At 36.5% G+C, this 71,762-nt stretch overlaps 6 protein-coding genes across 11 annotated transcripts in view; 3 read left to right on the forward strand and 3 right to left on the reverse strand.

Annotated features, from left to right (window-relative positions):
* Positions 1 to 11,303: 11,303 nt before the first annotated feature.
* Positions 11,304 to 14,683, forward strand: zgc:172145 (Ferritin light chain, oocyte isoform-like). The gene is made up of 3 exons (XM_056739179.1): positions 11,304 to 11,661; positions 12,219 to 12,365; positions 13,595 to 14,683. The coding sequence occupies exons 1-3, from the start codon at positions 11,494 to 11,496 to the stop codon at positions 13,889 to 13,891; spliced, it is 612 nt and encodes a 203-aa protein (XP_056595157.1). The 5' UTR covers positions 11,304 to 11,493; the 3' UTR covers positions 13,892 to 14,683.
* A 1,038-nt stretch (positions 14,684 to 15,721) lies between these two features.
* On the forward strand, positions 15,722 to 17,577 carry myod1 (myogenic differentiation 1). Its single transcript, XM_056739973.1, has 3 exons — positions 15,722 to 16,404; positions 16,581 to 16,659; positions 16,774 to 17,577. Exons 1-3 carry the CDS (start codon positions 15,895 to 15,897, stop codon positions 17,010 to 17,012), a joined length of 828 nt encoding a protein of 275 aa, XP_056595951.1. The 5' UTR covers positions 15,722 to 15,894; the 3' UTR covers positions 17,013 to 17,577.
* An 888-nt stretch (positions 17,578 to 18,465) lies between these two features.
* tnnt3a (troponin T type 3a (skeletal, fast)) lies at positions 18,466 to 27,748 on the reverse strand. 3 transcript variants are annotated; one of them, XM_056739191.1, is made up of 13 exons: positions 27,697 to 27,748; positions 25,416 to 25,455; positions 25,085 to 25,098; positions 23,259 to 23,276; positions 22,481 to 22,499; positions 22,349 to 22,394; positions 22,131 to 22,247; positions 21,921 to 21,998; positions 21,721 to 21,834; positions 21,141 to 21,253; positions 20,882 to 20,972; positions 20,280 to 20,320; positions 18,466 to 18,724 (listed from the first exon to the last, which is right to left on the reverse strand). In XM_056739191.1, the coding sequence occupies exons 2-13, from the start codon at positions 25,433 to 25,435 to the stop codon at positions 18,688 to 18,690; spliced, it is 708 nt and encodes a 235-aa protein (XP_056595169.1). In that variant the 5' UTR covers positions 25,436 to 25,455; positions 27,697 to 27,748; the 3' UTR covers positions 18,466 to 18,687. The 3 variants fall into 3 exon arrangements, with proteins under 3 accessions (XP_056595169.1, XP_056595170.1, XP_056595171.1); XM_056739192.1 differs by lacking the exon at positions 23,259 to 23,276; XM_056739193.1 differs by lacking the exons at positions 23,259 to 23,276; positions 27,697 to 27,748 and having other exon boundaries at positions 25,416 to 25,460.
* A 2,192-nt stretch (positions 27,749 to 29,940) lies between these two features.
* prr33 (proline rich 33) lies at positions 29,941 to 36,316 on the forward strand. Its single transcript, XM_056739189.1, has 3 exons — positions 29,941 to 30,192; positions 30,491 to 30,534; positions 32,848 to 36,316. The coding sequence occupies exon 3, from the start codon at positions 32,863 to 32,865 to the stop codon at positions 35,839 to 35,841; it is 2,979 nt and encodes a 992-aa protein (XP_056595167.1). The 5' UTR covers positions 29,941 to 30,192; positions 30,491 to 30,534; positions 32,848 to 32,862; the 3' UTR covers positions 35,842 to 36,316.
* Positions 31,464 to 56,781, reverse strand: lsp1a (lymphocyte specific protein 1 a). The gene is made up of 13 exons (XM_056739190.1): positions 56,581 to 56,781; positions 50,067 to 50,213; positions 46,320 to 46,674; positions 46,102 to 46,241; positions 44,701 to 44,959; positions 43,819 to 43,959; positions 41,942 to 41,985; positions 41,492 to 41,573; positions 40,928 to 41,068; positions 39,407 to 39,505; positions 38,297 to 38,380; positions 38,085 to 38,193; positions 31,464 to 32,395 (listed from the first exon to the last, which is right to left on the reverse strand). The coding sequence occupies exons 1-13, from the start codon at positions 56,637 to 56,639 to the stop codon at positions 32,370 to 32,372; spliced, it is 1,686 nt and encodes a 561-aa protein (XP_056595168.1). The 5' UTR covers positions 56,640 to 56,781; the 3' UTR covers positions 31,464 to 32,369.
* Positions 56,782 to 69,474: 12,693 nt separating this feature from the next.
* Positions 69,475 to 71,762, reverse strand: part of LOC130413778 (troponin I, fast skeletal muscle-like) — a 4,167-nt gene continuing 1,879 nt past the window's right edge. For 3 of the 4 annotated variants that reach the window (XM_056739195.1, XM_056739196.1, XM_056739194.1), the window contains 4 exons: positions 71,250 to 71,378; positions 70,585 to 70,674; positions 69,796 to 69,972; positions 69,475 to 69,663 (listed from right to left, as the gene is read on the reverse strand). In XM_056739195.1, coding sequence (XP_056595173.1) covers positions 69,574 to 69,663; positions 69,796 to 69,972; positions 70,585 to 70,674; positions 71,250 to 71,378 — 486 coding nt within the window. In that variant the 3' untranslated portion in view covers positions 69,475 to 69,573. Of the gene's footprint in view, positions 69,664 to 69,795; positions 69,973 to 70,584; positions 70,675 to 71,249; positions 71,379 to 71,545; positions 71,717 to 71,762 lie in introns of those variants that run through there. The other variant, XM_056739197.1, reaches the window with a different exon arrangement.

Raw genomic sequence — 71,762 nt, forward strand, 5'->3', positions numbered from 1 at the left:
CAGCGCCTCTGATAGACGATTGGGATTTATTTTACACCCACAGATTGCAGAGTTTTAAACTCTGAATATTGTCCTATCCTGACAAACCATACATCAATGGAAAGCTTATTTATTCAGCTTTCATCTGATGTTTAAATCTGAATTTCCAAAAAAAAAAATGAAGTTATAATACAATAAATAAATATTGTCACATGTCAATTTTGAATTAGATTAGATTATTTCTAATGACCAAATAGTTAGAAACACCCCCTGTAGATTTTTTTAGTATTTAGACCCAAAAACCCTCACTCGCTATTGTGAGGCTCACCCTGCATGCTTGTGTAACCTAAGCTAGCCGTATCACAAGGGTCCCAACACCTCAAGTCAGGAGGGCAACTGCATATATATCTGTCTATAAACACCAAGGTGGATGCTTAACTGTCCCACCGAACACATTCCAGCGCTTTTGTCACAGCCACGCTTCAGATTAGCATTAAATTATTTGGGCAGTAACTGAGTCACGTGGACCCATAAAGGGCGATAGCAGGAACTCGGGGAAATAAGACGTTAAAAGTATATGATTTATGTGATCGTAAATGGAAAGACAATTAGTCTTGCTATCTGCATGCTTTAGTGTGATGCTGCTATAAATATGTTTCAGAGTAGCATCACTGATTTTATGTTTAAAAAAACGAGAAAATGAAATTGTGAACGGGCATGGTGCTGCCTTTAAAATAAAAAGTATTTCTATCTGTTTGACAAAATACGTCACAAGACGATGAAATCACACAAAATGTGAACATATGTAGTTGAGACCAGTACTAGTTGTCACATGACTTACTCCAGTGAAAACTAAACTAATTGGTGAATATTTCGTCAAAAAATTTTTATATCCAAATTCCTTGACTCTAATCCCTAATGATGAACATATTAAATAATATAGTAAGTAGTGTCAATTTAGTATTCTAAAAATAAAATGGACTAACTACTACTAATTTAAATTCTTCATTTAAAGGTGCTGTGTGTAATTTTTCAGAGGATCTATGTGTTCTATGTGTATAAAGACCTTACACAATGAAATGTATGTTTTTATTACCTTAGAATGAGCTATTTCTATTCATACAAAACTGGCTCCTTACATGGAATTCGCCATGTTGTTTCTACAGTAAGCCTAAACAGACAATCTGCTCTACAGAACCATTTTTGTAAATATGTTATCTCCTTCTGCAAAGAAGCAAAATCATGATGACGTCTTAGCCTTGTGTCAGCCGCCATAGTTCTTCAAAAGGGAGGGGATGGAGTGTAATTTGCAATATCACTGCTAGGTTGCAGTTGCACTAAATTTCTCTGGACCTTTAGTTTTTTTAGTTAATTTAGTTAATTTATTTAATTTTTAATTCAACACACTTTTTTACTATTTTATTTAAATCAACTGACTTTGTTGATTTGAGTTGGGACTACACTAATTATTTGTGTTGAGTTACATTACATTACATTTAGGCATTTGGCAGACGCTTTTATCCAAAGCGACTTACAGTGCACTTATTACAGGGAAAATCCCCCTGGAGCAACGTGGAGTAAACTGTCTTGCTCAAGGACACACTGGTGGTGGCTGCTAGGATCGAACCAGCAACCTTTTGATTTACCAGTTCAGTGGTTTAACCCACTAGACCACCATCTCCAGTTAAAGTAGCATTCCTTAAACTGGAAAGAGGATTTCTAGTTCCTAGCATGCTTTGCATGTTAAAATAAAGTGATATTTTATGTATTTTCAGTAATAGGAAATACTTGTAAAATGAAATAGACATCTAATCACAGAAGAATCCTGAAAAGCACTTTTTTATATTATAAAATATAATTTTCTGTAACAATTTTATAGCAGACGAATAAATGTACTATAAATGAGTCTACATATGTTTCATGATAAGTATGCAGTGTTAATCTGTATAGGCTATAAAGATTTAAAACCGAGAAAATAACACTACTGTCACATGGCTGTCAACAGGTAGCAAATGCTATCAAAGACCTTCACCTCAGCTTTATCAAAGTACAGATAACAGGATCAAGCTCTCTTCCACCCATGCGATAAATGACAGCCAGTAAACAAGCCGAGGAGTGGAGCGATATTCCCACCTCACTAATGACTGTAAATTAGTGTCATTAGCAAGAAGTGCCTTCTGTTTCACACTATTCCTTCTGCATGTGGTGTCCATTTAGCATCGGTGTGTTAAAGCTGGAATTAGCCTTTAAAGACTAAAGATAATGGCCATATCTAAAGACTACACTGTTTGTTCAAATAGTATAAACAGGGCAAACGAATTGTAGGGAAAAATTCAGGTAAAAATGTATCTATCTCAAGATAAAGTAAATTACTGTTTCGACACCATTCATCACATTCCAATAGAAAACAGTTTAGACACTCAAAGGTGTGAAAATGCCACTGGTAACAGCGCACATTCCAACCAGCACCAAAGACTACATATGGGCCACCCTGCATCTCAAACCCCTCCACCATTTGCATGTGACAAAAAATGTTGCAAAATGGACCACCAAGACAAAAGCAACAAAGCAGAGGTGACGGCAGCTAACTGCAACAGAGACGCCACCCCGACCCATCTCTACCTCACTGTTGGCCTCCAGTAGCTAAATTTGGCAGAAGTCACTATGTCTTAAGGCTGGTTTTCACACCTGCCATCTTGTCACCATCCAGGTCCCAAATTCTGAGCTCACGTTTTAATGTCCTGTTGTGGCAGGGCAGCTCTCTGTGTGTGTTCCCCAGGACGCTCTCCACGGGACGCAAGCTAACACAGAGAGATCAAAGACGGGACGCTAGGAAAATATTGAGGTGCTGTGATCTTGGTCGGGCTGTTGAAGGGTGGACGCCAGCCCAAGCGAAGGGCCACAGGGATATCAAAACCTAAAGGGAGCTCTGTAATGTTGGCTCAAATTTATGGAACCTTTAAAATGCATAGCAGAAAAAAAAACTGTTGTCATTACTACAAGCCCAACATACCAAAGCTAAATTTCTTTAATTCCTCCACTGAACACATGGGGAGGTTTTGAAAAAAGTTACAGTGACCCCAGCATGGCAAGCTCCAAGTAATCTTAAACTAGTCAATATGACTTGTGCCCTAGATTCCAAGTATTCTCAAGTCATATAATAGTGTGTGTATAAGAACAACAAAAACTTTCTCTCTGTAGTAATTCTCATTTGCACTTCACCTTATTCAATTGTTGTGGTCACATGATGTGCAAAATCAGTGGCATTGGCTACTGCAAAAGCTCGGTGTTTACGTTTAGATCTGGGAATTGATAAAGTACCTACAAAACAGGATCTGAGAAATCTTCCTGTTTTGTGAGGGTGGAAGATTATGTAATGCCTCATAATGAATTGTAACTGTGAATAATGGTTCTTTGTCAATAATAATCAATAGTGCCCCAGAACTGTAACATTCTTCTAAATATCTCTTTTGTGTTCAGCGGAACAACAAAATTAAGAGTGCTTTGGAACAACTAGGGGGTTAGTACATAATGTCAGAATTTGTATTTATGGTTGAACTATCCTGTTAAGGTTGAGTATTAAAGAAGTTTCCATGATTTCTTCATGATTTGGTCATCTATTTAGATTTTTTTCCTAATGAAAGAAACTGTTATGTTGACACAATTATATTTTGGTCTACAAAGGTATTTTAGACATTGAAGCATGGACTTTAAGATAAGAAGATTATTAGAAAATTCAAAATGTCAAGTCAAATCTTCCAAATATCTGAATGATACACCATATGAACACTAAACGTCGTTTGTGTTTATGATTTATAATAATGTGTTATCATTAAGTTCATGTTATATTTAATATTCATCCATCTGGGTTCTTGTGTCTGAGCTGGCACAAAGAGTTTTGGAGATCTTATGACTTTGGGACTGTGGAGAGGTGAAAGACCACACAGATAGTTCTCTCTCTCTTTCTTTCTTTCTCTCTCTCTCTCTGTCCTTTTCATGCGCACCTCTGAATGACCTCGTGCCTAACCTGTTATGTAACATGACGCTCATTAAAATCCTTGAAAATATTTGGATGGTGATCACTGGGGTATATATGGAACAAAAACTCTCTCCATGAGTAACACACCTTATTAAAGTAGCGAACATAAATGGACTCTCTCTGTCCATGGATTTGATTGATGCACATTGACAAATATCGATTCACATGATGTTCATGTCGTTATGGTGACACATGCCAAAACCTTGGCGACAATGGCGTCCCATGACATTTCCCGACAGGACTAGCATCTGGGTGGCCACACTGAAGGTGTACAGTGATGACCGCTGGTGTCGTTTTTATAGGGCTCCTCTTCAAAGCTCATGTTTACTGGGGTGCCAAAGATTAGGCACAGAACATCAGGGACACTTAACACACACACACATTTAGGGTAACACACACACACAGAACCAATTGCCAATCTACATTTTAGCTATCCACATCTCAAAGTATTGAGTTTCATTCCTGTATCTCATAGAGTCCCCCTAATGAAAGTCCAACAGCATCTAAAAAACATACATCCACACATTGACACTCTACACACCTCTCAACTCAAATTTATTTATATACCGCTTTTTACATTTCCATTGTTACAAAGCAGCTGTACATGAGACATATTGACTATAAGCAAAAATAATTTTGCCTCTTATTTATCCATAGTCATGTGTCATCTATTCTGCCAAAGACTTGAGTGCAATGGCCACAAGAAATAAGTCTATGACATTAGGTATATTTACCACTTGTATTGTCCAATTATGGACTGAATATTTATTATAAATCCAGTTTGAAAGGAAAGGCAACTATGACAGTTGACAAAGATTATAATAGGTTTCAATTTTGTCGAGACAAAACACATGTTACCCCAGCAACTACGTGGTTACCAATGGACGAAATATGACGACACTCATAAAGGGGGAAATACCTTAAAGCTCTACAATACATTGCTGGAATGGGTTTAGATGTAAGATGACTTTCATATGGTACAAGCGTCATCATCACTATTCACAGAATCTGAGCTGAAACCAGAGCCTGTGATCTGGGCAGCAGTGCCAGAATTCTACCTTCCCAACCATTTACCCCAGCCCGAGCCAGCTATCCAATCCACAACATTCAGCATGACTCACGTTCTTCACAGCCTGCGAGTGGCTCAGTGCCCGACGACTGGCATACATGTTCGCATAAAAGTTCAATCGCACACATGTGGGAAGATTTCCAAAAGTAATTTTGTTTGCAATCCACTAAGATTTGGCTACAAACAGAAATGAAATCAAATTGTGTGGCTTCGAGAAGTTCTAATGCTGCTGAGATGTTATCGAAAATTTCCTGTTTGGCACGACTGAAATCATGTTTCCAAGTTTTAGGTATTTGGAATGATGGAGGACTAGTTTAAATGCATTCAACGTTGCCCTTAAATTCTGACTGAAATGCGGAAGCCTGTCTGTTGTCAAGCGGACATTATCCGTTCTTATGTATATTTTACCGCGTTGTCTAAATTCAGCCAAATGCCGAAAATTTCTGATGCTAAGTTTCGTTTTAAGTTGAAGACTCACCCATCTCAGAAACTCAAAAAAATAATCAGGAACTCAAGGCCATACTTTATTACGCTTATAGAACACTTCGCCTCGTGCCTAACATACACTGTTTTGTAACCCAATGTTGGGTCAAAGATGGCCAAACCCAATTATGGGTTGTACAGTCAACCCAACTGGGTTGATAGTTTATCCTATAAAGAAGTTCATTTATAGCATATTTTAGTTGGGTTGCATCCACAATTCGGTGTGCTGGTAGTGTCATCTAACCTGTCCTATTTTGTATAACAATGCTTTATAGATAAAAAAACATTGATACAAACTTTGTTTTTACAAACAAATGCTGAAAATCGCTTCATCCTGAGGCCCTAAAATCTTGGGTTGATTTGAGGCAGGAGTTGGGCTGAATCATCAGGTAACCATAGTCCTGGTTTGTTTCAGCAGTTAGTGAAAATTACCTAACCTTTAAGCCAATGAACTGGGTTATACAAAAACACTGAGGAAAAAACCCAATAACATGAACCAACTGGCTCAACCAAGTCATCAAAAACATTAAGTGCAATGTCAGACAGCAATATCCATATTCATATTATTGCACAGCTCATATTGTTCCTTATTGCCCAACTATAAAATGTTAAGTTGGGTGTAACTGATAATGCTGAAAACAACCAGGCATCCAAACATCGTAGCTCTCTGATCCATTCCACATCATCATCACCATTTATCCCCACTCAATCCATGCCAAACAACGCAATGGGTTTCATTACACACTGTGAAATGCACTACTCTATATTTGACTCTGTAATGAGGGTCCAGTGTGCCAGAAAGATTTTTCCCTAATCATCATGTATTAGACCCGCAGCGCTTTTAACTACACCTTTACTAGCACTACAGACAACAGACAGGGATTGGAGACCCACATTTCGAAACCCCCTTACACAACAGTAAACTCTCCCATAACAGAGTCTTTCCATTAGGGATGATTTCAGGGACGGTGTCAAATGGCGGCTATGAAATAGAGTGCCGACCCCCGGATTAGCGTTCATGTGTTATGATCCACCATTGTATTTTTCTTTACCCTTCGTTCCACCCTGTTTAGGTGGCAATTAGTGAGCTGCCAGGTCGGCCTGAGTTGTGCGGGTGACGTTACCCGGTGTTGTTTATAGACAGCTGCTGGCCCTGATAAAAGCTCGGGCTCATTGATGTATTCACCAGCTGTGCGTGTAAGCTAAAGGCTAACTCTGTCAAGAGCTCTCGAAACCGAGGAGTGACCCCTTGTATAGGGCGTCATACAAACGATTGAGAAATAAATTTAAACCGCATGCATCATTTTATGTGAATGAATATTTTCGATTCTAGTTTTAAAAATGTGATATTTATGATTTAAAAATTTCTGATCAGTTCTTCGGTGTGACTATGTGGTTGTTAAAGTGATTCCAGCATTTTTTGGGGGGAAATTTTTAGTTGTTGCCATAGGGTATGTTCAGTAGTCGCCTAGATGGTTGGTAGATTGTCTACACTCTTAAAAAAGATGCTTCAAAAGGTTCTTTGATGCCATAGAAGAACTTTTTGGGTCCATAAAGAACCTTTAACAACTTTCTTTAAGAACCTTTAAAAACTTTCTGTTTTACAAAAGGTTCTTTGTGGCGGAAAAAGTTTCTTCAGATTATAAAAAAGCGTAAGAGATGTTTCCTCAAAGAACCTTTGGCTGAATGGAATTGCTGTGAAGAACCTTTTAAGAACCTTATTTCTAATAGCGTATGTTTGAAATTCTCCCCCCAACTAGGTATTTGGTATATGGGCTATTAGAACTCAACATTGGGTCCCAAAAGATGATCCCAACTGTAAATAAACCTATGCTGGGTTGTTTCGACCCAAAATGCTATGTAACTTTAATCCATTGTTAGGTAAAATGTAAAGGTTTTCTGGTTAATTTGACCAACGGTGACAGTGGGTTTGTCTCTTTCTGACCCAAATCCTGCTGGGTTAAAAACAACCCAGCCTTTCTTAAATTATATCTTAGCAAGCAGAACTTTTAAGTTCCAGAACGTAGTTTACTCATTTTTAAAATGTTAAAATCCAATTCAAATAAAACCCATTGAAAAGTCTTTCAGATGTAGTTCCAAAACATTCTTGTTATTGTGAATGTAGCTGATAAAAAATGCAGCTAAAAATATAAGAGACACATCCGGTTTGTTAATGCGTCTGTAATAAACAAGTGCCAGGAAAGTGTGCTAAATTCCCAAGCAGGAGTCCGTTCTTATATTTTGGGTTGTGTGATGAGAGACGGGCATTAAAAGCAAAAGGCCACATTCCAATGCTGATGTCATATGAATTTACATGGACAAACCCCCGGGATCAATGTCCACAAAAATAGCACCACAAATGAGACGGTTCAACTATAGAGGAGCAGACACCATTAGCATCCTTTAATCTCAATTGAAGCAATAAGAATGTTTTAAACATATGAGGGAATGTCCTTTAACAATTTAAACAGTAATTAATAAATGGAGTTGGATTAGCATAGCTGGAGTAATGACCTATCTGGGACATTACACCCCCGCCAATCCTAAAAGAGGTTCTTCTGGAAAAAAATCTTGTATAATTGCTGCGACTGGCAGGATTTGGGTTGTTAAGTAAGCTGAGATATTTCTTCATAGCTATTTTCTTATATTTCTGTAAATTTAAATAAGGTTACTGATTTGATTATTTATTTTACAGTACATCTTTAGATAAATATAAATAAATTGACCTACCACTTTGTCACACTGGTCTGTTGTTTTGATATCATTGTGTAAAAACTCTGGTTGGTTGCTGTATATTTAAGTCAAATGGCCTTTCTTCCTGTCAAAGTGGGTGGCTCTTGACCAGAACAAAGTACAGTAAGGACCAGACCCTACTCTAGTTGTCAAAAGTTTGGTAGTGTTGAACCAGAGTCAACATCACAAGCACTACACCAAACCCTTTAAAATCATTCGGCTTGCACTGGAAATGATATCCTGTTGGGTTAAACAGTTAAGCCCTGCTGGCTAACTCTGCTGTGTTTGGGTAACATGAAGGAGTGAGATGTCTAGCCATTATGATCCACCCTAGACTATCAATAAGTAAAGACAATACTGCCGTTCTTCCCAATAACCCCAACAGACTAGATGTTAGGCAAGACAAACAGCGACATTGACTGGCTCCTGTGTGACATATTCATAAATCTGTTTTCGAGTCTATAATCCCCGTAATGCTGCAACACAGTAAAGCCCGCGTGTCCGAGAGAATTCATTGTCCGCTCATTGTCCTTTGTGTAATCCACAGGTAACGTAATCTAGAGCAGGGCCTGTCCAAACACAGAATCAGGGTCGTCGTAAAAATGTCTTGTCAAGGCAGTTCACCATCTTTACGGCTGAAAGCAGGTGTGGGATGCGTGTTTTGCTCCAACAATCATCAGAACATGCATTTATCTTAGGGGTTTACATGTGTAAATAAATATAATATATGTTAATGTGTAGATATTGGTAGTTGGAAGTCAATTTTCCTATTTGAAAGAAATACTGTGTAACTGCAATGACATTTAAGAATTGTTAAAACAATCAATAAGGACAGCAGAGATTGACTGTCAGCCCTATACAATAAAACCCTGTAGGGAAGATGTCAAACTTTGGAAAGAAAATGATGCTATTCGCTTGCATTGTGACATGATTCTGTGACAATTAAGCAAAAATATTTAATCGATTATCATAATAAAATTCGTTATTGTTACTGTAAACCATAAAATATGATATTATTAAATTGTACAGCATAAACATCAAATTAATTTTATTAAAAAAATTCATAAAAAACAAACAATGTCGTGATTAAAAAAAACTATTCATACGAATAAATGCTATTTAATTAAATAAAATATGTTGATTATTTCAATAGTAATTTTATCATAATTGTTCATTATGAATAGTTTTATTATTACTATATTACTATTACTATACTATAATGTTTGCGTAAGGAGAAAATGTAATGTAAAAAATATTACACTGTGTGAATCATCGCGTTCCTCACTCAAGTTTTCTCGCAGGATTTCTTCTCGCATCTGGATGCCTCAAACCATACATGTCAATAAGCACTTAATTAAAAGGCATAACTCTGTTCGAATTTGTGTTTATTCGCCTCTTTGCATTGACTTTTTGTGTAATCTACTAACACAAATATTTAAATTTATGTTATGTTTAATAAGTGTTATGTTTACTGAGATTCTACAAAATTGTGTATTGTGTAATGAATTACATGACAGAAATATATATATATAAGGCAAAAGTCATCTTGTATCACATCCATGAATGATTAAAAGGATACATATTGTTATCACTGGACTTTAATTATTAATTACACCTAGATGCCACCAAAACTCTGACCAACATTTGAAGAACATTTTGCGAAACATATAAAGAGCATTTCAGGTGAGACGGCTGCAAGACCGGGAACAAGACTTCAAATCAAAGTCTTGAGTGTTTCTGGACAGCTGCGCAAAGAAACACAGAGACCAAGACAAAACATGGACAAAAGGCAGGTGGTATCCGTGATGGAGGTCTACAGCAAACTGTATATGACAACTCTATTGCATCGTTATCTCAGAACAAACAACAACACACACCACCTACCACATTGTCCAAGGGCGTAAATATCGGGAGTAACTAATAACAATTTGGAGATGCTGATCACATTCTCTACTTTAATTTCAAATACAAACTAAACTTTCTGAAGCGGTTTGTACCGCCAGAGCGTGTCTGTAATTTGTTACACTTAAGTTCAGTTGAGGTCATTATATACGTGTCTGAGAGGTTCAGAGGTCAAGTCAAGAGTTCAAGTCCTGCTGACCCAAGACTCCATGTATGCTAAGCGTTCGCCTTTCTTCCATCCAGATACAACCGGCCCCCGGGGACCCTGGCCAGTCCCCTGTGTCAGTCATCCGCACTGAGGAGGGCGCAATGACACGGGCCACTGGTGAAACAGGAGACGGGTCCAGCGGGAGAGAGGGCAGGGGGTATGCACTAAGGAACCAAGAGGAGAAAACGCAGGGCATGTTATATTTTCTGTTGCTAAACTGGTAGAGCATCTATATGTGCTATCTACAGAAAGGTCATGAGTTCAAATCGCCAAATACGCATAATGTTAAAATGCATAAACTGGATGAACTGTAACATTTTATCATATGTAATATATGTGTAAAGAGAGACATGTCCATTATTAATTTTGGTGGTACATTTTCATACTTAGTGGGTGATTGTTGTTGTATTAGTTTTATTATAACAAGGAAATGACATTTAAACAAAGATTTTTACCATACTGATACTTTAGTTCAGGGGTTTTCAAACTTTTTGATGCCAAGGACCCCCAAATATGACGCGAAGGACCCCCTTTATACATATCCATCTATCATAATGCAATGTAAGTCACTTTGGATAAAAGTCTCTGCCAAATGCATAATGTAAATGTTTACATTTTAACTTTTGACTGCAAAATTTACATCCAAAATGCTGGAATAGCCCAGTGTTTGCCTTTATGGTAATTTATAGGCTAAAATACAGTAGTAGTATTGTCAAACCCCAAATAGAGTGGCTTTTCCTTACCATGATAAATGCACACTTTTATTAACACAAGTATATTGGTATTAAAGAGCAAACACATTTGTCATCTGTAGCCTATTAACGTGGTACAGGACCGACACCCACACATACTGTACCGGATGAACTTGACTGACTGAACGGGAAACGCTTGCACGGATTCTCCTGCCCCCGCCATATTTATCCACCAGCCGTCAACTTTAAATAACAGTTTATCATTGCGAATTTATTTATTAATCGACAATACGAAAATTAATCGTATTAAGGCATGCTAAGATGTGAGAAATGCTAGATCCGATAAGACAGCGCCGAAGTATGTAAACTTTCTTCTAACGACGTAAACATGTCGGAACCGCGAGTAAAGAGGATTAAAAGCAATCTTCCACACTGTAACAGTCATAGATGTGTTGTCGGGAGTCAGTCGAGGCAAAACTTCCCGTCTGTGGTGGAGGAGAGCTTGTGTGGGGTTTCTAACTTGCTTCTGGAGGTTTCTTACAAACTGCAGGCGCTGGTAAGATAAACTTTACAGTAAAATGCACGCCCGAGACGCAGCGCAAGGCTGACCGCACCCCAAAACATAAATAACGTTGCGTAATTTGACTGCATTGTATAACAGTTATGTTTGACGTATATAAAAGAGCTGCATTGTATTGATTTATGGATTTTACTACGGATATTTTAATGCACTGCTTTGCAAGGTGCGCCGTATTTTGACACCCCGGAAATGTTTGCGTCAACGAAAAAAAATATATATATAATACAGCAAAAGACAAAAAAATATGAATAGCTTGGTTCCAAGTGAAACAAAAATCATGTTTTTTATTGTGTTACAATGTTTTATTGTGTTAGTTAGCTGAATTTCTTGAGTTATTATGACTTAAATCAAAAGAAACCAACTGCAGCTTCATTGATTTTTGAAAAATGTTAGAAAAACGGAGTTATCTCATTTTGGAACCGAACTGTAGGCCTGCAGGTAAAATTTAATTTCATAGACAACAGATCTTCTCTACAGAAGAGGAAACTGTGGTGAGCTAGTTTTAATTCGAGCTGTCTTGCTTTTATTTTAAGGCCAATATCTTCGAGCAAAGTGATCGAGCTTTACCCAGATTAGCAGCGTTTTTTCATCATGAATCTGTGAAAGAACAAGATCGGGCTGAGGTGATGCTGCAGTACCTGTCCCAACGTGGAGGAACCTTCTGCAGTAAGAACATACAGGTAACTTTTTTATAAGGTTGACACCTAAGCCTTATGATTTTCAAGACTAAACTTTTCGATCTGAAGGCACACTGCAGTGGTCAAAAATGACTTTTTCAAATAATATTAAAGATGTATAATGCATATTGTGTAATGTGGTGCTACCTGAAACTCAACCTCAGAGAATTTAAGGAGTCATGGTAAAACATTACACATAATCTACGTATATTCCCAGATATGCTAAATGATACTTTGGAGATGCTTAAATATTTCGTTTTGTTTAAATATACAAGAGTTTTTTAGTTATAACATAATTCCGTTGTTACATTTGTGTTGTTCAGTAGTTTTGATGTGTTAACCCTTATTCTAAAATGTTGAAACACTAGTGACCCTAAACTTTTATATGGTAATGTATATAACAGGGTTGGTTTGAAAATACTTCTTTAACAAAAGGATTTAAGATTCAAAAATATTTGAATATATCATGTTTAATTGGAGCTCCTGGCCGCTTTGGCTGGCTTGGAGCAGCAGCTTTAAGGGGGGATGGAGGACAGGGAACCTTAGAGAGATGGGGGTAAACCCACAGGGGGCTTTGCAGAGATCTCCCCTTTAATGCCTGTTAGGGTATACGTTTCCACTGAGTTCCGGAAAATTGGGGAGATTAATGTGGAGGAAGGACAGTGTATTAATTGTAGTTCCAGATGGATTCCATGGCACTTGTACCGTTGTCACTTTACACTGTCGTTTTTTGGTCCTTTCTGTTTTTACCATCCACCCTTTCCTGTTTTTATGATTCGTGTAAAATTGATCCGGAGCGGGACTGTGAGGGTCCATCAGCAGCGATTTTGAACACCTTGTTACCCGGTCATCTGCGCTGGGTGATGGTTGCGCACTCTTTGAAACAAAATCTGCCTTTTTTGTTTAATAGATTTGGTAAATATTATCTAACAGTTACGTATTAAGCATTAGTTATTTATTTATTAAGTATAAAACCTCAAAACTTACATTTACATTTATGCATTTGGCAGACGCTTTTATCCAAAGCGACTAACATTGCTTTATCCTATTCATTTTACATAGGTATGTGCAATCCCCTGGGATCGATCCCACAACCTTGCGTTGTTAACGCAATGCATTTACCACTGAACTTAGCACAAATATTTTTTTATTTCCCTTTTGACCACTATTCTTAATTGTCCTGTCTAGTCTCTCACTATCGTTGACTATCTGTTTTTTGTTTTTGTGAGCAGAGGCCAGGCATTGAACATGGGTGTACTGTCCTTTCTGCTCTGGAGATCATTCTGAACCAGTGGAAGGACGAGATGGCCTTTATGGTGGAGCTTAGCCAACTGGCACTCAATTATGGAGATCCACACACTGCCAGCATAATCAAAAGTCGGTTTCTTCAGCCTCTTATCTCAAAGGTCAAGCTCGTAGGTGACCTCTTGACCGAAGCTCGCAGAGTGGGATGCACCAATGACAGTATGGGTGGCTTTGGCGAGTTCCTTTTCGACCAGCTTCAAGGCAGTCTGCAGTGCTGTAACTAGTGTAGGGAGCAGTTGATGAAAATTCTAGGGGTCCACAGCTCCAGCCATTTTTAATTTGATTAAAAACAGAACTAATGGGCACAAAGCCGTATGCAGTCAGAGAACCCACATTTCTATGCATCCTGCAGCAAATTGTGCCTCCATTCTTGAATATTGTTAATAGATGGGTAGACAGACGGATAGATGGATGAATGGATCAACTATATTAGTGCAGTAGGGATTAAGGTAAAGTGAGGCATTCAAGGAGATGTGATTTTATATGAACAAGATTCACTCCATTTTTAGATAATATTTTATTAGAATGTGAATATAAATTTAAATAATACCTTTTTGCTAGAATTCGGAATAACAGGACATTGAGTGTATCAGCAAAGTTTAATTTTGTATTATTTGTTCTTTTTAAGTGCTGTTAACCATAAATATATACGCATTCTAATTGAAAATTGCAGTTGACTTTGTCTTCATGTGTGTGCAGTCCATTTAATATTACTTCTGTCTGCGTTTTTTTTAAAGCGAATGTGCCTACATTTTTTAAGTAAAGGAAAATGTTCTACATATATATTTGAAAATATGTATTCCACTTTTGTTTTGCAGATAAAATCGAAACTTTACATGTCATTTGTGAGTATTATTTCGAATAAAAAAGATTATAATGATAATATTGCATATTACCATGAATTGGTTTTAATTAATTACCTCTATGTAAACCAATGGTTGCAAAATCTGTGTTTTTTCTTCAATGTTTAAAAGAACCTGAACTTTCCAATAAAATTCTATTCTGTCTAACAATCAGCATAATGTTTCCAGAATAAAATTTGAGGGGTTGTTTCAAGGGCGTTTTTCCGTTTTTAAGGAGAACAGAAAAGTTAAAACTCTCATTTGGCTCGTTGTCGCCCCCTATTGACAAACTGATGTATGTGTCAGCTATTGTAACAGAAAATAATAAAATTTGCCATGTCATAATTTAAGACAAAAAAACAAATAAACTTTTTCTGAAGGAAAATGTTGTGATTAAGAAAATTACTACGAATATACAAATATTATATATATATATATGCTTTATTTGTGTTTGGTTTCTATTGAGCTTTTTAAAATGTTGATATGTATAAATATGTTTTAGTTTTTCATACTAAAACATAGATAGAAATTTTAGTTTAATTTCACTTTATTTTTCAGTGTAGGTTTTTCAAAGACGCCGAGTATTAGATTTTTTGGTAGGCTAATAACATATAATTTGACAAGACATCGTAACAAAACTGACACTTTATATTATTCTAATCTATTATACACTCAGGCCTATCATTTTAACTGTAGGCCTATTCATTTTTACCCAAATGTGTTTGAGTTTTAAATTGAGAGGAAAATATTTTAATGACAGAAATAATTTGACATCACTGTTGTTTATCACTTTGTCAAATAAAAAAATATAAAGCTGTTAGATATACCTATTAATCAGAACAATTTTATTTCAAAGTTCTCCTGTTCTTACAATTTTCCTATGAAAAATAAATAAAGTAAACATGTAAAGTAAACTAAATAACTTGTTGGACATCTGTGTTAACTTTTTTTCAAATAAACAAAAACAATTACAGTTAATTTTACATCGACGGTAGTGACAGTTATTTAAGTCATTAATTCATCACTTTAACATTTTTTATGACACGGTCATTTGGCTGCAGTCCTTGGCCCTCAAAGCCCCGCCCTCCTCCTCATCGCACCTTTTCATTGGTCAAACATTGACATGCTGAACACACCCCTGACGGGTTGAGCTGCTATATACACGAGCCATGCTCTCCAAACAGCAACAAGTACCTGAAGGGTACAAGGCAAGAAAGCTTCCGAGGATCTGCGAATTCCTGAACTGTTGTCTTTCAAGTTCAAAAGGAATTTGCCTCAATATTCCTTTTCCTACATTTTTTCGAGGTCCATTATTATTTTGGAAGCATTCAAGACTACTTCGATTAGGCCTATTTGCCTGAGTCTGTTTTTATTAACTCATTAAAATGGAGTTGTCGGATATTCCCTTCTCCATCCCATCAGCTGATGATTTCTACGACGACCCTTGCTTCAACACCAACGACATGCACTTCTTCGAAGACCTGGACCCCAGGCTCGTTCACGTGGGTCTGCTCAAGCCCGACGAGCATCACCACATCGAGGACGAGCACGTCCGGGCGCCCAGCGGGCATCATCAGGCCGGCAGGTGTCTGTTGTGGGCATGCAAAGCGTGCAAACGAAAAACCACCAACGCGGACCGCCGCAAAGCCGCCACCATGCGTGAGAGGCGACGACTAGGCAAAGTAAACGACGCTTTCGAGACCCTCAAGAGATGCACGTCCACCAACCCGAACCAGAGGCTGCCCAAAGTGGAGATCCTGAGAAACGCTATCAGCTACATCGAGTCTCTGCAGGCGCTGCTCAGAGGTCAAGATGAAAACTATTACCCAGTCCTGGAGCATTACAGTGGGGACTCTGATGCCTCCAGCCCGAGGTCCAACTGCTCTGATGGCATGGTAAGGATTTTTATTTAGTTGATCTTTTTTGTACATGATGGCGTTCATGAGTGAGCAGGGTTGGAGAAAATGCAAGTTTCCATAATCGCTATAAATAAACATTGGCAACCTTTGACAATATTGACCAAAAAGAGACTAAGTATTTAATTTAATTTTCATTTTTTCATGTTTTGTAGATGGATTTCATGGGTCCGACGTGTCCGTCGAGAAGGCGAAACAGCTATGACAGTTCATACTTCAACGAGACGCAAAACGGTGAGTTACTCCTATTAATGTCATTCTCCAAAAAGCGTAAATAGTTTATTTGTTATTTTTTTGTGACAGGGAAGTAGTGACTCGAAGCTAAAATCTTCTTTATATTTTTTACAGCTGACGTACGGAATAACAAAAAAGCAGTAGTATCCAGTTTGGATTGTCTGTCCAGTATCGTTGAGAGAATTTCCACGGAGACCCCCGCGTGCCCCGCGCTGTCAGTGCCGGAGGGCCCCGATGGACACCCGTGCTCTCCGCAGGAAGGGTCTGTCCTGAGTGACACTGGGGCTCCCGTACCGTCCCCAACCAACTGTCCCCAACAGCAGGCTCAGGATCCCATCTATCAAGTGCTATGAAGATTCTCAACATTTCAACAAATAAAGAGGGACAATCTGACTCAAGAAACATTCAGCAGAATAAAAATGAAAATTTTGATCTTAACGACTTAAGAAAGAAATTTCGATCCACTGGAAACTTTCTTTCTTTCTTTCTCGTTTTCTTTCTTTCATTCTTTCTTTCTCGTTTTTATTCTTTATTTCCCCCTTTCATTCTTAATTTAATTTTTACGCTGTGGAAAACAACAAATTTCATTGTGAAAATGGCTCGGCAGATCAGCAGAAGTGAGTTTCTTAACTATGCTTATTTATATAATTGTATCCACGTTAAAATGTGACCATATTTTTCCCTTTGTGAATAGAATTTCTGTCACAATCACCTTTTTATTTCCTAACTATTTACGAGAGAATCGTAATTGAGATTCGAAACGTAGGACCACTTTTGTACATGTGTAAATAAGATCTGTTTTGTTAACGCAACGAAAACGAACAAACATATTATGTATTTAATAAGGATGCCTGTTTGAAGCATTAGTTTGTTGTGTCTTGTTTAAAACTTTATATTTATACTTCTTAAACGAGTGAATGTCGGATTAATAAAAATATTACTATTTATACTCAAATATTTTGATTCTGTTGATTTATTCTTTACACTGAAATTGTACGAATTAAAGACTGTTTTCTCAGTCTTAAAAAGTAATTTATATTGTGATTTTTATTCTACTAGTACCTATAAACAACCGCCAATTTAGGGTTACAAAACACTTTAATGCTGTCTTAAATTATACCCAAAAAATGATTGCAAAATCAAGCAAAGTTTGTTAACTAAAAGGAAGGATTTCACTGAAGTTAGAATCTTTTAAGAAAAACACACTTTTCACCTTTAAGTTCAGTAACGTTTTTTGAGTTATTAAAAAACATGTTAGGTCATGACAATTTATCAATGTTCGTAATTAATGTACGTTTAAACAGAGCAAATTCATATTTGCAAATAGGCCTATAATGCATTTAGGACAGTATTTTAATGTGATCACATTTCATAAAAAAGACAAGCAGACATGCAGGCTATGATAGTAATGTGTAAGATACTTGCTTATTTATATTATACATGTGTCGGCACTTTTATAGTTATTTACGTATAAAATTATCCCAAGGAAATAAATAACTTGCGCTCCTTTCATATTTTAATGCCAATTTATTTAGCCATTTACAGATCAAAAAACGTCTGCTCACTGCATCAATAAATACAGACAATAGTCAACAGTCCCACAATCTTATGATTTTGTAAATCGTATTTAGGGTTGTAGCCCTCACATCTTGCCAATGCAACAACATCTGTAGGCTTTCCCTTATTAACATATCATGCTTAAAAGATTTCCTTTTATCTTTAATAATTTGAAATAATCAATCCTGGAAAATGATCAATTTAGAAATGATTATGCACCGAGGGAATCTTGAACAAAATGGTCTTGGATGACATATTTAAAAACGTTGATTTTATTGATGTTTCAATAGAACAGATCTGCTGCTTTATAGCCACACTTTATTTACACGACATACATAGGAACCCAATAACAGTCTCTAGCTCGAGAATGGTTGGGGTGATCTTTTGATCTGCATCAACTATTGCACAGATTGAGGGGTGGATTTCTCATCCATCATGTTTGGAGCAGTCTTGGCCTGCAGGAAGGCGCACTTACTTTCTGCGACGTGTGGCGGCGCCCTTCTTGCTACTGTAATGCAAAAGTGACAAAACAGGTGAGCATATTTCATGACATCAATCTAACATGAAATACTTGAAAGACACCATATTTTAGTAAACAACAGCATTCACGTTACGGGGTATTTAAACTGGCAATACTGTCACAGTGATTGTAATATGTTTTGACAGCTCCAAAACAAAGAGCACAATTACACTACTTTTTCTCTGCAACTCAACGAAGTAACACTCCAGTAGTTTTTGGATCTGATTTATTACTTTCTTGGTGGTATTGTACGAAATTAAAGGGTCTGAAAAAAATGTCACATGGTTCTCGGACAGATAAAGAATGAAATAATGTCTGATTTTGTGTTATGTCAGATTTTTACACTTATGATGGGATTCGTAAAGGCCCTTATACAGTCACCTTTTACGTACATTTTTTTGGAAATTAAGAATAGGAAAAAAAACGAAACTATAAGACCACTTTGCATTCCTGGCACTACTCATTCAATATTATGAATTATATATTTGTAAACCATTTTGAATCAAATAATGGGTTGAATGTTTTTTTACCATGTGTATGCCTATCTTTGACTGTAATGAAATTCAAAACACTGCACTTCAAATCAACATTTCTAACAAAAAAATATTTTGTTTGAAAAAATAAATCTTTGGGAATTTAAAGGAAAGTCTGATAAAGTTAAGTAATATATATATAAAGAAACAAAAAAAAAAACATGGAACAATGGCATGCATATGTTTTATTCAGAAATTGCATTATTATCTATACCACATTAATTATGTTAGGATTATAATATCATTAATTATTTTCTAATATTATTGAACGAAGAGTGCAATGATTTATATAAAAAATGTTTCCCTCAATGAGAAGCACAAGAGGGTTAAATACAAAAAATAAAGAATGGATTTTTGTTAGGTTGAGGTCCATCCCATTCATTTGTTTAAGGGTCATTTAAAGAAAATATTGATAATATTTGGACATGTCAATACTTCCATATTTTAGTAACTCTTGTTTTGCATTAAATTATGGGACAACTTGTGTCAAGTTTCTCGTATGCTGTTCTGGTCGTCACGAGACACGCGAGAACCAATGAGGTTTGAAGTAAACGCCACCGCCTTATCTGAGCGTGTCGTCGTTACAATGTCGCTAATACATCTCGAAATATTTTTTTTTTCACAAAGTATCACTTCTACCAGAAGATAACTCACTGGATGGATTTGGATTGCTTTAATGGTGGCTCTGAGCGTTGAATTACTCGTTTGTGCTCTTCTGAAGAAAGCTTATCGTCCGTTTTAGTTAGAATGACGGTGAGTAAATTATTATCTGAGAATAGGCTATTTATGTGAGGGTGAAATACGCCTTAAAACGATTCTTATTCACTACTGACAAACCACAATTTGGGTCTGAATTTTAGTATAACCTAAAACGGCCATAAATGACTCCTTAAACTTATAAATGTTTTGGTGTTCTAAGAAGTGTAGTTGTCTCGTTTGAGGCAGGCACACACACAACATGCACAGCAGGGGGCGCCAATTTCATTCATTCAACCTCCAACTGTACTTACAACTTGCTCAGCTCCTCCACTCTTTTGCGCAGTGTAGTAATCTGCAGAAGAAAAGAGATTTATTAAGATCTACAGTTTTCTCAAAATAAAGCAAAGAAGCCAATACAGTGACGCACTGTGCAGTACTCTTCATTGGGTGCACACTTATGACTGAAATGATGGGTAATGTGTTTGAATATTTGCAATCGTTGAAACGATTTTGCTTGCAAACTTTATCAAAGGTTGAACTTTAACAACACATTGAATATAGTATGACAATCATTTAAACATGGTACAGTAGATTTGACTAATTTCTATGAATCTCTTTTATTGAACCGATTCCAAACTCTTGATTCGTTTGCATGATCACTCAAACAGGCCAGTTTAAAAAAAATGCCAATAAGAACATTTCAGTTGGCTTATTTTTTGTCTAGAACTTGTATGTTGTCTTATTGGTGTGAATAAATGAAAATTATTATTTGGCTAAAACATCGAGGCACGCCAAGAGCAAATAACTGGAAATTCATCTCAAAGAATTGAAAGCTATTGAGAGGGGGGCGTTTATTTTTTGGACATTGTTGGTTTGTTTCTAGATCGTTTTTGCCGCGTGTTCATTTTCTCACCTCATACTTCTGTTTCTTCAACCTCTCCATATGATCAAACTTCTCAGACTCCAGGGTCTTCATCCAGTCAGACAGTTCCTTTGCCTTCTCTCTGAAGTTCACAAGACACAAGTAAGTGAGACCCATCCTGACTATTTACAGAATATGACGAGATCAGTGCTGTTTTGAGGACCCCTGTCCTGCAGAGTTCAGTTCCGGTGTGTTTGATGGTTCAAAGCTAAACTCTGCAGGACAGGGGCTGTCCAGGAGTGTAACTCACTTCAGTTTGTCCTCATTGAGATGATCAACGTTGAGTTGTTTGCGTCTGTCAGCCAGAATCTTCTTCTTTTTCTCTCTCTCCGTCTGTTTCTTGCCACCTCTCTTGGAGTCAGCCTAAGGAGGGTCATAGAGCAAGTTTAGAACCATGAGTTTTATAACAATTTTTTATTCTATGACTCACAGAGGCCCCAATTATCAGTTTCAAATGATCTCCAAATCATAGCGCTCAAAGATGCCGGACATGAACCGCACGCATGAGTGAAACTAAATCAGCTGTCTTTGTTTTGTTGGCAATCGGCATGTAGATGCATTATGTAAACAACACAAACTTATAGTGAATCAATGCGATGATATATTGTGCACTTGTGCTGTAGTCCAGCTCCCCCTGCACGCCTCCAGGTGCTGGTCTTTTTCCGGAAATAATTATACAGCTTTATCTGTCTTTTATAAATTTGCTAAAAAACCTACTGTATAGGTTCTCAAGATTAATGTGAGATTGGCAGAAACTGCGTGTGTAACCTCATCTTTAATCATTTTAAAGTAAATAACACTTTGAAAAAAAGTTTTTTTGTAGAGCTGACCTTCTGCAGATAGCTGCTGTAGTTTGCACCCATGTTGGACAGAGCTGATTTCTTCTTTGCATCTTCATCTGCCCTCTTCTTAACATCTGCCTCCTCTCTTCTCTGCCTTTCCTCCTGAAGGAACCATCAGGACACAGGATTATTAACACATGACTCGAGGAGGGACTCATGGAAACCAGGTTAGAAAAAAAAACACACACCTCACGTTTTGCCTGACGCTCCTTGTCCTTCTCAGACCGAATCCTCTGCTGCTCTGCCCTCTCAGCTCTGCGTTTCTCCTGACAAATGAAAACAAAACATAATTTTTCAGCATGTATGTTCTCACCCTCTGAGAAGTCCTTTTCAACTCCATTGTTAGTTAGCCCAAAGATTCAACTAAAGATAACAAACATTCTTCCTGGGTGACTTACAATTCTCGACTTCAGGGCAATAAGTTCTTCTTCTTCTTTCTTTCTGTGCTCGAAGTGAGCATCAATGAGACTCTGCAGCTCGACCAGATCCTTGTTCTGACGTTTCTTCTGGATATCCTGCATTTTGAATCATCAAGAAACACCAAACCCGCTTATCACACACCACACTGATAGAAACATGACCATTTGTATGTTAATAGATTTCTATTAGCACTTACATCAAAGTCCACTTTCTCACCATCTGGGATCTTGGGTGCTGATGGTCTATAATGAAAATATGTTGCAAAATCATTAAGTAGATGTCAAAGTATAGTTCCCAGTGACGTTTTAGTGAGATAAAGGGTACTTACTTAAACTTTGGCTTCTCCTCTGTTTATGAGAATAAAGAAGGGACATGTACATGTTATTGTTTTTTAGGAAATTTACTCCGGACATACTCATGTTATTGGTCAATATTCAAACTTTTGCATCACACATTTTTAGAAGGAAAAAACAGATTTAAATTATTAATAAATTAATAATTCATTCTTAAACAATTAATTGATTAATCATTTTCACATTTATTATTTCCAAAATCAAATAAATAACAATAGCAGTTTATTATAAAATGTTAATGTAAAAACAATATACCAGATATCAAGATACTATCAGAACAAGATAATATCATTGTGTAAGTCTAGGTCTGTCACACAATATATATTCACAGAAACCCAACCAATTTTTTATTAAATTAACGTTTTTGTTTATTGTAATTTTCATATTCCCCACCTCTAAAGGCTTTATATAATTATAGATATAACCCATTTGGGGCTAAAGTAGTCCAATTCAAAAGCTTTCTCCAACAACAATAACCTAATTACAAACTTAAATCTGTATAAACTTCCTTCCACACCAATTTTCAGTAAAGTCGACACGGTGCAGGTTCCTCTAACCTAGCATCTAAATATCAAAGTCCTTGAAATAAATGGATCGTTTTTCAGCACATGCCATGCAGAGCAAAGTCAAACAGCAGGTCACGGAGCTCCCTGATCCAACATGCCACCCAAGACTAGAAGGGACAGCAGTATAGATATTCTCCACTAGAGGGAGACTACAGTCAACAGAACAGAGGACACCAGATCGACATACCTCCCTCTTCATAGACCTCTGCATGCATCAAGCATTGATCAAGAACAAAAGACAAGAACAGAATTGACAGCATTAACGGTATAGCCAATACAGTACAGCCACTGATAATATTCAAGATCATAAAATGAAGCATAAACCGCTAGCGATGATACACGTGATTACAGAGATAACATTTGTCCACTAAAAATCATTTTTTGCAATATAAAACTTTCTTTTTTGTTAAGTAGTATTTTTTTCTTATATTTCTCATATTTTTATTTTTTTCAACGAGTATCATCGCTTCATTCTTGGCAATGACACAAATCCTTAAATGGGGTGTAAATTTAAGACAAACCACAACATATTTGACAGTTTTTATTTCAACAGAAACCCCTTATTAAGGAAGAGGTGAATGCCATAGGCTTTATTCAGAATGGATTACTGCTCCGGCTTCTCCACAAGATATTACAGCCCTTTATTCTTGTTTTACAGTGTTTACAGTGAGCTTTATATAATGGCAAATATTTCCAGCGTAGTATAAGACAGACAAGATTTGTCTGGTCATCCAACTACAGTAAAGAAAAGACTTCTGTTGTATACTGAACAATTTGTATTGAGATGTTCTAAGCATATGCAGAAAATGAGCATACTGTTTACTGTATATCTACAAAGCATATTTACAAAGAAATATTGTAAGAAGAATAGTATGATGGTATGCCATTCATTTTTTATATTTAAGAATTGGGTGCACTTTAATGTGCAAAATTAAGCTAAATTCAATGCATTTTTTTGTATATGTATATTTTACATGAACCGCCTTATTCTGCTGGAGTTCAATACACAGGTTAGACAATTTTTTATATTCTGTAAAATATGAAATGCTCTTTCCTATTTGTAAGTCACTTTGGATAAAAAAAACTTTGATATGAATACATGGCCTCCTATACAGTCCATGATCATTTACATAATTCTGTTTTTCATCATTGTGCTGATGTGAAAACATCGGTGGGATTTAGCAAAAACGGCACAAAAATTGTGCATGTATTGTATAAATTGATTGGTTCAAATGGCTAATGTATTAACATTGTGAATCTACAACTATATATAACAGGGTCCTGTCAACATTGCAGGTTTTTTTAGTCAAGAAGAACCGGCCACTTTGACAGGAGACCGAATAAGGTGTAAAAGCAACTAACAAGTGAATGCACTTTTTATGTGTCTTTTAGCCGCTGATTTATCTGGCATTAAAAATTGAAATGTGTCTAGAATTTCTGCACATACAAGAATAAAAACTGCAGACTACTTCATTTAACACTTAATTCAGAAAAACATGCCCACTCTTCCGGCACAACTGTAACGGTCCTACTAAACTACAATATACAGCTTTGTGTAGACTGCAACTTGTGGGCTTAAGCAGGCTATTAGACAAGATAGGCACCGCACAAAGAATTTACAAATTTCTGATTAAATTGTTTTCTAAAAACATCAGTTAAATCAATTGTTCTCACTTAATTATGAAAAAGGGCATAATCAAAGATGGAGGATGCTGAGCAGTATGCAGTACATAAGCATAGGTGCAGAACTTTTGGAAGGTTGCCCTCATGCATCAATGAGAACATTGATCAGTGCAGCAGTTTAATGCATTAAGAAATACTCCTGCACCCTAAATATGTTTCCCATGTACCAAAATCCTGATGAATTCCTGCATTTACAACCTTACCAGCAGAATAAACAGGAGACAACGTGACTTGATACATAACTGACATTTACAATGCTAAGGATAAGAAATGTGAATAAAAGTAAACAATTGCAAGACTTTGAAAGAAAGCATAAAATAATGTACTCACCCTCGACATGCTCACTGTAAAACATAAAGAAATCAAAACTTATTATGCCCTGTTGTGCCCCTGTTCTCTGTACAAATCCAATCTAATGAGTGGATCTGTTTTTAAAAACAAGGATCTGTTCTCGGATCTCTGCTGCTAAAATCTTCATGAATGCACATTTAAAAATGATGTGTGAACACATTTTTTAACACGGTGTTTTTAACACAGTATCAGTAGCCATTTGGTGTTGATTTCGTGTTACATAAATAAAAGGGACAACCGAAGGTTTGATTAAAAAGTAGCACAATATGTTGTAACGTTGTAAATGCGTAAATGTGATGTAAATACTTACACGTCTTCTGTGTCTGACATGATGGCTGTGGACTTTGAGACTAGAGGAAAATGGAAATGAGATGGTCAGATCAGAAGATCTAAGCAGGACTGCGGGGAGTCTAGAGAATACTTCCAATCAAGACTAAATATATATACAGAGACCTCCTTGGAATGGTGATTCATAAAACTGTCCCCTCCCCTTTCCAAGTTGACTTTCTCCTCTAAACGCTGAACCAGTGAGGCTTCTCGCCAAATACAATATCCAAAACAAATTCACAAATGTGATCTAATCGTTCATTTTTTCCTTCTCTAATAGGGTGGAAACCTTCATTAGGATTGTCTTCCAAGACTGAGATGAGATATCTTATGTATGATATAGGCTATCTATATTAAAACATTTCCTTTTTTTATTCTATACTCTTCCATTCATTTTTTATTCTGCCAAATAAGTGAGCTACTAAATTAACAATATTTAAATAATGCTCTTACTGTATATCAGCAGCTGTCTTATTTGTTTCTGTTAATTTTAAGAAATTTAAGACAGAGTTGATACACAAATGAAACTAAGATCTGTATTTATTGTTTTGAAAAAGGGTAAGGAGATCAATAGGGCACTAATACTTTCACAAAAGTACAGTCCCACATTTATTTCCTTTACAAGTTATGTTAATAGTAATCCAGAGCCCATTCCAAGGTCCCAAATGAGACTCGAGCATTAACCAAAATGTTTTATTATTAGCTATAAAATTCAAGCTGACTTGGAACCTGGCAGACACCTGATAAGGGAGAAGTCAGCCATACTTAGATTTATGTGAATGCTTGTTTTCCACTTCTGCTGAAGATTCATGGTCCGCTCAGGACAGTAAAGGTCATTGAAAGATCAGAAGTCATTCACTTTTCCTTAGAACACCTCCTTGGGTGAACTTAAACACCAATGTTTTCTTGTCAGTTACCTCGTATTGTTTTTCAGTTTCAAAGTTTCCTTACTGTATATTTAGCAGGTCTTACGTGTCCTAAAGCACCAAGATGCAAGAATACAACTCAGAAATAATTGGAGGGTTTGATGACTTTAAATAGAAATCAACATCGATGTGACATCCTTACAAACATCTCAAGCCTTAGAATTTGACTTGAGACAGCTGCACTTAATAGGCTCAGACATGGTTCAGGATCTAGTTTCCACGTTCCAGCTCAGGTTCTGTCTCTTGAAATAGTATCTATAAGGTACATTTCCCCTCCATATCTGGACATAGAACCTGTGGACAGTTTAAATTGGATGAACCGATTTCTTTCTCATTTTCACAATAGGAGGTGTCAATAGAAATGACTTGTTTGAAATCTAAGTGCTGTCATTTTATAGCAAAACTCCAATGTCTAAGCAATGCACAATGTATACACAGCGAAAACGCATGAATTAATTTGACATAACTTGTTAAGGTTTTTCTAAGATACTTCTAAAAGATAAACAATGTATTACTGTCTATACCCTTTTATTCTCAAAAACTTATAACATTTTAAATAAGAACTTGTTGACAAAGAGTTGTGATGTTACTAGCAGCATTAAAATGCACTGAATAATGTTTTGATTATCTCAAATGGGTAACAACAGTCAGACAAACCAAATGATAATCTGACTGCACGAATCCACCTCAAACAGCAGATCAGCATTGGTTCTCCATTTTACATCCCAATTTAAGTATCAGATGCTTGTATTCTCAGTTATTTGCCATTTTTCTATTGCTGATTCATGATTTGTCTTAAGACCATAAAGTTAATGTAGCATTGACTTAGAAATTTTGCAAACATGCTGTTTTACCTAACATTTTCTTTTAAAGATCTTAAATTACAGCTTTCTGTTTTTTGAGATTTAAATAAAAAAATATTTTATAAGATTTTAAATGTTTACACGCAACTGTACGTACAGTATATACACCTTACATCTCTGTCTCTGACAGCAACATGAAGCTACACCAAGGAAAATACGAAAATAGAAAGTATAATTTATAGGCAGATTTATTAGTCGGCCAACAGATATCTGTTCCAAGACTACAGTCTCAGACATAAGAAATTCTGCATACTGCACTCTGTTATGCACTTCCTATTTCGTTAATGTATTTTTTTTCTTGATTTATACATTTATGTGTTTACACCCAAAATTTGCAAGTTTCCTAACAGTTGCGATGCTTTTGGCGCAGTCATATTCATTTGATGTTTGGGGCTCTGATCTTACTCATATCTACGCACAGTCTTTCCCTCCCTCAATGATCTATCATCCGCTCTCATGCCTCTCTCACCCTTACCTTAGAAAAGCTGAAAGATGTGAGCTCCCTGCTGGTGGAGACTGGCTTCAAAGTTCTGAAAACATGCAGGCTTAAAGAAGTCGGGCTATTATAGTGACACCTGATCTTTGGAGATCTGCCATTGGAGGAAATTTTGTTGTGGGTTAGGTTAAGGAGGGAAGGTCCAGATCTTGACCCAGGCGCTGAAAAAGGAGATTTGAAAAAGGTTTTAAATTAATTGTGTCCTATCCAGACGTGTGGAATGAGCAACAAGTTGAAACGATGTAGCCATATTTGCTGTGAAGTTACGCCAGCAAATTAAACCCTTTTTCAGAATGGGATAAAAGTGAGTTTGATTGGCATTTGGTCCTATTTTTTATGTAACTATTGTATGTTTTGGCCGTGGTGTCCCACATGGCTCACACCCAAGGCCGCTAGCGATGTGTTTTGAACCACAGTGATACGAAACTGTTTGTCAAATGAGTAAGAACCTAAATAACAACTGACGTATGTAGGAGTGTTTCACACAGATGTGTTTGCTTGAGTTCCTTAATCGTCCAATAATTTGCATGAAATATATTGTGATTCAGAAGCTCATAGCTTTATTCTGTCACTATAACACATTCAGTAATATCACAAAATAATGTCCTTTTCAGCCATTGCAATGCGGGTAGAGTTGATACCAGACATTGTTTTTGTAATACATAATACCATATTTGTTTTGATTGAATATTTTATTTGATTGATTCTAACAATTGCCCTTTTTGAGCTTAGTGGTACAATGCATATATATTTAGTTGCATGTATGTTGTAAGTGAGACTATGCTTCTATTCACAGTGTTCACCACTGCTGACACACTGATCAGGGACATTCATTTCGGTGCATGCCCTTCACTCATCAAACAACACTTGAGTTGCGTAGATATTATTATGTATCTGACATCATATACTAAATTAATATAAAAATAGTACCTTAATTTCGTACATACAATCCCAAAAAGTTCCAATCAATGATAAGATCAAAAATAGACAAACTTCAAACATTTGTTTAAATTATACTATAATATTTACATTTACACTTTATGTAAAGTGAGAGACAATGAACAATCCATCTTAAGGAGGCAATAATACGAGAAGTGCTGTGTAGAGTTACAGTTTCAAAATTCTTTTGAGATTTTGCCCGTTGGAGTTGGTGGAGAGAGATTTTTATTAAGAATTGTTTTTATATATATATAAGAGATACAGCAGACCAGAGAAAGTTTGGAAGAATGAACAGGAGAGTGATCTGTTGCCCTTTTGCGAGTGTGCCACAAGGCGCCGCTCATTCAATGACTGAAGGGTTTTGGACGGGGTGTGGGTGTGTAAGAGGTAGTAAAAGTATTGCTGTGCAGAGCCCAGGGGTCGTTTTTAATGCAGGCAGCAATGAATCGAACATGATGCGTGCATGAGCTGGTAACCAATGGATAGAAATAAGGTGAGCTGTGACTTTTGTGTTCCTGGAAGATTAGTTAAGCTGCTGCCTATTGAAACATTTGTAGAATCTTTTGTTTACCTGTGCTAGAAGATCGCTAGAAGAGCATTGAAATAGTCCAACCTAAACATTAAATGGGTCTAGATATGGTGTGTTCGGATAGATAAGGACCGATTTTCCAGATATTATGTACAGTAATGCATTAGGCTGTTATGGTTGAAGTTGAGTTTGAGGTGGTGTCATTTTATCGAAGATCTAGATTATTTTCATGCCATTTGTACAAACAGTTACCAAAACGTTCTTGGCTACCATTGACTGACATGGAAGGAAAAAATGCTTTGTAAATGTCTTTTTTCTGTTGAACACAAAAGAAGATATTTTGAAGAATGTGGGAAAGCAAACAGCTCTGGGGCACTTTTGACTTGCCAGGTTTTCCCACTATGGTAGTCAGTGGTGGCCAATAACTGTTTGGTTACAAGTATTCTTCCAACAATTTTTCTCTGTGTTCATCAGAACGAACAAATGTATACAGATACAAAACAACTCGAGGCTGAGAAAATGATGACAGAATTTGTATTTCGTGGTGAACTGTTCCTTAAACAACCAAATGTAAACTTTGCAAGGTACTAGAAGCATTTAGAAACGTATGAGAAAACCATCTCTATGGTCTTACTGGTAGGCCTTCAGCATCAGTCCACCAAAAGAAGCACCCTCTATGTCTTATCTATAGATGGCGCTGCCCTTACAGTTTGTTTTACCAAGGCTTGTTATTTGTTGACACGGGGAGGGGGACACTTGGTCATATCTAAGGTGACCTGGATGACCCCCCACCCCAGCACTCCGCTGACGGATCCCTGCAGGCCGTCACAGCACAGCGTGCATTCTGAGTAACGGACTCAGGGTTTTATTTTTGGACTGCTATGGAGCCTGTGCCTTCCATTTGAAGGAAGGGGGAATAGTTGAACTCAACATGAGTGTCCCGTTCTGACAGTCCGTGCTGGGACAAGCAGGCAGCTGCCGGACACCCCTGAAGAGCAGACACACAGGTACAGAACAACAGCTTTTTGTATATTTTTATGTACGCCCATCGTGGGCCAAGTTTTAAAGTGTGTGGCATGTTTGGTCTTTGGGAAAAGGTGTTAGCAACATTGTAGCAAGCTTGGCAGTTTTCAAATGTTTCTGCAACGTTGAGTGTAATAAACAAATTAGGATTAGGACTACCTTCCAATACAACCGCATTTGCAACTAGAATTGTTGTTTTTGTCATTTAAATGATATTGCAATGGCTTATTACAGACATGCATAATCAGTTCTGACTAACCTGATGCATGGTCATATTTACAGGAGACATCTGAGTGTCTTCATCTGTCTTCTACGGTCATCTCTTGGTAAGTTATCGCTTTTTAAGCATGCACATAAAGTATGTGACACATAGATATGCACATCTAAATCTGCACATGTACAATGACTTTTTCACCATTGGTAGTTGCTAAGAAGCAGTATGGCTGTGCGAGATTTTCCTGCTTGGCTATTCTTGCCCTTTCCACTTTTGAACTACATTGGAAGGTTTCCAGCCAGCCCAGCCTACCAGGGCCTTAAAAGGACTACCTGCTCTCATATGTTTCTGTGTGTCACTCTGTGAGCTGAAGGCTTGTTTTACACACTCTTACAGGTGGCCTACATTAAAGCCATGGTTAAAATAGACATTTTTTATGCAATACCATTGCAAATATTCACTTTAACTAACAAGAAGTGAATTGTGGTGTAGATTTTTTTCAACCCATTGGTTAATAATAATAGATTATGTTCTTTATCAGTGCCTAAAGGAGCCAGCTAGTGTTATTGGTCTAAATGGTAGCAATTATTGATAGACCACGATAAAGATAATCTCTCTGTTTAGAGTCTGATGATTGCTTAGGAAGTACGCCACTTTGCATCAGTACAATATTAAAGAACTCAAGAGCAATACTTTGGAAATTTGATCACAGTCTGCATGTCAACAGACACCAGAATCTGATCGGTCATATATCTTCGGTGATTTATTATGAAATTGAATGAAGCCGCCCCACCTATAGCTAAAGCAGTAACTGCAGTAACCCCAGATCATGAGGCATTGGTTTACAGTGAGAGTGGCACCGCACACTGTGACACGGGGCAGATGACTTGCTCGGCCTAAAATTAGGCCAAGGAGGCATTCTAGATGAGTTGAGCCTTACTGCGTGGAAAACTGGCGTGAAGTTGTGAGAGCACTTGTGAGACATGAAAGCACTTGATATGATAATTATATTCATACCACACAATTAAAATGCACAGCCGATTTTAAGAATTACACAAAATATCAAATTTATTGAAAACAGTAATAAAAAGCTGCTATGACTACATCACATTCTTATGTTTTAGCACCTCTGAATATCACTGGGAGGCAAAATGCTTATAACTAAAGAAACATGTTTGATTTATTAATATAAATATGATACATGGACTAATTCCAGTGTTTTCTTGAAAACCAAGTGTAGTCATTTTGCAGAACTATAAAGAAAATATACAGAGAAAATAAACGATATATTTGTATAACATACATCAGAAGATAACAATTCAAATAGCTTGAAAATAAAAATCACCGGTAGAATTTGGAGGAGCAGAGTTTGCTTTTTTCATATTCATTTTGGGGGTTTCAACTGTATTAGTTAAATATTATTTATTTGTTATTTATACAAAGGTAAAATATGTCCGGGTATTTAAAAGCCAGCATAGATAATCGATACAAAATATATGTGAAAAACAGCATGTACTATGCCTATTTTACATTTACATTCAATTCATACTCATTCATTTATAACCAATAGAAAGGCATTCTGTAATATCAACTCAAATAATGCAAGAAATACTGAGGCAAAATAAAAAAATAGTCAATGGATTATGTATAAAACACATTTCTGAGAGTAATTTTGCTAAAAGTTGTATATGTGACAATAAAATACTTTTTTGTTTAGAGGGAAAATTTCCTTAAACTGGACATTACAACAGCAAGAAAATTAACATTGTAAAAATGTAAGGCAGAAAAGTGCGAACATAAATTGTAATTTATTACTCTTTTGCGTTTAAGGTGTTTGTCATACTCTGGTATATATGTCATTAATGACTCAAAGTAACAAACCCAAAGTCTCTGTGGATAACCCTAGAGGAATGTAAAGGTGTATCCGAAGTCCTCAGATATGACTCCTCAAAGGTCTTCAGAGGAAAAATCACCTGAAAAAAAGGAAAACTCTATTATTTGCGAATAAAAATATTCTTTAGTTATTTCTATTATTTTAGGATAGTTTACACATTTTAACATTGACCCTAAAAGCCTTATGTTTTTCCAGAATAGAATGATTTTCAATCTATCATAAAACAAAATCAAGACTGTGTTAGATGACACTTCTGCATGTAGTTTTTAATAATAGAGACTCAAGCTCTCGACTTTAAAAAGTACGCCAAAGCAGCCTAAAATGTCATAAAAAGATTCCAAATGAAACCAAGCGGCTTGAAGGTTCTAATTGGAAGAAAAAGTGACGTGCACAATCTTTAGAATTCTTCTTTTTGGTTTTCATAGAAGCAAGTTTTATGTGAGCAAATAATGACAAAAGTTGGAATGAATATTTTTTTGTCCATTCAGCATTTTCAAGTATATATGACACTTTCTTATGTTTCTGTTTTAGGGGGCTAAGGATTTCATGGCTGTCAATTTTGGCAATGCTGGCCTGCTTTCCCAGCAGTACAGACCACCTCTGCTCCCCAAACCCGGGAAAGAAAATGTCCGGCTTCAGAAACTAATCAAGAAGACAGCAAAGAAAAAGGCTGCCGCACAGGCCTTACAACAATCCGTCCCGTTCCGCTCGAGCCTCTCCCCAGTCAATGAAGCAAGTCCCGACTTGGAACACAGTGACCACTCAACTCCTCCCAAGACTCCAGAAACACCTTTATACCTTGGCACAGTACACCCACGTTTCAATGTCCGACCATTGTATCAGCATGTATCATCTCCCTATCCTCATCACAGAGCATTCTCTTTTGACAAGACATCAAGGTATTCACCTCAACCATATGTGGGTCCAATCCACATCATCCCTCAACAAGAAGCTCCAGCATTTCCATACACACCATCACCAGTACATGCTACTGCTCCAATCAGGATTTTAGTGACCGAAGAAACCACACACATGAAATCCTCAGACACTGTGCTACAAACTTCACAAAAAGGGAAAGTCGGTACAACTCTCACAGCCAGTATTATTACCTCTAAAGCTTCAAGCCCTACTTCTAGAACAGCAAAAACATTGTTTGAGGTTCCTCAAATTAGCAACTACACAGCAAAGACAACAGGATTGAGAACATCATATTCATCATCACCAACAAGGAGTAAAACACCTATTGCAGAGTTGTTGAGAGGCCCAACACCAACGTTTGAGTTTAGAAAGATTGTAATACCAACATCAGAAATAAAAAGAGATAAAACACCAACAAGAGAAATCAGAAGGGTTAAGACACCCACATTTGAAGTTAAGAGGATAACAACACCAACTTCAGAAATTAAGAAAGCCTCAATTCCAAAAGCCGAAATCAAGAAAGAGGCAATTCCATTTTCCCAAATTAAGGTCAGTGCCCCAGCCCCAGAGATTAATCCAGATTCAATACCTACATCTGTTGAGACTAAACAGGGTTCAACTCTAACCGTTGGGACAAAGGTGGTTACAACTCCAGCCACAGTAAAAACACCAACATATGACTATACCTTAGCAAAATCACATGCAGGGCGGCCCAAAACCCCCTCAGAACATGTATCATGTGCTACAGTACCTGTTATTCAGATTTCAAGACCAAATCCACTTTTATTTGCTGTATCTCCTGTACACATGGATGGCAGAAGATCTAAAACACCAACCTCAAGCTTGACTGGGCCACATGATGAAATTCACAAAATGTCAGATCATGTGAATCACATCAGTCTTCAGAATGGGGATATAAATGTGAAATCAGCTGAGCCCTTGATAGAAAGAGTGGGTAAAACCCCTATTGATAGCCTGTCAAAACTTGAACCTTTAAAAACTCAAAAACAGGAAACTCAAGCACTAGAATCCCCAAAACCTATCGCAGAGGTACACAAAAAGCCTAAAGCTCCAAGTACACCTAGCATTCAACTAACACAGCCAGTTTCATCTTCAGCTGGGCAACAAAAGCCTAGAGTCCCAGCATTTGCAGGTCAAAGACCTAAAACACCAACAACACCTAAATCCAAATCAACATACTATGGATTAACTCCCGCTGAATATGTTGCCCATGGAGGAATAAAAGGTTATACGCCCACTTTTAGCATTTACACACCAACTACTGAGGCATCTCAACTTCCCAAACAGGAACCAGTAGTATCTCAACCAGCTGAAAGTGTGACCAAGAAAGTTGATGCTAAGCCTGAGGTAAAGCCCAAAGAGGAATCTGAAATCCTGCCATCTCAGACTGTTGTTAAAGGAGAAACCACTGTAGCTCCTCCACCTTTGGAGGTTAAAAAGTCAGCATCTCAAACAAAAGCTACATATGTGGGGGACATTCCCAAAGGAACTGTGCCACCAGAAGTTAAAATTCCAACCATTGTGGTGACTGTAGCTGATACACCATCATCAGAGTCACTAAAAGCAAAGACAACTAGCATTGTAACACCAAGAGTAAGAACTCCAACATATGGATCTGCCAGACTTTCTCAAATGATATCAACCACTCAAACTTCAAAGGAAACTTCGAAACCGGAAAGTGCCATAGCTGTGCCATTACCTGACCAATATGTGGTAAAGCCAGTGCTTCCCAAGGTGACAGAAGATACAATTTATGCCCAACCAGCAAAAGTGTCAGAGAAGCCTACAGAGGATAAAATGTCATTGTTGGACAGCATTAAGAAACAGAACCTTGAATCTGGTTCTGTTGAAAAAGCTCCTGAAAAGATTGGAGAGGTTCAGGCTGTAGCTCAGTCTCTGGTTAAACCAAAAGAAGACCAAAACAACCTTAAAACAAAGGACAATGAAAAAGTAGATGGAGTCAAGATGAAACCTAGTTCCCAACAAGAGCTCAAACCTGTAGAGAAGGAGGAAGCTGATGGGCACTCCCTACCTGCAGAGCCTCTCTTGAAAGTGATACAGAAACCAAAAGCCGTGAAGTCAAAACTCAGTGGCTGGTCTCGCCTCAAAAAACATATGGTGGTTGAGGCCGAGGAACCCACATTTCCAGAATTGCCATTGGAGAAAGGAGTCACTGCCAGTGCTGATCAAAATTCAGTTGAGGTGCAGAACAAGTCACAAGAGGAAGCTAAGATAAGTGAAGGCCAGGACACCCAGGAAACTCATAGGTCAATCAAAATGTGGGATGCTGTCCTCTTTCAAATGTTTTCCACCAAAGAGAACATAATGCAACAGATTGAAGGCAATAAAACTGAGGAGCAGAAAAAATATGAAGAACAGGAGATGCCAAAAGAAATTCCATCGTTTGCACATCGTTTGCCACTTCTTCTATACAGCCCACGGTTCGATGCCAGGAGACTAAGAGAGGCAGCTTCACGACCAGCAACAAAGATTGCAACGGTTTTCGAAATGGGGCTCATAGGCCGGAAAAATAAGGAGGAAGATCCAAAAGACTTTAACAGAACAGCCAGAGGCTTTAGCACTTAAAGTAAAAAAACTTAAATAATGGAAAAGAATGTTGTTAGCTTTAGTTATGATGGTAGTGTATCCAAACTATTTTCTTCATACCATATTTTATAACTTAATACCAGATCAATTGGCAGGTAAAATAAAATAGATTTAATGTCAAATATACATTGCAGTCCCAAAGATTTAAGCTAACTGAAGTAATGAAAAAACAGAACATGCTTTTATTTCAGACGTCATTTTTAGATTGAAGTGTTACAATGTTCACAGTTTCCAAGATCATCTTTTAATCAGTGAAAACTATTTTTAAAGCATGTTAATACTAAGATTTTGATAATTATTACATCCTCAAACATTTCTATTTAATTAAAGGTATGTTATGACGTCAGCTTGCCAAAAGACATGCATAATCAAAGTTTTAGTCATCTGATAATATCCACTTACAGTGACAGCATTCTTTTTTCATAATATTATAAATAAAATAAAATACACCACCTTTTTCGCAGCAACATTTTTACAGCCTAGAATAGTGCTTAATAAAGTATAAAAAAAATATAAATGGCTTAAAGGTTTTTTGCGGCTTCTCTATAACAAATTATTAGTTTTTCTTTTATGCTTGCTTAACAAAGATGATGCTTAGGAATGCTAAACTAAAAAAAATTGGGTTGTTTTCAGCCCATTCGTTGCTTGTAAATAAACCCATGCTGGGTTCTTTTAACCCATTGTTGGGTTCCTATTTGACACAATACTGGGTTAAAAATAACCCCACATTATTTAGAGTTTATGGGCAAAGGACGAATTGTATGTTTTTAAAGACTAGGGAAGTATGAGTTTTGGGTTGTCAGGTGGGTAAAACTTGGTAAGTGCTGAAGGAAGAATCAGATATTGTATATAGAAGAAACTTGAAACGAAAGTATGTCAAATTCTAGAACTTGTGCCGGGCCTGAACACAAGGCATGATGCACTCTGCAGACCACAGCATGACTGCGGGGAACCGAGTACTTTTGGTACTCAGTGTTGACAATTAGTTTTACTGATGAAGATCAAAAAATGGGCTTTCAAAACCATTCATAAAAGTGAATCAGTGAATGCTAACTGTCAAATCACGCATGTTCTCTTTCAGGTTAAATGAATGTAATTTTGTAGGCTTTGCCTTTTTTTGCATGTTTGTCGCAGAAATTGTCAGTCTGAGAATATTTTCTCTTGACTGATGGTGATGTGTATAATGCTTTGCATTCTAATGTGCACTGTACTCTATTTAATATTTTATATATTTTTCTAATAAAACATCTGATTTTAAGAGGGGTATCATTATTTTTATCACATCGCTTTAAATCTGCATTGAATTTGCAGTTGTTAACTGATTTAAATGTATAACACGGTAAAATAATTATCAAGAATGCCTATAAAGAACCTTCCGATCACAATACTCAAAATCAAATACGGCTAAGGGTAGGAATGGGTTTAAGTAGGCTACTCTAAAATATATATTATTTAAATATATAAGTACATATAATATGTATTTATTAAGTCGTTTCGGTTTTGCAAGTGCAAAGAACTGAGCGTGTCATGTTCACGCCTAGAGTAGGCAAAGCGTGACGCTGACACGTATTTTCGAACGGACCAGCTTGTCTCTTACACGCTTTGTCATGATACTGGGTTGTTGTAGTAGAAATAGTGTGAGAAGTGCGTTCACATTGAACATTTTCAAAAAAGAGGTGCACTTAAGAACACAGATGATGCACTCATTCAACTGAAAATATGAAGTGTGAAACTCTGGACACTTCACACACCTAACGATCGCAGTTTCGCTAACGTAGCAGAAATGAGTGTGTAGTGATTATGCTTCAATCTGATGGTGACTGGTCATGCTGGGAAATTACATTAAATGTACGATGTACAAATTGATTATGTTGTCTCCCGTTATGTTATGCGATTGACATCATTTGCCCTCATCTGGGAAACCACATATACTTCCAGGTAGTATAATACCATTAAGTATTTTATTTGGGACGATACCATCCTTCTTAAATTTATACACTAAATGGTTGAATGCACAGTGCATAGTCTGATCGCATAGTGTATAGTATTTCATTTGGGACACAATTTTGGTGTTTTTTTGGAGTTTTTTGGATCATCATGAATTAGCCTTTAACTAGGATAAAGTAGATACCTAGCTTGGTGGGTAGCTTATATTTAATAGCATTGCCTAGGTTTGCAAAAGGTTTAAAATAAAGAACGTAGGATATAAGACATTGTCTCACTTGATTTTCCATTCGGGTAGACAATGTAATGATCACCATCAATGGAGATCTTCTCGTATTTGCCATGTCCCGTCACAACAAACTTGTACCGTTTACCCGAAGAGGAGCCCTGAAAATATAAAATTGGAAACATTTAGATTAAATAGGAAACAGACCCATGATCTTTGTGTTTCTAGTGCAGGGCTCCTACAGGAAAATTATTTGCTATTTACCTTTCCTCCCAGCCCTGATTTCTCTGCTTCCCCGATAACTTCCCACATGTTCTTTTTCTGCAGAACATCTCCAGGTTTGACATCCTGAGGATGAGCATAAGGAGGCAGTGTTTATTATGCTCAAGCTGCTGTTTGACCCTCATCACACACTTTCACATAATCCAGAACATGTCAGAGTGTTACATCATTGACACAAACGTCAAACATCAGAGGTCCATCAGCATTGTATACTACGTTTATCCTGGACTCTCACCAGAAATTGCTTGTAATGTTTACTTATTTGTGGATTGCTTTGGATACATTTTAAAGAAAATTATGATTAAGGAGGTGAAGGTCATTCTACCACAAGGGGGCACCACACATGAGGCATCGGTTATGTTACTGTATTTATTTAGCCATATTTAAACATACCTTATTATCTGTTTAATTTAGAAACACCTTCTACAGTCCATTAAGGCTTATTGCGGATGTCATTATGGTATATAATTTAACAATTCATTGTTTTGCTTAATTCAATTCAACCATTTTCCACTATGGGATGATATAGATATTTAAGCAAAGCAGATGTCGTGCACACTACATTAGTTAGGGGTGGGTGAAAAAATCGCTTCACAAATGAATCGCGATTCTTATCGATTCACAGATTTAAAAAAAAGATTTTCTAGTTAATATAACAACTGTTGATGTTGTTGTTGAAAAAAGACAGAACTTTTTTGCGAGAGCGGTGCGGCATCCCGACAGTCGAGAGTCCGCACATCTTAAGCTCAGCAACAGCGATGGAGGGGGTAAAATGAATACACCCCGTCAAATTATTAGCAAGGGGAAATTTTTGGAAATAGTCAGATTTTACCAACCAACTCTATGGTGAGAAGGAGCTTGACAATATGTTTTCAATATGCAAGCCTTGTAAAGCATTTTGAAAATACTTAACGTAAAAAATCACATGCCATCATTCTAGCAAAATGGAATGAAATCTAAACATATATCACATCGATTTTTAATCGAATCGTGACCCAAGAATCGATATGAATTCAATCGTGAGGAACCAAAAGATTCCCACCCCTAACATTATTTATCAAATTTAACAACCAGGTTCATTAATAGACTTACAGATGGTGTGGAATGGGAGCTTTTGTTCCCGTCCTCTGGACTACCTTTCACCCAATGGTTGATAAGGGTCGCCACACCCACTTTCACACAGTCTGTGTCCTAAAATGTTTAACACACTTTATTAATGCAGATTTTGGCTGTTGTATCCATATAAAAGCAATACTTTATAATACACAATATAATACATTACACACTAAGGCTGTGTTCATTATAATCCTATGGAGTAAAACGTTTTTTCAAAAATGTCCTGAGCCCTTTTTAAGTGCTAGTGACGGTGTTTTTTCTGCAGCTCAGAGCGTCGTTTGAAGTAAAAAAAGTTCACGTTTTCTGAAAAACGTCAAGAACCTTTTTCAGAGCCAACCAATGACAAGAGGGTAGCGGGACCTGTCGTTTCCATAACAACATGCGAGGAAGGTGATTGGTCGGGTAGGAATATGCACGAGCAGAAAATGGCAGCCGAAACGCCGGCTGGAGGATAGTTTTGTATACATTTTTTATATAATATAAAATTTTAAAGAGTTTAATTTTAATTAATGCATTTCTAGAGAGAAAGTTGTATTGTAGTTTTTAAATATGTTGTTAGTTTTTGCAAATACGCTCTCTGTTTTTAATTCAAATAGACTTCTGTCATGCTGTCTATGAAACCTGTCTCTCTGAGCTGCCTTCGTGCACTAATGCTGCCTCTGAACGTTGCCGACTGCTATTTGTAACCTCAACGCAGCAAGCTTTTTTATTGTAAACGTTTTCTTGTCCAAAAAGAAGTCATATGTGAACACAGCCTTAGACTATTGGCAACTTGCCATGTGAAAACCTTATCGACTTGCTGTCTATGAACTGCTGCTCACGTAGTCACTGACTAGACAGTGAGTCAAATCAAATCTGTAAGTTCTGTGACACAGCCACTTTATCATTATCATGCAGTTGACAGCTGAATGTGATTCATGAAGCCAACGTTTTCCAAGAATTCCTACGTAACAGCTCTCCAAAGAGTGCCGTGGGACCTTTATGTCACAAATGTCTCAAACTCACACAGATGTAAGCGCTGAGAACAGATGTTGCACACTACATGACTAACATGACCTATCTCACGCTGTTTTTGAAACTATGAGGGTTGCCTATGACCTCCATACTTACACAATCTGATATTCAGTCATAACAGAAGTGTGGCCCACCGCCCTTACATCACTGTTTCCCTCATAACAATAATAAATCTAAATAGCTAATTTCTTATAACACGCAAAGACACTTTACTTCCTGTTCGCTGCTGTCCTTCTGAAACCTCGTAACTCCATATTTCAGAATTTTTACATTTAGCCATAAACCATTGTTATAAGTCACTCTTTATGTTTGTCACTCGGTTTTGCAAATATCAAGTCAATAAAAAGTATTTAAAAAGTGCTTGTCAACTTTTATAAACTAGTTTTTATTCCGTTTCCTGGAAAAACAGTGAATTTGGACTTAAAAAGGACAGCGAAGATCTCTTTGCTTTCAATGACAGAGTACCCATGTCTGATATCTGACCTTCGTGGGTGTGCCTTTCGGGGTGGTTTGATTCCAGGCCTCCCCTGCTTCAAACAGATTCTTCTTAGATGCCACCGGAGCAGACACACATGGCATGTCCACCGACGCTGCTTTGTTCATCTTTATTTCTTTGGAGGAGATCTGAAACATGTGAAGGAGAACAAGCGGATCAGAGCTATAGATCACTTCTGAGGATATATTGAGCACAACAAACGGAACAATAAACTTTGAAGAAATTTTCCAGGGGGGGTGTAACGTAAGAAATCCCATGTAATGTCTTAACATAAACCGACATAAGTCTGATCCATTATTTTAAATCCTGCCAGAGAGACCTGTCAAATATTTAAACAATGGTCCAACTGAGAGACGTTTCCTTGCGGCAGGTACAAGCCCTCTTGCTGGTTTCTGAGAGAACTCACTGTTCACATTTTGAGTAAAGCGAAGATATATGATCCCATCTGATAGCATAAAACATCAAGTACAGCAAATCTGTCTAGAGGCAATGAATTCAGTGTGACTTCACAGTGTCTTATGGGTCTTTAAATATTGTAAAAAGTAATTCACCTCTATTGCCTGTGTGTATTGCTCCAGTTTGTCATCAATCTTGGGCAGTAGCACGGGTCTCTGGGTCTTCTTAAAGCTGTTACTGTTTTCGAAAAATAAAAATGGGTATGAATCATTACTCAGGCGAAATACTTAAATCATACACAAAGGAGGCATAGACATAATGATGTGAAATATCTGTGTATGACAGCACACTTTTTTCATTTCTCCAATATCTTACAATCTATCGGTAAAAAAGCATACTGCACATCTGTTAGCTGTTGGCTGTCTCATAAATCATGGCTGACGAGGCGATCCAGTTACAAAATATAAAAGTGACCTGTTGCACCTATGTCAATATTTTCTTTCAGATAACTTGCCTGCATATTTGAATTATTGTTATCAAGAAACTACCATTTATAAAAAGTTGAATGTTTGGCGTGACTGTGTTTTTTTGGTGAATGACCTTACCTCTTTTTTAAAGATCGGTTCAGAGACTCTGTTCTCTCTGTGATCTGGAATAAAAACAGGCACATTTAGGAATTTGAAGAACGTGATGTTTGTAACAAGCTAACGTTTGGTGCAGAGGTACTTGAACCAAAAAGTGCATCGTTTTGTTGCCCCCAAATAAAGACTTATAATCCTATAACTTTATTTTAATTATATCAAAACATATTTAGTTATACAATGCTGGAACATCAGATCTTTTGGTTGCTGGTCATATTTTGCTTAGGTTTGATTGTATAAAATTTATGATACAATTCTATAATTCATAAAATACCACAAAATCTGTGGCCCGGCCCCCTGGGTCCATCTTGCCAAACACCCACCCCCGGGATGCCACGGGATCGAGTTTGAGGACCACTGATTTAGTGGATTATAATAATATATTCCATTTCGACACTTAATTGAATGTTCTGGTTTTTAGTATCAAAAGGAAATTATAGTTGAGCTGTCTGTAATTGTAGTAATGGTAGAGCTCCTCAGACTTTTGTCACTTTCCTATGTATGTTAACAGGTTCTCATTTAAAACCCACAAAAGTCTCCCTTGTGTTGTACTGCAGCCCTCTGGCTTTTAACCTCAGTTGACTGCGCAAATGTCAATCTAGCCTTTTCCTCAAAACATACACAGGGAGACACAGGAAAGAGCGTTTAAAACCAAACAATCTGCAAAAATAAACAAATTATTATATTCAGAATTTGTCAAACGATTAAACACACTTGGCTGAATGCTTATTTGATTTTAAAGTAGCCTTACACCATGGCAAGACAGGACGAGACTCGATGCAACGCGACACACGAATTGTTCTAATGGGATTGTCTCGCTGCGTGGGTTCTATTATGGGTTCTATTATCTCTTGCTGCGCTGCATTGTGCCTCGCCGTATCAGGTGTAGACATGGTATAGAGGGTGATTTGTTATATTCCAATGTTTAAATGAACTTTGATGACTTTACTTAAGTTATGATGAAGAATCAGTAGGCAGGTATATACAGTTTGATTGGTATTGTTTTTATATGACACCATAAATACATGTATGGCTTAAAAAATTGTTTCTTAACATGTTATGTTGAGGTTAGTTAAAAAAAATCATACAAGGTCATTTCACACCTTCAGTAAATAGCAATCCAAAACATAGCATAACCTACATTCTAAATACAGCAGGAGGACACTGTTGTGTTTGATAGAGATGGTTGATGAATGCATGTTTGCTAAATCACATCACAGATTTTTCCTGTCTCTTTCAACATTGTAATTTGGCTCGGAACCACAGTAAATTTATTCACCATTGAGTACTAATGCTAGCTGTTTATCAGTGTAGCTAGGTAACAATAAAAACTGAAATCAGACTCCTGTGTCAGGCAAGATTCCTGTAAGCACACCTGTGTTCAAAACAGCATTCACACCAACCCAAGAACTGAACTTTGACTGCAAATAAACCTTGGCCTGCACCAAAACTCATGCTTGAAAATTTTTCTATCAAACCGGCAAAATGATGTGAAGTCACTTAAACTAGAGATGCACCGATATATCGGCCAATTATTGAAATCGGTAGATAAAAGCAATTCAAATCCTGTCAATCATGCGAGAACAGGAAAATGCAATGATATCATATCTTCAACGGGTCAACAAATTTGTGTATGCATGCATGTCACTTTAGGATGTGCCACTGCAAATGTGTTTCATCGCTCACACAAGAAAATCACTTACGACATAAAAGGAAACTTGAAATCTGATAAAGGAACAGGTTTATTTATTATGATATAGTAAGTAATGACACCGTGACTATACCTTGCTATTATCACCTTGCTAAATGCCACAGGGATAACGTATATACTCTTACTGTACCTTAGCAGTTGGACTTTTGGGGTTCAGAGGGTTAAATGGATCATCTCCATCTGTGACGGAGACGTTGAGATTCTTCATTCTTTTCTCTGCCGCCTCCATCCTCCTTCTCTCAATCTCCTCCTTCATCTGCTTCTTCTCCTCCTAGATATCCAAAATATTTCACATTACGAAATTTCCAAACAGGCACTTATAATCTGTCAACACATCAATTCTGGCACTACAGCGGAGGCATAAAGCTTAGCTGTTTGTCAGGAAACGTCTGTGTTTATATGGAATCTAGGCATGTCTATTTTCTCAGCTATAGCGAAGTTCCAAAGATTTTGGTTAATGTTTAGCAAAGGTTGTATAAGTGTAAGGAACCAACCCTCTAAAAATAATGTTAATGGACAGTCGTTGTAAAGTAGATAAATATTCTTACAGTGTTAGTTGAAAATGACACCTTGTTTGAATGTCCTTTAAACATCAGATTTTGGAAGATTTAAAAGAAAATGTGCTATTTTTCAAAATGTTCAACAAGATGACTCCCTACTTGAAAATAATGACTTAGGATCTTTAGAGTGTTAAGATGTTCAAGACCACACGATGCAAAACTCGCCTTTTTTGGCTTTTGTTTTCAAAGCCATGCTTTTGTACTATATACAAACTTTGACAAAATAAACTTTTTGCAGATTTACACTTTGAAAAATTATTTGCACCTATGGAAAATCAACTAAAATGGCTCATGACTCATCCTGCACTATGCACAGTTTTGTCCAGTCAAATGCTCTTGATAATTAAAAGGTCTCTCCCCTTAATTCTATTTGCAACCAACCAAGAGGCAGATTCATAGCTGTAAGGTGTGTCACGCCTATTGAATATTATGAAAATAAAATAGTTGCTTACTTCTTTTATGGTTAATTTCTGCTGTTCCTCTTCCTCCTTTCTCTGTTCCTCCTCCTCACGGAATCGACGGCGTTCCTCTCTCTTCTTCTTCAGTTCCTCAAGCTCCAGCTCAGCCTCGACCTGACGCTGGCGAAGTTGCTCCATCTCCTGACTTTCCTTCTCCTGATGGCTGCGTCGAATCTTCTCTAGCTTCATTTCTGTCTCCAGACCGGTGTCCATCTCTTTTTTAGACTCAAGGGTGTGGTGCACACCTATGCTTCTAGATAAGATGAAATGAGATGAAGATATGATAATAAGTGAAATTGAATAATGGGGTAATGATGTTTATTGCACATACAATAGGAAAGCCCATATGAATCTGGCAAGATTTAATTGGATTGTCTAGTTCAAGTGTTTTCAAATATCTCAAGGTGTAAAACGTAAACTAGATATACCACATATATATAGATACTAGATATACCATACCTTTTGGCCACAATATATTACTAGACTAGTCACTAGATATTAACTTGCTCCCTTTACAGCCATTTGGGAGTTCCTCTTGCAAGCCTTTTTTGACAACAACAATAGTAGGTCACATATGTGACACATCTATATTCAACTGGAACATATTTTATACGAGTGTTTACTTCCTTCCATAAGTCCAGTTAAAATGTTAAGTCAGTTTCTTGCACAAAACTGTTGGAACATTTTTTTTTCTTGTACCAAACCATTACATAGATGGGTGATATATCTTTTTAAGACCTCCATATGTAATGTTATGTTACATTTTGTTAAAATGTTATGTTTGCCATGTATTTCATTTTGAAACGAGATCAACAATAGCATTGAGCATCGACATTATATGTCTTTTTTAACAAAACATCTCAGAATAATGATTTGTCATGTGACCACGATTGAGACAATTTTGCTTTTGCGATAACACGATATTGATTATATCGTGTTATCGCAAAAGCAAAATTGTCTCAATCATGGTCACATGACTGTATGAAATTTTACCTCTGGCAAGGTCCATCTGGTGCAATGATTTTTAGGTCATTAGCCCCATCTCATACTATAACTCATACCTCTAAGCAACAGTTATGATGAGTAGAGGATAAAGAAAAGAGGATGCTTATTGCATGTTTCCAAATCATCATTTGTCATCTTAAATTCCACAAAAAATGTTGTAATGTAAACTTTATACAGAGGTATTATCGTACAGTGAGATCTTCATATTGTTACATTCCCGTTGAATCAAAATATAGTTTTTTTTATAAAACAATAATTCTGAAAATAAGACGAAAGAAAACATGACAATGCAAAAACCTTAATGATCCTAAACTACTGTACTTTCTTTGTGAAAAATCCATTTTCCTCGTTTCTTTATTTAACGTTTGACAAATAACATAAATATGTTACCTTGGAGATCTTTTGGTTTTTATAAGCTGTGATGTACGTTCCTCTACAGCTGCTTCTTCGTTGCCATTAGGCATCTTGTCTTGCTGTAGGAAGACCTTAGAAGTGTAAGACACTTTCACCTCACTCCTTGCCTTTTTCATCTGTGAATAAAAGTAATATTTTAGACAAAGTATTATCTAATTTAATGCTGTACTTTCAGTATTCATAATTTCTCCTACCTTGTTTTCTAATGGTGATTTTTTTTCCTCTTTGTTCCCTTTGATTTCATTGATATCGTGCCCTTCCTCTGATCTCTCACGCCTCTCGGTGCTTCTTCTCGCTGGTCTTTTCTCCTTGACATCTTCCACCTCCTGCTCCCTGTCTGGGGTTTGTTTATGCGGTATTGAGTTGGTCAAGCTAGTCTTCTGCAAAGACATTGCGAGAAGTCTTCTGTCCTCATCTGGTGACTCTTCAGTGTGGCCGTTCACTTCCGTTTTGGCTTGTGTTCTTCTTTCCAGCTTTTGGGTCCAGTCGCTAAAGCCCTCATCTTCGTCGAGAGCAGTAGGGTTGCTGGGTTTGAAATCACTTTCGTAGCTACAAAATACATATGATCATGAAAGACTACCTTAAACTTCTTATATAGTACTTAAAATGATCAAGGTTTGAAAAAGCACATCCATCCATCATAATGGTAATCCAAATGCAGATCAAAGCAATCAATTTAACCTGGCAGGTCATCCGAGTTTACTTTATAGCTGATCATCTTTTTACAAAATGAACAAAACCTGGACCTTATTTATTTTAGACCCTTTTACAAGACTGATGCAACGATATAACCACATTAATAAGGGACCTGGGGAAGTTAAAAGTCAGTCAGGCATGAACGGCTCCAGTCAGTGAGACCGCATGGGCCCACACACCTGTATCGCTGTTGCTTTGACCAGCAAAGTATGCAATGATGTCACTGTGCCAACCCATTAACAGCAGAAGCAGACATCAAACACGATCCTTGGAAAACAGATGTTTAAGGTGCGTGTGAGGATTTGGAAAGGTGCTGTTTGTTGTTGTTTCGTTCATTCGCCAAGAGCAACCAGACATGATATAATCACAAAAATAAAACAAAGGTAATTTAATATAACAAACAAGATGTGGGGTAGTGCAGGGTTTCTCAACAGGGGGGACGGGGCCCACAAGGGGCCCAAGCTGCATAAAATTAGACAAAAGAGTCCAATGAGCATTGAAATACATTTTTACACAGCTAAAAAACTAAATATTTCTTATTACTTGGCCATTTTATAATGAATTAACCTTTTTGTAGTTAATGACAATCTCTTTTGTGAGTGAGAGGGAGAACTTACTTTGAATATTGTTTAATACAGTGGGGGGTTGAGGATCTCTGGGATAATGTGTAATTACAATCTGTTAGTTCAACCCAGTCTCATGCCAGTTCATGACATGAAATTTAGTATTTATTGATTCGTGTTCATGTACACAAATTCTCCCACTTCAAATTCTTCTTGTAGACTTTTCTCAACAGAAACTTTTCCTCACCCTCGAAAACTCCGCATTAACTATTGAAGTTATGCAAATCTCATGATTGCGGTTAAATAACCCTTCAAACTTCCGTAGTAAGTTTTGTTTGTTTATGAACGCTGCAAATTCTTGTTCTGAAGTTAACTTCAGAAGCAAACTTCAGCTGAGAGATGCAAAATATGGGGAGAACAGATTAAGAGCCGTTTGGCTGTTTATGTTTGCTAAAATGGTGAAATGAGCTGTATAATACAGGTGTATCATTTTAGTACTTATAAATATCTACAAGTATCGAAACCTATACGTATACATAATGGCCCCCGATAGGCCCCCTCAAAAATAACATTCTGGCCAAGCCACTGGATTGTGCACCCCCAAAAGAAACTTTATGATAGACTGATACTGTACATTTTTCTTTAGAGTTATTCAAAGGGTTCACAGAAAGTTAAAACAAACACAACTTCACTCTAAATCCCTCAAATGAAGATCAAAACAATCTATATTTAATGACGACTGCACCTTTGACCACTTCCTTTTTATTAAAAAGCCCTGAATTAAAATCTGTTTCATCCAAGCAAAAGCTGCCTGAAATGAATGCACAGCACATTCCTAAACATTATTAAACAGATTTTCAACAAAGCATAACGACTTTAATTAAACAGTAAGTTATTACAAATTAATCAGTTTGAAAACAAGTTTGTTTAATAGACAGATGTTTAATTGTGTGAGACTTCTTCATTAACTCTTTCACAAAAATTAAAAACCCTTTCCACGTTATACACATCTAACACGTTTCCAAAAGATTTCTGTCTCTAAGCCGAGAGTGAACTTCTAGTTCTTCTATGATCATGGATAATCACAGAGCGGCCCTAGACGACCTCTTTCAAACAGTCAGCTTAAAGCTGTGTTTAACTTTACACATATGAAAGATTTGGGGTTGAGGATAAACAAAGTTGCTGTGATTAAAAGCAAAGTGCGCTGGTGGTGAGGGATATGACATGAACCCGTTTTCAAAGGCATGCCCAGCTGAAATTCTTCGGAGGTTAAGTCATGATGAGAGGGCAGCTGTACATACTGTGTGTGCGTGTGCAGGTTTAGACATAAGCGTGAAAGTAATACATTTGTGAAAGTGGTCCTCAGTGTTTAAATGCTTATAATATGGCTAAATTACGTTTTGTTTAGAACACCAATACTAACAAGGTTGAATAAGGTTTGGGCTTCGAGTTAGAGGAAGATCTTGAAAATAAGGGAGGTAAAATTGCGTAAGGGAACCTTTTATCCAGTAAAACAAGGGTTTTCAAACTTTGGGATGCCGCAGGGACCCCCAAATATGATGAACCCCTTCCTACAATATATATTCATATTTTTATAGATATTTTTGCATACAAAACATTTAAACTATGTTAGATAAGTAATAAGTGTTACATTATAATACTCAATATTAAATAATTGGCAATATTTAAAGTAATATTTGATTTAAAACATTTTAAAACATATTATACATTATATACACATTATAATTAATTATAAATAAATATGAACACTTGTAATTGAAACAGTTATAATATTTAGTAGGCTTTCACAATTTTTTATTCAACAATATTCACAGGCCACCTTCCTGTTCACAAAAACTCAAAATTTCCACCCAATAAAATATTTCAGAGCTTGATATTAACTGAAAAAGTGTTTATTTAATTTAAAAGTGGTCAAATAAAAAGAAATCTCTTCTTTATAAGTTGATTTAAAATGTATTTCAATTCTTTTTTAAATTATACGATTGGAAGTCAGCTGAGGCCCCCTTCTGGAGGATCCCTGGGGGTCCCCGGACCACTACTTTCCAAACCCCTGCCCTAAAGAAACATATTGTTTACCTTTTTATTTCCCCACTTCATAGCTTTGTGCAACTTAAATATTCTGTGGATGTTAAAGGTTCTTTATAGATGGTTTCATCGAACGCATGCTCTAGCCCGACATTAACGTCTGTGTTTGATTATAATATAGCATTTTTTTATTTTTTGTTTAGATTAATATTAATTAATATTTTATTGTATATTTATTCATTTAAAACTACTCAACAGTTATTGATTCTTTGCGGAGGTCTACCCGAAGTTTGGGACACATAACTTTGTTTATATTGTTGCACCTGAAACAGTCTATACTGTAAAACCATACGGCTTGACATAACCTTTTGGGAACCTTTAGTTTTAAGAGAGTAAGATATAATAAATATTAATATTTTATGAAAGCCACCGCATCTACAAATCACTTTTTTATTAAATGGACAAATAAAAAAAATAGTAGCCTATAAACAAAATAGTCGATACTCTACACCAGTCAGTATGTGCTAAGCTTCATTTCAAACATTACTCGTTGTGTGTATTTAAGATCGAAAACTGCCATGCAATAAAACAAGCCTACCAAATACCAGGCAAAGTGTGAGTCACATAAACACTTACGGGCTGGCCTCGGGAGGGGTCACGCTGTCCTGAGGGGACCCCGTTGATCCAGATAGGTTCTCTTGTTTGCGGAAGGCTTCCCGTGCCCTACGTCGTCTTTCCCTCTCGATTTCTTCTGCATCTTCAACACTGCGCTGGGCCGTCACTCTGCCAAAAGATATGTGTGAACAACCATTTTGTTAGACCACATGATCATTTTTTTTCTTTCTTGGCACACACTGTATGAAAGCATGCTCGAATGATAAATGACCCCCATAACCAGGAGAATGATACTGACTGTGATACATAGACGCTCTTAAAGACGCCCCCGACAATAGTTTGTTTAGTCCCACGGTTGGGATTTGGAGCCAGTGGAACATCTGCTTTGGCATTCGACACCACCGGTGATTGAGTGATGGAGATTTGGGACCCATGTAACCTCACACTCATGACAATAAGGCATTATTGTGTTTATTCAGTCCATAAATATATAAGTATATCCTCTTCATCTATTCGGTTTTGAGAATGTGAACTTTCTACCCAAAAAAGATGCAAGCTAAAAACCAAAAGTTGTATTAGTTAGTGCTAAACTCTGATATATTTTAACAAATGTTAATGGTAGTAAGCATTACCACCGCTTGTCTCTTGAGCATAAGGGTCCTGCGTCATATGGCTTAAGGTCTTCGTTTGGAATATTGGGTCAATTAAGGGTGCATGCAGAAACCCTCGAAAGAGTTTCAAGTCCTTCACTGAGGTCACAAGCTGCTACAATAGCTTTACAATAGTCGTAAAAGCACAGGTTGATAGATGACATTAGTCAGCGCTCTAAAGATAAGACTCCCAATCAGACCCACAAAGGGTTTTACAGCCTGACTGCATGAGTAATTCCTTCGTTTCAGGTTAAACAAACGATTCGTTTTTCTATAGTTCTAGAACATCTATACACTGTGCTTTAAAAACATAAATATCAAAACCAAGAACCTAGGTAACATCAAGAACCAAAGAATAACTCAATACTGTATATACATAGATGAACCAAAGTACTGCAAATAATTAACTGAAGTTCTTCTGGCTCTTAAGGCTTTGTTCAAAAATGTGACTATTTTGCATACAGTATACCACTGAAAGCTTTTCAGTTTGTATTGTAAACGGAGAAAACACATAAACCCATTTTTATCATTTGTCTAAGAAATGGTTACAGCCATTATAAAGAAAAAACACAGATGAGATCTATTTAATATCTCAGTTGTTTCTAGTGGATATCACTGGGATAAAATAGATAGCATAAAGCGTATATGGAAGTCGTTTGCGTCTTAGGTATTTCTTCAGAGAAAATGAGGTAGAAATCTCACAAAAGTCAATATTATTGAAGATCTCAATATGAACTCAATAATTTCTTATGTATTCACATTTACTGAAAATCCACAATGTTTGCATTGTATTTTAACATTTATTTTCTGATTTGTTTCTATATTAAGCACTTGAAGGAGAAAGATCTGAGACGACATTTATTAAATGATTTTTAAAGTGATAGTTCACCCAAAAATGAAAATTCTGTCATCCTTTACTCACCCACTTCTCATTTCAAACCTGTATGACTTTCTATCTTCCGCAAAACACAAAATAAGATATTTGGAAGAATATTTCAACTGTCCCCCATTCGCTTACGTTGGTTCACACAATAGAAGTGAATGGGGGCCATGTTCCTTTCTGGGTGAACTATCCCTTGAGTAGTTATTTTGTCCCGAGTATTTGAAACAAAAAAGTTTGTTCTAACAATGTATCATACAAAATGGACAATTTTCTGAACTGTTCTTTTAAACACTCATTTTAGTTATGTTCATATGTCATGTAAACAATGTGACATTCAATATATTCCAGTGAAAACAGGTCGACTTTGTTGAATCTGGACCAAATGAATGATCAGCATATCTTCTGCTTTTCTGATATCTGATTTTTTGGCTTGTGATCCTCAGTTACCTTCAGCGCCACAGTTATCCAGTATGGTTTTATATTCTCTCTCGGTGTCTCTTCTGTCCTGTCTGCAACCTCTTTGCTTTTTTTGATTCCTTCTGCAGTTTCTTTTATTAAAATCTTGTGCTGGATGGACTCAGATAAAGTAAAAACCAGCCTCCACACTCACAGTGCAACTGACACCAAACCACATCTTGAAACTACACGTTCTGTTTCACAAAGGCCTCACAGCGTTTCCGTGCCTGTGATTATTATATGCTGTTAATCACTCAGAAGGAATTACTTCATATTTTGGCAGACGACACTTGAATGATGTCAATCCTGCCAATGATGTCATGCACATCTGATTTACTTACCACTATCAGTCGGATTATGCAGCCTGCTTTTCCTTCATGTGGTGTGGAAATACCGTTTTCCAAAGGTCATGAAAGTAAAAACAGATTTCTAGTTTTGGTAAATCTGTTGTCAAACACACATTTGCGAAATGTTTCTCAGGCCTATTTTTGAAAGATGAAGTCTGGCTTAAATTCTTCTTGTATCACCTCCCCTGAGTCTGTGTTGACTAAACTTTCACGGCCTGGTGCCCGGAGGCAGAAAGGATTTGGAAGGGTTGACAGATTGGGAAATGTTTTTCGCTATTTTTGCCTGCCCTAATTTACCACAGCCAAGTCTGGTCTTGCGGAGGCTGGGCTGAGCAAGATGGGTCAGTCACACAAATGGGTCATGTGGAGCTTGACCTATGACCTGAGTTTCCCTTTCCAATTCTTAACCTTAAAACGAATAGTACGAGTACAATATGTAAGGACGTACGATGCGACAATAATCAAATCTGCAATCTTTGTCTGCTTAGTTTGGCATGTTCTCAACCTTTGCCATACATTTTTGCCTCAGATGAAATTCATTTTAGTGTTAGAAATGTACATTTTGATTATAATGTCCATTCTGCTTTTTGCTGTATGACTGTATGATGTTGAATAGAGTGCACCTGAAGATCAAACTGAGATTATTACCTGCTGTACCACCTTGTTCCCTCAACTGCTGTTTTCTGATCCTCCTTGCATGAAAGAACAAATCATTGTTCGTAATTGAAACCATCGAAATGTTCACTTTTGTTCTTCTTTGTGCCTGTTTACAAAGAAGCAAATCCCGGTGTTTGAGACGTGAATGAAAGAGGTCGTTATTTCCTCTTCTCGCTCTGTAAATCTGTAATAAAGGGCACCCGTGGGGTTTATTGACTCTAAAACAGATGATGTCATCACAGCGAGACAGATTTACATGGTAAAGGAGAGTAATTGTACCAGACAAAGACCGTATCTGCTGTCAGTGTGTGGCCACAACTTCAGATTCTCAGCATTCCTTGAAAAACAGATGGAATTTGAGAGCATTGATCTAAGCCGTGGAAGGTGTGTCATGTATCATGAGGACTATAGTTTAATCTTGACATTTTGAAGGTCCAGTGTATGAAATTTAGCGGCATCTAGCGATGAGGTTGTGAATTGCAAGCAACTGCTCACTCCACCCCTACTTTTCAAAGAACTACCGTGGCTTACAGAGGACTAAGATGTCGTCACGTTTTTGCTTCTTTGCCGAAGGAGCTAACGTATTTACGAAACGCTCACTGTAGAGCAGTTTGTCCATTTAAGGCTACTGTGGAAACAACAAGACGAATTCATTGTAAGGGGACCCGCTGTGTATGTAGATAGAAATAGCCCATTATCAAGATAATAAAAACGTAACTTTTCATTTTGTAAGGTCTTTATACACCTCTGAAGACATAGGTGTGTATACTATATTGCATTTCTGTCAGTAGATCCTCCAAAAAATTACTCATTGGACCTTTAAAGAAAAATACTATACATAATAAACAAAATTCGTTTGTTATATTAACACATTGTACTTCTATTATTATTTCCTTACACTTTCCCTTTTTGTAATAATTAGTTGTCGAAATGTTTTTAAAGTGAGTGATCATTGTTAAATACATTACTCTGTCCGGGGCCAAATGTCACCATATGATGTGTCACTCCACTCGAACCTCATTGAGTGCAAATGAAACACGGTTCATTTCTAAAAGTAACAAGGGTAAAATGTGCCATTATGTATTGGTAAACCACCACAGCTACAGAGACTTTGACAAACGTCTGGAGCCACTTGAGAGACATCCCCGCAAAATCACCAAAGAAACTAAATGACTCTTGTAATGCTTAGCTAAACATAACAGCACAGAAGTGCCCTGGAGTGTTTACTCTACTGCGCTCCCTAAATCGGTGAACCTTGGCAAAGCGCTCTGCCACAGGGACGGTAAAGTTTATTCCCCCTTTCTGTCGAACAGCTAAGCCCCCTGCATTCCTGCAGTCCTTATCAGAGTATCGTAAACAGATCGAGCGGCTTATGTAAAGTCCCTGGATTACAGGGTCACGGCACTGACCACAGTGACAGGGAGGTTTCATACAGGTTTAAGATAAAAGCAGGAAGTCATTTATACCATCAATTCCCCCGATCCTGTTGTATTTATTTTCTCCAAAATTTGTCTTTTCATTGAAACAAGGAAGCAGATCATTTTTCCGCCTGCCAATTCTGAAATGGTTTGGCAGTTCTTATTGCAAGTTGAACAGATTTTTAAAGACCCGGTAAATTGCCTGATAATTTTTTAAACATTTGCCTGTTGCTATTTGCTATAATCAGTGGCATATTTGGCTTAAGACGTTCTGGAAAGAAAGTTATTGGACAGAAATGTGCATGCACCCTAGTGCAAGATGAGTCATTAATGTTTTGGGTCCATTTTCCTGGAAGAGAAAGACTGGAAATTTAGAAGGTGTACTGTATATCTGACATAGTTGTGAATATCATATTTACATTTATATTATAAGTTTTGTTTTTTTATTTTACTTTATCTCTGAGAATGATGGCAAGAAAGGAAATAAGGTTGAGGAAATGATGCTGAACCATTTCTCGAGCTGATACTCCACACGTTGTCAGTGTAGTTTGTTGAAGCGCCCACAAGTCCCTGTTTACAGCAAATTTATAATAAAAAAGTAGCATAAGAATAGCATAACAATTCCCCCAGTCGATTTCTATACTTTGTCTTGTTTTAAGTGTGTGCTTAGGACATACCTAAACTGTTAAGCCTCAATGTGACAATGTTTTGTCATCTGTCATTGTTTTATTCCGAGTGCGTATACAAAACATTGCGTACACAGAAATGTATTTGACATATCCGGTATTTGTCTTTGCAAACCACAAAGCTGTTCTGGCTGAATGGAGCCCATTAATAGAGAAAGCTGCCGGGTGAGTGTGAGAAAAATATGTTTTTGGCAGCACTGAAAAGCCTTGGGAAATAATTTCATCCGATCTGTCATTAATGTAACCTGTTCGCTGACTGTTTGACAAAGCACACCTGATCTTGCTGAAATCCTGTCTGAAGAGGAATGAATACAGTAACAATGTGGACATCCTGAGAGCTTACTGAATTGTTTTTTTCTCTGTCGCATTATTCATATGTTGTTTTGTGTGCTATTCAGTGAATGATTCATTTTCTGAGGAACGCTGAATTGACATGTTTATGGTAAAACACTTAAAAGAAAGCAAGGTATTATATTTATACATTTTTAGTGTGTTTGTTTCTGAGAATCAAACCCATGACCTTTGGAGAAACATGCTTTCCCATTTGAGCAACAGAAACACAAGTTAAAGCCTTTAAAACATTTGGTAATTGAATTGGTTTACTGCACATTTAGAAGTCATATCAATCTAAGTTACTGAAACACAGGTCATTAGGTTAATTATGGGCCCCAGGTGCCCTTAAGCCCCCCGTCCCTCCCTCCACAAACCTACAGCACCTCTGGAAGAAAACAATAAAGTCTCATCTGGAACCCTGACCAAATTCCGGCTCATAAAATCACACTTAACAACACATGACGTGTTTTGTCTATAAAAACAACAAGGTGTGAAGTGACAAATGTTGGAGTTCATTTGTTGTCAGACGTAGTAAACTGTTCTCAGTTAATTGTATTTTAATAATCTACAAGTATTTTGAAAACGGTACCAATGAAGGGCTAGATTTATCTACCTTATTTAACATCACAAACATGATATTTGTGATCATAAAAGTGACATTGAATTTGATGCCGACAGTGTACATACAAACTACAATTCATATAAAGCTAATTTATACAAAAAACACCAATTCTATGATTAAACCTGCAGTTTGTATAAAATGTAAAATTCATGAACATGGTTCATTTGGTTAAAAACTTATAAGTAATGTCCAAAGATATAGTTTACAGTAAAGTTACTTTATCCCAAACTTTTGTTGAATTAAAAGTAAATTGGTTTATGATTATGTCAACTACTCAGATTTCGACAAAACATTTGTCCTAATGCTACAACAAAGGACAACAGGTTCTTCAGTTGTAAATAATATGAATAGCTTGTTTTCACAAACAAGAATCACAAGAATATATCATCAACTGACTGAGAAAACCAAACATCATCACACCTGAGCAGCCGGCTTCAAACTTTAAATTCCTCAATGCAGCTAGTTTAATAAAGCACTTCTCACCTAAGGAGGTTTTGCAGACCCTGCTTGCTGGAGTTTCGTCTCATGATTGTACTTGACATTGTTGTTTCTTCTCCCTTCTGTGTTTTTATGGAATTCTTGGAATTTTTGTATTCCGATGAATGCGTTTCACAAAGACTCGCACACGCTCACACTCTTTCCCGGATGCTTCTGAGGCGAGATCCACGCGGCAGTGGCTTCTGTCTCACAAACGGGCTTTAGTCACACACTTCCCCTCCTCTCTCTTCTCCTCCTCCCTCTGTTTTTTTCCCTGCATGTGGTTCTCATTGAGCGAGCTCAGACCATAGCCCAACATCTTTTTCCCCTCCTTTCCCTCATTTTGCAGGCTCATGTGGCCATCCCAGGGGAAAATGTAAGTTGATACCCCCCATCCCATGCTATGAATCCAGACCCCCACAAACCCCCTGTCCCGAAACACAGAACTCAACCTTTCTTTGCCTTTATTTACACAGTCAACATTGCTCACTTAGACAAAACCTTTCAAACAAACATTCACCTGGAATTTTGTCTCTCATTGTTTGTAAGAAGGAAAAGTCAAATAAGAGCTCTTAAATTATTTTTTTAAAGATTTCTCCTTGTCGGGAATGAGATTAAATGCAGAACAAATGGCAGATTTTTATTTTAATCTCCTCCTTCTCACATCCTTCTGAGAAAGAGACTCCCCAGTAATTCTTTAAATGCAATTTTGTAACTAAAGTTTTAGAAGAGATCTCCGCAACGTGATTTGTAAATATTCCAATGTCTTGAAATGAAATGATGAAATATAGGATATTTACATTCATTCAATACTCTGTAGTTCATTAACAGTTGTCCCATTTGTGTCTAAAAAGCCTATATTGATACTTTAAAGAAACATCTGAGAATTTGATGATGTTTTTGAGCTCTAAAAGTGTAACCTCTAAGCAATATTTCATTCCTTGTATTTGTAATAATTAAGAGATGTGATATTTGTAAATTAACTTGTAACGACACATTTAAAGGGAAATATCACCCAAAAATGAAAATGTTATAATCATTTATTTACCCTTGTGTCATTCTAAACCAGTGTAACTTTCTTTCTTCTGCAGAACACAAAAGAAGATATTTTGAAGAATGTTGGTGCCCCCATTGACTTCCATTGTATGGTTACAAAACCACTGATACATTTCTGAAAATAATATATTTTGTGCTCTACAGAAGAAAGAGCCATATACAGGTTTGAACCTTGTAAAAGAAAAAAATAATGACAACATTTTAATTTTGGGGTAAACTATCCCTTTAAATGAACTGTGAATGGTGAAAAAAGTACAAAGAAATGTTGACTTAAAATATGGGCCTGCCATCGGTCAAACTGCAAGTCCTGCTCCAAACTGACATCATTGGTCAAGCGGATCAAGCTGTGTAAACAAACACAACGAACTGAAAGCGCCACAGTGTCAACCTACGAACGGCGTACTCCCAGTTGTCTCTGTGCATTAAATCAGAAAACGACACACTTCACCTTTGAGTGTCAAACAATCATACCAAACCGGCTTTCTTTCCATTTGTTTCACTAAAGTTTCCATAGCAACATGTCCGCACCATCCCTCATCTTTTTAAACTTCATAATTCACCACACACATTCACACACATAAACATGCGGGCGTCTCCATCTACTGAAGCAGTCACATTGTTAACTCTGTTACTATGGTGAACTACACACGGCTCGGGCCAGCGGAGCTGTTATGGTCGTACTTCAGACAATAAAGGCCCACAGCTCTTGCAGTGCTCAGCACTTTACTGGGCCTTTACTGTTCCTGACTTTAAAACGACCGCCCCACAAAGCAAAAGGGGAATTTGAAGGGAAAATTCCTTCAGAAGTGCTTCAGTACAGTTTGCTGACTTAGTTTCGGTTTGAGTTTCTGTTGGAGATCTACTCATGTAGTTTTAGATTTTGTTGATGTTTTACATGAAGACGAAAAAAGATGACAATTTTCTGCTGGAAAATATGTCTTAAGCTACATGCTTTGAAACACTACATTAGTTAGTCCAGCTGGAAGAGAAACAACAAATCGGCTACTATAGCTTAAAAGGCTGGTTGTAACAAAAATGAAAATTCTTTCATAAGTTACCTGTCATCATGTCATTTCAAACCTGTTTGACTTTCTTTTTTCTGCAGAACACAAAAGAAGATATTTTGAAGAATGTTTGTAACCAAACAACATTGACCCACAGTGACTTCCAAAGTATGAACACAAAACCATTTAAAAAAATATCTTCTTTTGTCTTCCACAGAATAAATAGGTATATAAAGGAAACTATCCCTTTAAAATGGTTGAGCTGTTTTTGGCAAATTAAACCAGCCAAAGAAGAGCTTCGTTCAGGTAAATTTGGGTAAAAATTGAGAAATTTCTTTTCATTTGTTAATTATTTTACCTCATGTATTAAAAACAAACTTTTGATATCCATAAGCAATGCCTTAGTATTTAATATCTGACGTAACAAGCTAGCAAGTGTGGCTTTCACAATATCAGACAATTCACTCATGATTATCGTGACCAAGAAATCTGATTAAATCAAAATATCTGTTTAAATGTTTAAAAAAATAATTCAAATATTTTTCTATTATCACATGTTTGGGACACAATATTGTTAATCTTGGATTTTACTATCAGAATTATGACACCCCTACTATCTTGTTGTCTGAGGGTATATGCTTAACTACAATTTCACGGACACCATAGTACTCGCTTTTATTTTCTCAAAAATGTGATGATGTGTGATCGGATGTGAATTCCACATGAATTGTGGAACCTTAAAAACATGGCCACGACTCAGAACCCTTCTGGTCTAGACGAGTGACTCGTGTGACACTGGGTATGTTTGTGAGTTAGTCACAGACAGCAGAGAAAAAATAAATCTCACCTGATACTGTCAAATCCACATTAGAGTAGCTTTGGTCATGATATCATTACCCAACCATACTTGTTGTTCACCATCTACATTGGCTTTTCTACTGAAAGCAAAATTAGAAATTGCCTCCAGGATGTTGTCCCAGAACATGTCAATACTGTCTCACAGAAGACCAGGTGTACTCATTTCTGTATACTGGCAGACTCATAAATTATGAGTCATATTATGTGAGGCACGAAACGATACTGCGACAAGAAAAATATTTCCAATAGTCCAATTTGGCAGCTTTTATATAAACCTGTGACAAGGAAAATCAATGGCACATTAGTATTACAGTGTGTGGAGAAGACACATGCTGAGAAAAAAACATGGCTGTATAACAATTACTGAGGCAAGTTATGCTACATGATAAACAATTAGCAAAGTGTGTTAGCGATAGACGGTTTCAAATCAACAACATAGACAGACGTTGTGACCTAAATCTAACTTCTGGGACATATCTGCAAAGAATAGAGTCCCTGTAGATTATCTCTGATTACAAAACAAAGAAATGAGAAGTAAATCACATTAGATAGCAAGTTAAAAGTGTTCCTAGCCAGTATTATTTTGGGTTACCAGTAAAGGAACCGTTACTTGGCTAAACTTAAATATGACAAAGTTACATGACTCATTCAACAAATTGTTCTTTAATAACATTAATATACAATCAAATTCAACACATTTTTTATTTAATAAAAATTATTATAAAATAAATCAATATTAATATAATATAATATTAATAGATATTAATCCAATAAATATATATAGTTATATTATTAGCCACTAGCCAAAGACAGACCGGAAGTTTACTTCCAATGTAACCATCTTTAAAAAATGTCAGTCAATTAACACACCTTTTTTGACCAGGACTCCCTGGAAGAAGAGATTTACATCTCAATGGGACTATCCTGGTAAAATAACAATACAATTAAAATAAATAACATAACATAAACAAACATAAACAAATCTAGACGGGCCAAATAAGCAGTCACGATAAAATGCTCAATTATTTAAAGGGTCATTCAATGAGCCGCAAATGTTCTTATATAGTTTTGATAAAGTTTACTACAATTAGACTATGATTTTTGAATCGTGTCCAAAATACACCTCCTGCTTAACATTATGTTTGGTTTTTAAAGTAGTGAAGCAGAATAACAGCAGTCTGACAGTAAGAAGGTGAATCATTGATCTGTACTCCGAGTATGCTGGGAACATCAGCACCTCCAGGCATCCACCTCCAGCTCTTAGGTAAAACAATACGGAGAAATATTTACTGTCTACATCAAACAGAAAAAACTTGGAAAATAGAGATGTATCCTTGCCGTGATATTCAGTTTGTTAGGTTTGCTCTGGAATGCTGTGGTGTAGGTTTTGGCTTTTAGTCAAGGCAATGACAGGATTTGCATTTGAATATACAGCGGCGGACAATATTGCATTTCCAAATTTTCTTTTAATCTGCATTTCTAGATGTATTGTGGCCATTTCAGTCCAGAATCTGTGGAATTTCAACCAAATTAAACCTCAGGAGTAACATAAAGTCATTCAACAGCAATGTGAAAGACTGACAGCATGACAAGATGAAAACTGTAATAAAATCCAGGTTATTACATGAAAAAATAAATGTTGAACTTTTTCTAAATACATGTACAAATATGACTAAAGTATTGCTTATACATGAATATGAACTTGTTTTCTTTGCAATATTTGAGGTCTGAAAAATACAGAGCATCTTTTTTTATTTTAGCCCATTTCTCCAGTTTTCATTTTCTGAAAATAAATGCAAATAGAAACAATCTTTTATTTGCAATTTGAGAGAAATATTCTTGTAATAAGATGATTGCATAAGCAATCTATGGGACTGTTTGTGGAGGAGGACATGCTCAACCTACAATCATTGAGTCATAAAGTTTTGATTCAAGCACTGATAACTCATGGCTGTCATCAGTTTGGGGGGCGGGGGCATTCATCTTGAGATCGTGAGATCTTTAGAGCTGTTGTGGAACTCAACCAATGGGCCCAAGGAATCATCATTTAAAGTAACAAATGAAAGGCATATATATAATCCCCCTATAGCTAAACTTGTACAACATGGTGCTTGCAGTTCCAAGGTACTAGGTTGTTAAAGTCCCAGTGAATAAAATAAAAATAAAAAGTTTATTGATGACAGATTTTCTATCCCCTTTAATCTGATCTGTCGTGATATTTTCATACATTTACATTTCCATGTAGGCATTTGGCAGACGCTTTTATCCAAAGCGACTTACATTGCTTTATCCTATACATTTATACATAGGTATTTGCAATCCCTGGGATCGAACCCACAACCTTGCAATGTTAACGCAATGCTCTTACCACTGAGCTACAGGAAAGCTAAACACAACACATAAACATTTATTGGCATTGTTATACTTTTTGTAAGGATTGTTATAATGGACTTTAGTTGTTTTGTTTTTAGTTCTGTGAGCTTTGCTGGGCTTTTGGGCAAGATATGACCCTGCACTGTATCTCTCACTCCATCTCTCTCTGTTTGCTGGTCGCAGCTCACAGATAAAAGAGAAAGTGCTGATGATCACAGGAAATAGCCTTTTTTATCAAAGGGAGGACCTATGACTCAGCATGGGAATGCACAGTCCAGCACTCCCTCACACAAACACGTGCAAGAGTTTTAACCCCCGATCCACATTCCTATCATCTCCTACTTATCCTGTCCTATGTGTTAAAAACAAATTGTAACACAAATCGGTCAAGAAACTAAAAATTGCCATCCATGATGATGGCAAATGATAATATAGGTGAGCATTCATTAAACACCAGACACAGAAAAAGTAAATGAAGTTGTCAGCAGGCATAGCTCATTCTTGATATTGACTCACACTAAACTAAATGTATTTTATTTTCTATTCACACACAACACACTTGTTGTAGTGGAGTTGAGTAGTAAGATTAGAGAACATACGAGGAGAGCAAGCATCTCTGCAGGACGTCATCAGTTGTGAAGTGGTTGGATGGAAGTTAACTGCCTGTGTGTGAAACTAATGACAAACCCCCTGGAGTTTGACAAATGGCCTTTATATGAGCCACAGAGCAAGAGGAAAAACATTCACTGCCGTGAGGAGTCAAAAATTGGGGTCTTCGAGGTTAAAAGTGACTCAATAGACTTTAACTTTCATTGCTTTCATTGCTCAAAGGGCCAGGTCCAACCATAAATTCCAAGGCAGGAGATTTTTGTGACACTGTCCTGTGAAGTGTCCATTCCTTTTAGTGAAATCTGTCTAGCAACAACGTTTTTCTACACTGAAAGAAAATGATTATATGCCTACGTAGATTTTATGAAAAGAAATTATTCAAATATACAGAACAATTATGTTCCTGTTTTCAACAACAACAAAAAAATCTTGGGAATAAAATCTACTAATTTTGTTTTTTTAAGGTTTGAATTATTATGTTTGAGTAGTTTTATTTTAACAAATTATTAAGTAAATCCAACTCAATTTTATCATGTTAAACCCATTTTAATTAGTCAAATTAAGTGTACTTATTTATTTTGTGTTGAGACTATATACATTTTATTTGTAGATATAACTACCTTGGCAGTTAATCTGTAGTTCCCTGCATGCTTTGTATCTGAATAAGAAGATACATTTTTCAGATTAACTGTCATTTAAGTGTTGATTTATCTTTGAGATTAAGGAGAGTTTTGGTATTATTTTTAAGATTTGTTTTTTAAATTGTTACCTGTTCAGAAGAGCGGTGCTTGCACGTAGAGGGAGGCACAATATTAGTCATGAAGTTGTTTCACTTGCTAATGCCAGTACATAGACCATCAGTCACTTCTCACTTGACCTTCTATTTTTTAAAAGTATTGTATATTTCAATATGAAAGTAAGTGAAGTTTGAGTTAGACTCATGTCTTTGTTCAGCGTTATTTCTTCTGTTTACTTGAATTAACATTTACTTGATATTTTAAAAACTAGATGTATTTAATGAGTAGAATTTACTTTATTCTGGTTCGTAAATTGTACTTGAATTATAGCAGCAAATTTTACATAGAAAATGTTCGTGCAAATTTTTGTGATGTCTTGCATCAGTTTATTGTGATTTAATGAACAAACTTTTCTCAAGTCGCATAAATGTCCTGAAATTTCAAATAAGCACCTCCTGTAGGAAGTAAAGCTATACTCTCATAATTTTGCAAAACGTACCAAAATGAATGGATCATATAACATGTAAAGATTAAATACTGGCTACACATTAGTAAGTGTACTAGTCTTTATATAGGCAAGAAAGACTTTCATCTGGATCCTTTAAGGATTCTGGAAACTTTAATTTATTTCACTTTTTTTTACTTTTTTCAACAGGTTGCAATCTTGTACACATTTACACACAAACTGAGAAAGTGACAATACACAATGTATCAAGATTGCTGAACATATCGGGATACACAAAAACTTTTATTTTAAGATAATACAAAGCAAAAAAAAATGTTTCTAGAAGATGAATATTCAGTGAAATTAATGCATCTGTTACTATGTGTCAACTTCACTTGAAATGGTCCTGATGTATATGAAAATAGGTGGATCTGCGTTTACTTCCAAAAACATTCCTGCTTTGTCTCATGACATCATTGGCTCCAGATTCAGAGATTGTAGGCCAATTTCATGATGAATTTACACAACTACTCTTTATTTCTCCAACAGTTCCAGCTTGTTCAGTAAACGAAAGGGAATTCAACCAAGTTCTGTTGAATGTTCATCAGAGATGCCAAGCATAACACATCCTGTATTTCTGTCTCTCAGCAATATCCTCTTTACCTCAAAACTCTACTTCCCACAGTTCATTTCAAGATAAAGACACAGCGTGGTACTTTTCAACAGCTTGATCAGCACTATAACCTCCATTTGCTGTAATGTCAGGGTACCAAAAAACGACTCAACAATCATCAATAATGTAGGCTAGAAGAGACACCGAAAAAGAATCAGATATGGTATATATAGAGAGTATTAAAAAATTTGAACAACAGAGTTGATTTTTCGGAATTATAAAAATGTAAAATGAGTATACATCATTCTGCGTGATTAAAGGTCCTGTGTATAAATTTTAGCAGCATCTAGTGATGAGGTTGTGAATTGCAACCAATGTCTCACTCCAACACCTCCCCCCTTACTTTTGAAACACTACAGTGGCTGACACAAAATAAAGATGCCGTCACGTTTTCCCTATTTGCTAAAGGAGATAACGTATTTATGAAACGCACTCTGTAGAGCAGCTTGTCCATTTAGGGCTACTGTAGAAACAACATGGCGAATTCCATGTCAGGGGACCCGTGGTGTATGTAGATAGAAATCGCTCATTCTAACACTGGGTTCACACCAAACGCGATTTAAGCGTTTTGCGTGAGTAAATTACATACAAAGTCAATGCAAAGTTGTTGAATGTTGAAAAATATTTGTCATTTCGCTTCACTAACGCAATAACAACCAACTTTTTCCACGAATAATAAAGAACATGGAATGCTTTTGTAACCGTTTGGTAAGATTACAGCATAAGGTAATAAAAATCATAAAGCTTTATTATGTAAAGTCTTTATACATCTCTGAAGACATGTTTATTATATTGAATTTCTGACAACACGTCCTCCAAAATATTTACACACTGGACCTTTAAATGGGATTTATATCATACCAGTAAATAAGACTGCTTTTTTGCTTGTAGTCTCCAAATTCATTCCTATCTTTTTCCTTATTTCTCTCGCGCCAACTTAAATGTCTAGAGCACAAAGGCAAGACGTCACGTACTGACAAAGAAATGCTACAATAATCTCAGTCCGGGGAGTTGTGTTCTGCAGAGGCTGTTAACCCTGCTGGGTTTTGGGAATGGGAACAGCGGGCAGGCACATTCCAATAGTCTGAGACAACAGCTCAGAGGTGATGTTGCTTTCTAATAGGCTAATCACATGCCATGTGCCTCACTTATGCAAGTTGGTGAGTGGGTGCAAATAAAATTGACGTCATTGGATGTTTACAACAAGCGTTCATTTGTTTGCTAATCAAGGCCAAACCTGTGTAAGAAATTTGGCATATTCCATTAAACCTGAATTTTGGTGGAACACAACCAAATTTGGATTGATGGAGTCTGAGAGAACAGGAGAGCATGTCAGGTTAGGGGCCTGCTTAAATTCACTGTCACATCCTTGAGTTTAGATGGAAAATGTTTAGTTTTTGGATCTTGACATGACAAGCATGGGTGTCGTTGAATTGCTAATAAAAGATAATTAAGAAAATAAACTGTGTTTACTTTAACCTCATCTTGCGATGAAGCAGCATGATTAGGTATGATTAAAATGAATTTTTTAAGGAATTTAAGGGGGAAGAGCCTGGGAAATTGTTTGAGTTTTGGGATCATAGAAAACATAGGGGGGGGGGATATTTTAACAGCTTTAGAAGCTTGTCCACCAACATCAGATATGCATATCATACGTCCCACTGACTTTTTTGTAACAACAAAGGGGTCATTTTATGAGATAAACATGTTAAGATTACATTTCCAACCAAACTCATTTTATGTAGGTACCCAGGGACATTAAACACTTTTGCTTGCTTATAGCCAGTATTGCACTTACACTGCTTTAGCGTTATGCTACATCCACACCACTAGGTGTCAGTGTTAATGTGTTAAAGGGAGACTCATCCAAAAAATTTAATTCTGTCATGAATTACTCCCCCTCCCCCTCAAATTATTGCAAATCTGAATAAATATCTTTCTTTTTTTCTGTTGAACACAAAGAAAGATATTTGTAAGAACGCTTGTAACCTAACAGTTCTTGGCCACCATTGACTGCCATAGTGGAAAGTTTATTTTATACATTTCTTTGTTCTGTTGAGCACAAAAGAAGATATGTTGAAGTATAAGCAAACATTTCTGGGATTCTTTTACCAAAGTGCCGCTGTAGGCAAGGAAATGTTGAATATTATTATTGTTCCTCGACCAACGGGCTTCTTAAAAATTAGGAAAATTCCCATGACATCAATGCCAAGGTTTTTTCCAGATTTTTTTCCAGATTGACGAGAATGCCCCCAAGTATTTATCTGTCTTTGATGGCCCGGTTTAACCCCATGTAATATTTAGTTATAGTCTGAGATTCAGTTTGAGCAATCAAAAAATATTTGTTGTTTTATCCAGAAAAAACGATTTTTTTAGCTGTCTACAAGATGTTAGACAGATAGACATTAACTAAAAAAAGTTTATTTTATTATTTTTATTTTAAATGTATTAATTGTTTGCTTGTTCATACATGATTTACCTATTTGCTTGTGTTTACAGCTTAGATAATATGTAGTAATAGTAATGTGTTTGATTTAACTAATGTTATGACTCCCAAATGTGGTAAAGAAAATATCAACCATCCCTCTAATGGCCAAATACACAAACACAGGGCAAAATTTCAGGCAGATTCCTGTGGTGCTGATGTCATCATAACTGTTTTTCATGATCTCTTTTTGTGATCCCATTAATTACAATGTCTACATGCAGGATAAAAAAAGACATTCTCATGGCCTGAACGATGGCACATATACCCGCGCACGAACGCGCTGACCATGACCAAGTGGTTTCCAAAATATCTCCAGGATATAAAACACATTAGCAGTAGATCACTTTTGGAATCTTTTGGATTACCAGTTACTGATTTTATGTGTGTGACAAATGTTGTTGACCAAATGGATTTTCATAGATTATTCTGCAGAACTTGTATGATATACATACATTTCATGATCTGGTGTCTGTATAAAAGACCAGACGGTGGAAGAGATGAAAAGTAATGTATCTCCAAAAAATGATATATTATTTATACGAATAAACATCTATTTTTATGGTATTTTTATGGTTATGGCCTAATATTATAAATGGATTATACCTCTTTAGTCTGGATTTCACAGACGGGGTTACATATTGGCTGTGTTTCTGTATGTGTGTTTGGTTAAAGACAGCTGTTTCTCATAAGTTCATGTGACTGAAAAAGCCTGCAGAGACTGCAGATATGTCATGCGATGAGTGACATAATAATGTGTCAGTTCTTCAAGGGTGTGCCATAATAAAAGCCTTGGCACCATACACAATACCTTCAGATATAAACATAAACTTTATTTTTCATTATCATACACTAATAATACATGTGAAATAGCTATTTTTAAATTGAAGTGTCGTGCTCCATGATGGCATCTTCCAAATGTTACAAGCCCTGTTTTAGGTTTCAGGGTGCCGAAGTGGCCGCGGAAATTATATGCTCTCCGCATAGTTTGGCGTCTTCTTGCGTTCAACGCTGCAGGGTCAGATATACTTAGCAGGTCCAGTCCTTTCAGTTTAACATCTGAGCTCCTTGAGAAACCCAAGAGGGACCACACAAGCTATTAAATACAAACAGCCCTGACCGTACATGGAGGCGCTGAGTAGCGTAGAACCAGGAAAAACGATTGGGTGTGAAAGTGCGAGCCTGAAATGGTTCGGACCTCATAGTGAAAGTGCTGTGGGTTCCTGGAGGAAAAAAACATGAAGTTTGTGGAGTGTGATATTCAGGAAATGGAAATGCCCAAGGTGTAAGTAAATAGAAGCAGGTTTAAGAATTAAGAGACCATTTCAGAGTCCATTTTTTGGATTTTACAGTTGACTATTTATAGGTATGTGTTTAGGTAAAATAAGAATTTTCCTTTCATTCTGTGAACTACTAACAATATTTTTACCAATTTTAAAATAAAAATATTGTTTCTTTTTGCAGTTATTTGCAGAGAATTTTAACTGGAGAAACAGGTCAAAATAACATGAAAGATGCTCTGTATTTTTCACCCTCAAATACTGCTGAGAAAACAAGTTCATATTTACTGTAAAGCAATACAAAATAAATATTTCTACATGTGTTTAGGAACAGTTAAAAAACAAATGTGATAACCTGAATTTTTAACATAGCTTTCTTGTGTCTTTTCATGCTGTCAGTCTTTCACATTGTTGTTGAATGACTTTGTTACTCCTGAGGTTTGATATTCAACAAACATTGGACTGAAATGACCACAACACATCTAAAAAAAGGATGATTAAATGAAAATTTTAAATGGTCTCTTCATTTTTTCCGTGACACTATATATGGGGACACTAGATAAATAGAGATTATTTTATACAGTAAGTACCAATAACAATATGTAGAATAATATTTTTGATAGCATATTAATTACTTAAAGAATTATAAAAAAGTATATGGAAATGTGAGTTAAAGTGATAGTTCACACAAAAATTGAAGTTCTTTCATCATTTAAGCACCCTCGTGTCATTTCAAACCTGTATGACTTTCTTATCTGCAGAACACAAAAAAAGATCTTTTGAAGAATGATGGTTTTCAAACATCTGTGGGACCCCATTTAATTCCATTTATATCAACACACAAAAACACATTTCTCAAAATATCTCCTTGTGTGTTCCACAGAAGAAAGAGTCATATGGTTTTTTTGTGTGAACAATTCCTTTAGCTTTTCTAAATAAGTCACAATAACAGAGACTGAACCAACCAAAAACTACCTTAGGTACCTTAGACTACTTTCTATATATATCGGCACTCGTTTTGTATTATTTTGTCTATTATATATATATCAATGTACCATAATACAGCAAAATACTTTTTTATTATTTTATTATTATTTTACTTATTTTTTTATGTTTCGGTAATTCAGCAGGGTTTTTTGGTAAAGCATTCCCAATATGCCTTTCGGTTCATTAAATTGATATGATCTGAATTATTTAAGATTTAAAAAAAACTTTAAAAATAGTAATAATGTGATGTTAGTTACCTGCACGCTAATGCTACAACGAAGCTGTTTAGTAAACCTTAATCATGAACAAACACACAAAGGAACATATACAAGATATATGTACACATATCTTTAATGCCAAACACTGTGACCATATAAAATGTGCAAAATATTCCAGAAGAAAAAAAGTTTTATTTAAACGGGGGAGTTCACAGGACAGAGAGATGTTGCCAGAGAAATATTAAGACATATGGAAGAATAAACATGACACGTCTTAAGCCTCAGACTCGAACATCTTCTTTCTGCCGCCCATGCCCGCCTTATCCTCAATGTTCTTACGCCAATCACCAACCTGTTCCGCGCTCTGTACAACGCAAAAACATCAGGCAATAATCAACTTGACAATGAGTCCAAATACATCATTATTGAGATTCAAATGCATTTGACGTCAGAATTGTAAAGAAAATTGCCAATAAGAAATGTTTGTGAAACTCACCTCCTCTTTGACCTCCTTCTTGACCTGTTTCAGGTTAGATCTAAGATCCATAGAGACCTTGTGCTTGGACCCCAGAAGAGCCTGAAGCATCTGGTCTGCAGACATACGCACTTTCTTCAGCGCCGGTTTCTTGAACTTGCCCTTCAGGTCGACCACCTTGATCTTCAGATCATCGATCTGAATGGATGAACAATTGGAAAGACATTGAAATGTTCTGATTTACAAAAACAAGCAATGATGGATAAATCTGGACTGAGTTTTTGAAAAACACAGAGAATGCAAGTTGTTTAAAGTGTTAACTCAAATAAAAGCTTTAACAGCAGAATGTTTCATTCTGATGTAATGATTTGTCATCAGTTGCATTAACACATTATTTTTAACGTCGCATAGTTTATTTGATAAAACATTACAATAGCAAAAATACACATATTAATAAAATGCATAGCTTGAATAGTCTGAAAGTTGATTTGAATAAAAGCGTCTGCCAAATACACTCTTAACCCAAATTGTTGACTTTACTAGAAATTTGCGTGGAAACCCGTTGCGCTAAACTATTTTAGTTTTTAGAAAGGGTTGAAACTAAACAGGTTTAGTTGAATTAACACATCATTTTAAGTTGGCAAGTCAAGTTTCCATTAGTTTCGACCTGTGTAAAAACTAAAATAGTTTAGCGCAATGGGTTTCCATGCAAATTTCTAGTAAAGTCAACAATTTGGGTTAAGAGTGTACATCATTGTAAATGTTCACATGTCATGATAGTTGTGCTGTAGTCCAGTAAAGACAATGTACCTCTTTGTTTGACTTGGCAACCTTGGCCTCCATGTCATATCTCTCCTCATCAACCTTGTCGATCTGTTGGTGCAGCTTCTTGCACAGTTCCTGAGGGGAAAAAAAACAAGACTGTTAATGCGAAATTGTGTTAATGTAGTGTATGTACACTACCCTCCAAAAGTTTAGGGTATACTTGACTTAATATGTTTCTTGATCATCTGAAGCCATGTATCTGAATGTTTGAAAAACTATTATTGCTACGCCAAGACCCATTGACCTCTATTGTATGGACACAAAACCAATGCAAGTCAATGGGGTCCAACCGTTTTCTAAAACCAACGGTTTTCTAAATATCTTCTTTTATGTTCTGAAGATTGAAGATAGAAAGTCAAACTGGTTTGAAATTATAAGTTGCATTAATAAATAATGACAGATTTTTTATTTTGAAGGTGAACTATTCCTTTAAGGATAAAGGATGGTTTTAAAATTGGTTGCATGTGAATGTAATTATGCATAACTTAATATTTGTATTAAGTATAAGCATATTTTTTCATTACAGAATAAAAATATTATTTATAGAAATGTTGTAAATATATGTGTGCATAGGCAAATAGGTTTTTAATATTAACGTCTAAATGTCATTTACAATATCTGTTCACCAAAACAATAGTTTGTACCCATACCTGCAATTCTTGTGTGGATCCTGGCAAATCCAGAGAAGGGCAGTTCTCGATCATGTAAGCCTCCTTATCGATGACAGCCTGTTTGGTTTCAGCCTCCAGCAGATTGAAGGCAATGGAAAGCACCAGGCTCTAAAAACACAGAAAAATGTTAGTTGAAAGTATTGACCTCCTGTAACTCAACTGGTTGGGTATAAAGTTAGTGATGTCAAGGTCTTGGGTTCGATTCCACATGTATGTGACCCTGGACCACAACACCAATGGTCAATTTTATCTGAAAGTTGAATCAAGAAGCCTACCATTGTTTGTTATGATAGGACAAGATACGACTATTGAAAAATCTGGAATATCAAGATATTGAGAAAATCGCCTTTGAAGTTGATAATCAGAGGCGCTGCAAAAGGTTGTTTCTTTCTTCAAACCTGTTTCTAAGAAGAAACAGGTTGGTTTTAGCACTCTCTATTGGCTTACCGCTGAAATGACATTGTGGAGAGCAGATAAACCCGAAAGCTGAAA

The sequence above is a fragment of the Triplophysa dalaica genome, chromosome 24 (assembly GCF_015846415.1).
Source record: "Triplophysa dalaica isolate WHDGS20190420 chromosome 24, ASM1584641v1, whole genome shotgun sequence".
NCBI classification, from domain to species: Eukaryota; Metazoa; Chordata; class Actinopteri; order Cypriniformes; family Nemacheilidae; genus Triplophysa; species Triplophysa dalaica.

Coding starts and splice junctions, on each gene's coding strand:
- zgc:172145 (XM_056739179.1), top strand. CDS start 11,494: ATGTCGGAACCGCGAGTAAAGAGGATTAAAAGCAATCTTCCACACTGT. Junction 11,662..12,218: donor CTTACAAACTGCAGGCGCTG/GTAAGATAAACT, acceptor TTTTATTTTAAG/GCCAATATCTTCGAGCAAAG. Junction 12,366..13,594: donor TCTGCAGTAAGAACATACAG/GTAACTTTTTTA, acceptor TTTTGTGAGCAG/AGGCCAGGCATTGAACATGG.
- myod1 (XM_056739973.1), top strand. CDS start 15,895: ATGGAGTTGTCGGATATTCCCTTCTCCATCCCATCAGCTGATGATTTC. Junction 16,405..16,580: donor CCAACTGCTCTGATGGCATG/GTAAGGATTTTT, acceptor CATGTTTTGTAG/ATGGATTTCATGGGTCCGAC. Junction 16,660..16,773: donor CTTCAACGAGACGCAAAACG/GTGAGTTACTCC, acceptor TATTTTTTACAG/CTGACGTACGGAATAACAAA.
- tnnt3a (XM_056739191.1), bottom strand. CDS start 25,435: ATGTCAGACACAGAAGACGT. Junction 21,999..22,130: donor TTGCCCTGAAGTCGAGAATT/GTAAGTCACCCA, acceptor TTCATTTGTCAG/GAGAAACGCAGAGCTGAGAG. Junction 21,835..21,920: donor AGCGTCAGGCAAAACGTGAG/GTGTGTGTTTTT, acceptor TGGTTCCTTCAG/GAGGAAAGGCAGAGAAGAGA.
- prr33 (XM_056739189.1), top strand. CDS start 32,863: ATGGCTGTCAATTTTGGCAATGCTGGCCTGCTTTCCCAGCAGTACAGA.
- lsp1a (XM_056739190.1), bottom strand. CDS start 56,639: ATGTCAAGTACAATCATGAGACGAAACTCCAGCAAGCAGGGTCTGCAA. Junction 39,506..40,927: donor CGAAAGGCACACCCACGAAG/GTCAGATATCAG, acceptor TAAACATTTTAG/GACACAGACTGTGTGAAAGT. Junction 38,381..39,406: donor GCTCCCATTCCACACCATCT/GTAAGTCTATTA, acceptor GCTCATCCTCAG/GATGTCAAACCTGGAGATGT.